Source organism: Delphinus delphis, chromosome 11, assembly GCF_949987515.2.
Source record: "Delphinus delphis chromosome 11, mDelDel1.2, whole genome shotgun sequence".
Taxonomy (NCBI): domain Eukaryota; kingdom Metazoa; phylum Chordata; class Mammalia; order Artiodactyla; family Delphinidae; genus Delphinus; species Delphinus delphis.
Genome location: NC_082693.1, coordinates 55,045,610 through 55,106,557, shown reverse-complemented (window position 1 = coordinate 55,106,557; position 60,948 = coordinate 55,045,610). Strand labels below are relative to the sequence as shown.

At 37.3% G+C, this 60,948-nt stretch overlaps 1 protein-coding gene across 6 annotated transcripts; it reads right to left on the bottom strand.

Annotated features, from left to right (window-relative positions):
- Positions 1 to 936: 936 nt before the first annotated feature.
- Positions 937 to 34,544, bottom strand: CPSF6 (cleavage and polyadenylation specific factor 6). 6 transcript variants are annotated; one of them, XR_009521227.2, is made up of 12 exons: positions 34,434 to 34,544; positions 26,399 to 26,608; positions 24,646 to 24,749; positions 20,015 to 20,160; positions 18,944 to 19,117; positions 18,704 to 18,814; positions 17,747 to 18,251; positions 15,525 to 15,640; positions 14,876 to 15,029; positions 12,405 to 12,597; positions 12,249 to 12,324; positions 5,809 to 11,862 (listed from the first exon to the last, which is right to left on the bottom strand). XR_009521227.2 is itself a non-coding variant. In XM_060025197.1 (11 exons), the coding sequence occupies exons 1-10, from the start codon at positions 34,491 to 34,493 to the stop codon at positions 12,408 to 12,410; spliced, it is 1,770 nt and encodes a 589-aa protein (XP_059881180.1). In that variant the 5' UTR covers positions 34,494 to 34,544; the 3' UTR covers positions 937 to 5,802; positions 12,405 to 12,407. The 6 variants fall into 6 exon arrangements, 5 of the variants coding, with proteins under 5 accessions (XP_059881180.1, XP_059881183.1, XP_059881184.1 ...); XM_060025197.1 differs by lacking the exons at positions 5,809 to 11,862; positions 12,249 to 12,324 and adding an exon at positions 937 to 5,802; XM_060025200.2 differs by lacking the exons at positions 5,809 to 11,862; positions 12,249 to 12,324 and adding an exon at positions 937 to 5,802 and having other exon boundaries at positions 12,405 to 12,594.
- Positions 34,545 to 60,948: the final 26,404 nt, after the last annotated feature.

The window sequence follows — 60,948 nt, the reverse complement described above, 5'->3', positions numbered from 1 at the left end:
TTCTGTCTATGAATCCTTTATTATTATTATTATTATTTGGTCGCACCACATAGCTTGCAGGGATCTTAGTTCCCTGCCCAGGGATCGAACCTGTGCCCCTGCAGTGGAAGTTCCGAGTCTTAAGCACTGGACCGCCAAGGAATTCCCTTACAAATCCTTTATTAAAAAGCTCCCTCTTTCACTAAATCAGGCCTTGACTGACTCCTATTAAGTTTTGTGTAGCACCTGATTAAAAGATGTTCCCAATAATCTTTTCTTTCAAATACTCTTCAAGAGACTCAATTAACTCAATGCAAGTGAGGATCAATGAACACAATCCTCTTTAAAATGTAAACATGTAAAAAAGAATATTAGGGAAACTAATAAAACCTCAAGCACAATTTTAATGGGGTCGCAGAAAGTGATCCTAGTAATGGTCATTTATTTCTTATATCGTTATTTCAATTGTTCAGAATTGCTACCTTCAACATAGACTGAATCCTACAGATGAGAAATCTGGGGTCTGATTTAACACCTGGCACACAAATCTTTATTGAAATCATAATTTGTTACTGTTTAAAAAGTACTCTATTACTTCAAAGCTAGTATGAAATATTTTTGCTGCAACCTAGAAACATTTTTACTTGATTAAAGTCTAGTAAGGTTAATAATCCTCTAAAATTAGACAAACATTTTCTGAATTTTAGACTTAAAAATAAAGCAGCCTAGAAATCTTTTAGGTTTCTAAATCCTAATTTAGTCACATATCATCTGCTTTAAAGACCATCAAAAGGCCAATACAAAAGAAAATGACCAGTATCTAGGAGGCTGGTTTAAAGATAAAATACAAACAGTACAATTTCTGTTATACTGCATATTGCAATTAGATATGAATTATTCACACCATACACAATGGTTAAAAAATTATAAATCAAACAAACAAGACAAACTGCAAAGTATTATAAAAACTGTGTTTTATTTTCAATACAAGATAAATACCATGCTCATTACTAGTGCAGTTTAAAGGCCAACAATGGCCATATAGCAAACTGCTGAACAGTCACCTAAATGCTAAAGAAAGAAAAGACAGAAAGTAAACATTAAACACAAAATTGCAATTACAAACATTTTAATAAAATGGGATAAGCTTTTTAATAGAAGCGAATATGGAAGTCTACTTCTCAGGGACACCAAAAAGATGTTTATTTGATCAAATATCACCTTACCTTTTGCACAGAAATCTTATTGTGAAGTCACCATAGAGTCAATAGCTAAAATTTTAAGACTTTCTTTGGCCTTCTGGTATTAGTCAAATTATTTACAAACCATGGTTCAGTAATGCATGTATACTGGTAATATGATACAGTTTTTTGTTAAGGGCTTTCGATTAAAAATTGTAAAACAACTTTGTAAGGCTGTACAAGGCTGTAAACTACTTTGCTAATATACCATGGAATGAAGAGGAAGAAGGAATAATAGACCTTTCTTTAAGGCTAAAGTCAATGTTATAGATGCATTCCTTAGAATACATTATGATTTACCCCAAAGGATCCTTTCCCATTAAATACCACCTGAGTACTACAATTTTCAAAGTAAAAAAATAAACACGAATTCACCATTTTAAAATAATTTAACTTACAGAAAGAATGCTGAGAAGTGTTACGCAGTAACAATGAGACAAAAAGAACACATCTTCAAAATGAAATGTTTTCACTAAATGCAGGGTCTGTCCAATTATGAAATTAATGTAAAACATTTACACCCATGGCGGAGTTTTAGGATACTCCCACAGGAAAAACTCTCCGTAGTATTTATTATCTGCAGATACCATTTCAAGATTTGTGTGACTTCAATTAAACTCCACCTAACATTTTAAAAAACTTCCATTACAATATGCTAATTAATATAGCAGGAAGTCTTTAAAATATTAACATCTGTCTATACCTAACCAAGTGTTTATATGTCCCATACAAAAACCATGGTAGCTGCATACTCAGAGTGAATGCCAACAACCTGAAATTTTAAAGAAATTGGTTAAGACAAACCTAAATCAATCTGAACAAGATACAACTGCCTGAATATTTTGAATATTCATAGAAATTCATATTGCTTCTTTCTAATACCAAGAAAGAAGAGTATAAGAACTTCCTCCCAGAAGCCTAGACATTTTAGACATTTTAACACATTTTCTATTTCAACTTACAATAAGATACTTTAATCCTGAATCTTTTGAGTTCTCTAAATCAAAAATCTCACATTACAAACATAAGGAATGCTATATGTAAGGCCACATCTTAATAAATTTATAATTTTTGGTTGAATATTTATTAAAAAATTAGTCTAAGGCTTCTAAGAGTCAAGTTGCTAAAAAATAAAATACACCAGTGTTTAAACTGAAGGTTAACGTAAAAAACAACACACACACACACTGTAAAAACAGAAAAATACTTTGCTACAAAAATCCCACTTAATATATTTTAGCACAAAAATGTCTAATGTGTACAATGGGTAAGCGTGCACTTAAAGTACATACAACTATGGGAAATATTACAGATGGCTATGGGATGCAAATGAACTTAATGAATAAAATTTAAAAGGCAGTTATCTGTAAAACAGCTAGGATCTCAATACTGTATTCTCAGTAAAGAAACAGAACATAAACTTCCTCTTAAAATAACAAGCTGAAGCTTAAAACACAAAAGTGAAGCCATCTTACAAGATACAGAAAACGCAATGATCATTCAGGTATGAAAACCAAAATGTCAGAGCGCGCCAACAGAAAGTCTTGTAGTAGCATCTCATTGTATAAAACAGTATGTATTTAGGTTATTGGCACATTTAAATACATAAGGGAAAGAAAGTCTTTACCCTTCCAACAAATTTTCCCCCTCACTACAAAATGTTATACAACATTCATTAAAATCTCCATGTTTATTTTAAGAACTGACCTTAAACTAGTAGAAAACAAAGCAATATTCTCCACAGGAGAATTAACTGAAAGTAATACCTTAAGCTACAATCTATAAGTTTTTTGTGAACTCCAAATTGTAGTTAACTGCTTAAGAATATTCTAGGTAAATGGGCTAAACTATGATCATTAGCCACTGTAACTTACTCCGAATCTTGCTTATAAAAATTGACAAAATAAATACTTATAAATTTATACTGGAATATCCTTTCCAAAACCTATGTCCATTAACCAAAAGCAGCACATTCAATTCAAAGTACTGCTTCAAAAGCAATACCATTCAGGCGCTGCATCACTCATTCATAACTTTACTGGCTGAAAGGAATGTGATGGCATAGCACTAACAAGTGCTATGGTTTAAAATTAAATTCAGTTTTGTTTTCATATCCACTATAATTATTATTAAGAAGAAATGAAAAGATCTCTGGGACTCTTTTTTTGGTGTCTATGTAGAGATTTCTCTCTTTGGATTGTTTTTAAACATTTAAAAAAATTTTCAAATAACATCAGCCCATTAAAAAAAAAGGGATATGAAGAATAAAACATAGCTTGCATTTTCACCTTCATTGCTATATATTCATGTATCAGATAGAGAAAGACTTGGCAAAAACTGGTCAAATCAAAAAGTTATTCCCTTCTGATAACATTTATAATACACTAACAGCAAACAATTCTAGTACACTCACATTGTCTGCAACAAAAGTCACGTAATGAGATCAGCCAAGTAGGGAGAAGAGTGATATAGTATGAGCAATTAAAGGGTTCCACTGATTAAAAAAAAAAAAAAAAAAATGAAAAGGTAAATGAAGGATTTAATTAGTACAAAATTTCCAGTTTTCATTTCAAGTTCAAGCACAGTTAAGATTTTTATGATCCCATTTTTAAATTGTTCAGAGAAAATTGTATCCTTATGGACATTTACTTACCTTTTAAGCTTACTATTAACTAATTCCCTTGTAATATATTTATGTCCATACTTCTTCGCATTACAGCATTGTAATATAAAAAAAATCTAAGAAATAAAACTAACAACATCTATACACAAAGCAAGAAAACTGATTTTGATACAACTCTCAAATGTTAAAAAGGCAACTGCATTTTCAACAAGATAGAACACTTAAAAAATCATTTCTGAGAGCAAACAGTTCTGACAAACACCAATGATTCCATGCACAAATACTCTAACCACAAAATGTTTTAAAAATAAAGCTGGCAATAATATGGATAATTTAAAACAGCTAATTCTGCAAGAACTGGTATGATGGTGGACAACATGAAAGTAAAGAACTGCAGTTCTCTGGAGGGCTTCTAAGGTTGCACTTACATAATATTTAGGGTGCCTAAACAAGCAACGTCCTAAAATTTGGCTATACGTTTAAAAAAAGAAAAAAAAGGAAGTGTATTATCAGAAGATCTCTCAAAGATAATCAGATTTTAAAAACATTAAAAAACATATTAACTTGCTTAAGGATTTTAACTCAAATTTCTGAAGTAATGATTCAGAATGAACTTTCTATAAAAATGTCTAATCAAATTGACACTCTGCCTATGCTAATTTTACAATTAAGAACACATGCTAGCCAGGTGCTTTTAATGTGGGCTTATATGCAAGGCAGGTTTGAAAAAAATCTTTGATTAGGTTAACTTTAGCATGAATTAATAGGTTGCATGGATACACAGAACTCCTTAAACTGTGGAGATCGGTACACCTATAATCTCCTATTACACATATAGGAGAATACAACCCAATGTTAATAAACATCACACCCTTCAGAAATCTATTTCCTGTAACTGGAAAATAAAACTAAGGCTTTCTTTACTCACATTTGTCTGCTGCACGGCTGCCTATATTTACGTTGCCCATGGCTTCAACAATAAACCATAAGCACTATCAATATAAAATAGTTAATAACTGCCACATCAAATCAGAACTGTCAAAATATTTCTTCAATGCTAGCAGTTTACAATTAAGCGTTTCAGTACACCTGTGTTGTAATTAAGCTGCATTACTGTAGCAAATCACGTGTGGGTTTTTACTAAAATGTTAAAACCACAAAATCTTTGTTGACCCCTAACACAATGACTGGGTTGTTATGTTGTGAAATTTCAGTTTTTACAAGTTTACATACCATTCAGCAAAGTCACAAGCTTAACTAGGTAAAAACAGCTAGAAAAGCAGAATATAGAAATATTAAATACCCATGTAATCACCTATTCTAATATCAAAATCAAGGGCAAGAGACACTTAATTAGTATGTTTAATTCACTGAACGCAAGATTAGATTGATGCATATCCAAAAATGCTATTGCAATGTTTTTTTAAAGGACAGTATAAATGTCATAGTAACATTATCTTTAGATATTGCTGAACACAAGACTTTCCCTGAGGTGTAAACATCAAATAACTTGAACAGCTTTACACATCAGCCCCATTAAACAGTTTATTACAACACTACATCTATTGTAATCAAAGTGGTGCTGTTTACAGACATTATCGTATGAACATTTTTAACAAGAACAAACTACTATAAAACAAGCATTTACTTGACGTTTTTTTCCAATTGCTTGCACATTATAATGGCCAAATGTATATAACCAGTAATAAAGTTGCAAAAGCTATAACTTTTTAAATCACACAGGTTTCCTTCAAATAAAACAGGTAAGCAACATAAAAAATAAAAGTAGAGCTACTGGTTACCATTTATGCAGATTTGCTTTATTCAGATCTATTCCTGTTCATTTTATCCATGAATCCTTACAGGTTCAGTTCAATCACAAGAAGCAAACTGCTGGACAAGCGTCATTTTTCCCCCATGAAGACTGTTTTGTCTTGGAAGGTGTTCCTCTTCCTTCAGCTGTAATGTGTCAAAATTTATGATGTAGATTTTGCTATTCCCCATAATACACAGAAAAATGCTGGCTTAACTATACATACACAAGTCGTGCATCTACTTCACTGTTATGTATTCTAACACAAAATAAGAATTAACTGAAACAGTAGCTGCCTTTGTGATGGAGAAAGGCTCCCAAATGTATGTGATTAAAACTGAGACATTCTGATTTCATTCTTCTTAAATATTATTGCCTTATAAATTTAATGACTGAAACGGAAATGAAAATGTAGCAGCTACTGTTTCTGTGAAGATGGAAACATTTATAAGTCATTTTCTAAAGTATGCGTACTACAAAAATAAATGGAAAAACACTTGGATGATTTTAATGTAAATATTATTCACCCACATAAATTCTATATAACTCATAAACAATTAAATGAGAACTGAATATAAATGCAATAAATTATTTTACAGATTAGTTGTATTTATTTGACATACAGGAACTTCTGCAAATGTTATAAATCAAACGGTCCTCCATGTTACAAAATTTATAAATATAAGCTCAGTATGCACATTTAAATAAATATGACATCCACGTACAAATCTTTAGACATATACAAATTTATAACATTACTGTCCCTCTATTCCACCTACACTGAAATATCTAATGTAAATATATAAACTAAGCCGAAACAAGCTAAATGGGAATCTACAATGATAAATTTCATTGAAAACTCACATAAAGAAATAAAACCCCAATAAATGAGATAACCTAAAGTTTCAGGAGTACATAAATGTGCAAACTTCAGGTAGAGGTTCACAAAAGAAACATTCAAGTAACGTGGATATAAGTGATCACTTGAAACACCAGATATTTAAAATATAAATTCCAAGAGAGTGTTTCAATAATATGATGTAAGAGGCAAAAGGGCACAATGTTTAGTGATAGTATTCCATAAAAGTAACTGAAAAATACTTTTTGCTCTACAATTAAGAGTAATTAATATTCTGTCACAACTATAAATCTTCTTCTATGTCCTTTCCTCCTCAATTAGGGTGTAAGCATCTTAAGAGCATCAGTACACATACGCATTCACATTGCCTAGCAGTAAAAACTTAAATTTTACAACTACAAAATGAAAAAGCAGATGTTATAATCCTGGACTTTTAAATAGTTTTTAATTTGCCCATATTTTTCAAATAGATACTTAAGCCATTTCTAATGTTACCTTTCATATATTTTATCTTATGCTGATAAAGCTTTTGGTGGAATTATTTCATGGAAAAAATCTAGAAAGGTAGCTTCACACATTTTATCTTTACTACTTTGCAATATACGTAAAAAAACTGGTATTGAAGTATTAAAGAGAGACAAGGCATATGTTCTAATCTGAAAAAATAGATTAATGGGAAATTCATAAATCTTATTGCAAAAAGATGTTTATCTCCCTAGTTATTTTATCATGCTGGAAGGGATTTAAATAAGAGGGAAAAATTAAGTCACAGTGAGCAAAACAAAAATACCCAACCCTTCCAAAAAACATGGCATACTCTGCAATTTTGTATCACTCTAATGGAGAATTTTTACTATTTTTTAGGTAGAGAATCCTATTGTGAAATTACAACACGTATCTTTAGGATGAATGCACTTATCTTTTGTCTTATAGATAGATCTTTACTATTAATAAGTCTCTAATTTTCACCATACAGACAAAATCTGGGGGATAATCTGACAGCTTTTATTTCTATTTCTAAACACTTTACATTTATCCATTTGGAAATACAAAATTTTACAATCTCAAAAAAGAAAAAAGAAAAAGCAAATTTGAAGGCAATACAACCCATTTCCAATAACCCAATTCCATATTATAGTCTCAAGTTTCTAAGTAGAAATCTACATAAACACAGATATCAAAAAGAAGCTTAAAGTGACAAATACATTCAACGGTCATGTTTTCAGAATACCATGTGGTCAAATCTGTAATGTCAAAGCCACACAATTTCTTGCTTTAGCTATCAGTTATAGAAGGAAGATCTATGTAAGCAGTTGTTAAAAAAACTAAGACAGATGGAATCTATGGCTCTTTAATGAAGTATATAAAGTGAGCACTAAGTTAAAATTTCAATACAGAGAAGCACCTGCATTTTGAGATAGTGCAAGATCAAGTCAATACTAACAACTCAAATTACAAGTGTTCCTATTAGAAAACTTATCCAAGCAAATTTACTGGTATCAGTTAATTCACCTTTCAGGTAGAAGATTCAAATATATATTAGATATGGATCTTTTACAGGTTTTCACATTAATACACTGAATAAGAAGGATTCTAATATAATTTTAGAGATATACTTTTATTAATGCAGTATAATAAAATTCACTTTTTTCTTAATGAGAGGAAAGGAGATGAAGTGGGCAAAAGAACTAGAAGTATCTAAATACAAGTGAACTCTTTAAAATCAAAATCCCTTCTTGCATTGACTAGAACATATTACAAAATCCTGTTTGTTGTAGATGTTTACAAAAAACTCCCTACTACCAAAACATTTCGTACTTTCATCTTTGCATCTCTGCAGATAGTACTTACCTCATTTTAACTAACGCATTTCATTACACTATAAAACATATACAGGATTGTTGCTCTAGGCAGTTCACTAAATAGTAGAAATAAACTTCACAGTTAAAGAATACCCAGCTTTGCCCAAAAAATCTGACAAAATGGACATTTCAAAATAAGCTGCTGTGTGATTTAGATTTCACTGTGAGAGTTAAAACATGCTACCACCAAGGCAAAGTAGTAAATTTGGACAGCATTTATGACACCCTTACTCCTTTTTTGGTTATTAGATTTCCTTTAAACAATGCTAACTATTCATTCAAATCATTATTTATTCAAAACAATCTAATTTACAAACTAGAACAATGGTAGTAAGTTTCACACTGAGATGAAGGTGAGAGATCAAGGTGACTCACATTGGCACTGATTTTTATTTTTTAAACAGGGAACATTAATCATTTGTAAACAAAACCATATTCTTAAACCACAGTGAGCAAAACACACACTATACATCCATTCTAGGATCACTTTTTACCCTCTTCTCACTTTAATTAACATAACTGTGTAGTCAGGCAGGTTTTGCAAATAATACTAAAAGCAAGGAAAATTAGAGTGAAAATAATGAAAGCTGGCATATCCAGATGAAGCGGTTAGGGTATATGGGGAAACAATAAACACAGGGCTGGACAGTATTAGATCTCAGATGACTTAAGAGTTGCAGAAATAATTTTTAAATCTCATTACCACCCGTATCATTCATCAGATGATTAGAAGAATTTAATTTTCACATAAGACTCGAAGTAACATTAACTCTTGAGGAGATAAAAGCATCTTAACATTTACGCAAGAACTTTTGATTCTTTTGGCTTCCCCCTGCCAAATTAATGCAAAGCTATAAATTGAATAAGGAATGCAAAACACCCTAAATCTTGTGCAATGACAACAAAATCTAAGATCATGGTATTTGTGAAAGGAGAAAAGTAATCATACAGCAAAGGAAAGTATAGTTACTTAACCTATAGCCCGTATATGATGCTTAAAATCTAATCAAAGGAATGGATAATGATTTGAGAATGTAAACATCATGTGTCAGAGAGAGGAAAAGCATGAATAGAGTATTTAAAAAAATAATTTCAGTTCATTACTCTTCAGTATACAAAGAAAAGTGGAACTGTTAACAGAAATCGCTGAGTAGGGTTGTTCCCAGCAAGTAATAAGAGGAACACAAAAGAAAACAACTATGAAAACAAAATTATTTCTGTAAAAAGCATATAATCTTAAAACACTGAACTACTTTTGTTTTGCTCAGAGTGGTCTGAGAATAGAGGCAGAAATTACAGAATATGAAGCACAATATATTTACATGCTGAAATTTACAATACCGATATTCCCATTAAAATATTATATATTTGAACTTAGATATTCAATGCTTTTAGAAAAACTAATACATTTTTTAAATGAGAGAATGCAATTAACATTACCAACAGTTCAAACACACAAAAAAATTAAGATGGGACAGACATTAACAGCTTGCCAACATCATTTAAGTTTCCAGTTAAATTAAGAACTTGCCCTTTTAGCCATTCATCATCACTTTAATAATAGATTACATTATTGTTTTATTTGCATACAGACTTACTACTGACATTCACTTTAGCTTCCAAGTTACTCTTATTCCATTCAGTCCATTTAAGATTTACATGAAAGTTCAAAAGGACTCATATTTTAAAACTTCTAAAAAAGGTCAATAGACCTCATTATGATGGTGATTAAATGTGCAGATATTTTTTATTTGCTCAAAAAGTTTTTCACTCAGATATATTTAATCCCAGTCCCTACCCATTTATTCACATCTATGTTCACAATAAATACTGTTTGGTATAGCAAAGGTACAATATTCCAGGATAACAGAATTTTTTGCACTGGAAATGCTTATGTAAAATTTTGCTTGGATGAAGGCACATAACAATATTACAACTCAATTCTGATTAATGCACAAACAAAACATGGGAATTTTGGTATGGTACACATCAGTGATTAAGAAAAAATGTCAACAATAGTTTGCAAGTTAGGAATTCATAGTTAATGTCTGAACGTAATGAAACTCAAACCATGATATAGTTACGTGTACCCATTACCGGAATGTAATGTTAATTCAAAGTATTTAAAATTAACAATGGACCTTTCAGAAGGAGTTTACTTAACTATGCTAAAACCATTAAGAAGACTTGTTAATTAACTTTGGGTATAAACTGGCTCAGAATGCCCTTGATGGGCATATCCAATCTTGGAGATGACTGAAAATGTATGCAAGTTCCATTATCATGACTTCAGTAACTAGAAGCTTGTTGATAACTGACAAAGTCTAAATAAAAATATAAATTGAAGGACCTGTACCTTACTTTAAATGAAATGGCTGATATACGTTAAACATTTCCCTAAGTTGGCCACAATTCACCTTAAGCACTGATGGGCACTGAGAATTTTTTCATAAGATGGGATCAGATCTATAACTGGGGGGTGGGGTGGGCGGGAGTGGGAGAGGCAGAGGGCTACATCTTTAAAATTTAGTATTTAGTCTTACATGATACAACATTCAGTTCTTACATCCAAAAACAGTATCAATTTCAATAAGCTTAGTTTTAAAAATAAGAAGTTTTGCCTCATATTAAAATAATGTTTTGAGAATTATTTATGTTAAGTTCTATAATACAGTACATGGAGAACTATTTTAAAATTAAGGTTTTGATATATATTCAAAATGCATGGAAAAGTATTAAAACTTGCCTTTTTACTTCAAAAAGCCCTTAAAACTGTATAATGTAATAGGTTATTTGTGTACCATAAAAATAAGACTTACATGCTTATTTTCTAAGTAATATTACTTAAAAAGGATCTCGTTTGCTAAAATATATCTAAAGAAACTGTTATTTTGTCACAGAATTACATACAATCCTTTAATTTTGCCCATAACAATTTAAATACTAACAATTACCATAATTGAATTTTCAATATTTCCCAATTTTATTTTATGGAAAATAATCATGTAAAGAGTAATTACCAATAAGGGGTTTGTTTTAGCCTAATTTATTTTGGATATGCCACCAACATATGAAGAAAAAAAAATCTGTTTACAGAATAACCTTTGTGTCACATGCACAAGCCTTATAGTGCCCTCTCCCCACTTTTCACATGAATAAACGCTGTTCACAAATATAAAAATAAAATTACACGTGAAAATGAAGTATAAACAGACAACTCTTCCCGCTTTATGAAAAATGTACACAATAGTTTTAAAATACAGAAAAAAAAGACACAATGATTATGGTTTATGAATGAAACATCAAAGAAAATTATTTCAAGGTTATTCTAACCTGGGATGTATGATTTGGTACAATTTAAAATTCTCTATATGGAATACCCTGAATCCATTTTAATTGAGTAACTTTCTTATCTTCTTTGCAAATTAAAGAATACTGTTTCTTTTCTTTTAAAAACAAAACCCAGATGGCAGGAAAAGTGTCTTCTAAAAAAAAAAAAAAAAAGTTTTTCTCAATGCTGAGAAACCACCCTCCTATATTCTTCCTGTATTATAAACTATTATACTGTCAGATTTTCTTTAAAATTTTTAGGGATAAATAAAGTTAGTTCAAGGAAAGAAACTTTATTTTTTGAAGTCCAAGCATACTATATATAGTATGAATTAACTCCCTATATTTTATATTTTAAATCACATGAAAACTATGTATGTGATTAAGAGAATTCCAATTTTTAGATTTTTAGAAGTAGACAATGAGTCCTCTTGATTATTTCTTAGGACCATTAACAACCTGAAACCTAAAAGCTGTAGCTCAAGCAAGCAACACAATATTTAAGGATAAGAGGTCAAAATGTTTACCTGTTATTACTCACCTGTCATTTATCTCAGATGTTTCCAGAAGATTAAATTCAGAACAAGTAGTTGAACCATGTAAAATGTGGGTATATACTGCATAAACAATAGCCTCGGAGTTATAATTACTATTAATAATACATATGTTAAATACAACAGGAACAAGGAATACCCACCTTCTAACGATGACGATACTCGCGCTCTCGGTCGCGCTCTCGATCGCGGTCCCGGTCCCGGTCCCGGTGTCTCTCTCGTTCTCTGCTTCTCTCTCTGTAATAATCATCATGACGATCTCTACTGCGGGATTTATGACGCCGACTCTTTTCTCGTGATCTACTATGATCCCTTTCTCTTGATCGTTCACGTCTTCTAAAAGAAATTACTGGATTAATGCTCTCCATAATTAGATAGCTTAAAAAGATATTCAATATTTTGGTGTTTAAAAATACCTACGGCAAAAAATAACTTATAAATCTAATTTAAACTAAAATATCCTGAACTGCCAATAATGATTTACTCACGTACAAGCATGAACTAGAAACCCCATTTTTAAAAACATTCACCCGGGACTTCCCTGGTGGTCCAACGGTTAAGACTCCTCGCTCCCAATGCAGGGGGGTCCTGGGTTTGATCCCTGGTCAGGGAACTAGATCCCGAATGCCACAACTAAAAATCGCATGTGCCGCAACTAAGACCCGGCGCAGCCAAATAAATAAAAATTGGGAACCAGACACACCATGGCAATACACCATATCATCTATTACATCTATTATAACTAGCAGCCTAAAACAGACATGTAGTATTTACTGAATGAAAAGCAGAAAGGTAAAGGAGAGAAAATTTCAAAGGACTTGTGTTTCAAGCTAAAGAACATACAGAAGGTAGTTTTTTAGACACAAAATTCATGAAATCACTCAATATATAATGAGACTTAAATACATAAAACTACCACCCATTAATACATGTTACCTAAACCTATATGTAAATATCAATTTTACATTTAAAACTAGCCAAAATATGGTTCATCATTAGTGTTACCCCACTAAGAAACTTCCTAATGAAATATATTCGTAGGTATGCTTGGGGGGTGGTGGTGCTGAGGGGCATGGTGGGAAGCAGAGAAGAAACTTAGTAAACATGACCACCAGAAAAGACTGAGATACTATTCTCATTTTTATTTAATAAAGAGAAATGTTTCATGAACTGCCTTTAAAAACAACAACAAAAAACAGGTACTTTAACCAGAGTATGTATCTCAGAAATCCTACTATTCTAAATTCTGAAATTCACAACAAGGAAATAACAACTGGCTATTAGTTTAATCTCTATTTTGTATTTCTGCACCAGACAGCTCAACTTAGCAAACATTATTAAGTGTTAAGCCTGTGATTAAAGTAGAAGTTATTATTCTGGACTTAAATAATTAAAAGAAGACTATATAAGATACGGTCTTCAGCTGTAACAAATGTGTTCAGGTCCAAACATCTTTATACTAGGTCAAAAAGGTAATAATCATAAAGTTGTGGACTATGACAAAGACAAGCTCTCTTTTCCTAACTTAATGAAGACAACTCTACCACTAGATAAAGTACACTAAAGACCTGAAAGTATCATGTCAAGGTTAAAGATCTACCTTTTGAAAATATGTAAAATTTCAAGGTTAGCAGTAATGCCAAAAAAAGGAACTGCCTAATCAAAATAAAAATACTAAGAAATAGATTATTAACTCCTTTGTTCAAGAAATATTTATTTAGCACCCAATCTGTACCAAGCACTGTTTCATCATTACAAATATTGTAGCGAACAAGACAGGTAAGGTCCTTTCCATCTTTCGATGTGTTCTAGTGAAAAAAAATGTGCATTAGTAACAAATAAGAATAGACTGTAGTAAGTATTATGAAAAATAAACAGAATGAACATGACAGAATAACCTGAGAGAAGACCCCTCTTAGCAAGTTAGATTGAGTTGAGGCATGAAGGATAAGGAGCCAGCTATTAGAGCCAGGGAAAAGGGACTCCCAGCAGAAGAAATACGAAGTACAAAAACAGCAAGGTGGGCATAAATACCAAGTACAAAAACAGTGAGGTGCGGCTTCCCTGGTGGCGCAGTGGTTGAGTCTGCCTGCCGATACAGGGGACATGGGTTTGTGCCCCAGTCCAGGAAGATCCCACATGCCGCGGAGCGGCTGGGCCTGTGAGCCATGGCCACTGAGCCTGCACGTCCGCAGCCTGTGCTCCACAACGGGAGAAGCCACAACAGTGAGAGGTCCGCGTACCGCAAAAAACAAAACAGTGAGGTGGGCAAGTGCTTGATGTGTCAAGAAGAAAAGGGAGACCAATGTGGCGAGAGAACAGTGAGCCAGAGGAGAGGTACACAGTGAGGCTGAAAAGATAGGTAGAACTATATCACACAGCACTTCAATATTTACAGTCTTATTCTAAGAATAACTGGAAGCCACTGAAGGGTTTTAAGCAAACAAACATCTAACATTTGATTTAGGGTTTAAACAAAAACAATAACAAGATCACACTAGCTGCTAAGTAAACAGTAATAAGTAAAATCAAAGTCCTATAAAGTCCCAAACACAGTATTTTTTCTATTTGCAAAGCAGCAGTTTTAAACAGACATGAGACAGGAAAGTTTTACCTTGATCCAGAACCATAAGACTTGGATTCAATTCCATGAAGGCAATCTTGCAAAGAGCTAATAAGAACTTTGCAACGATCATCAGCAGATACTTTGGATTGTTTAATTAAAGAAATTGCAGTTACCAATGTCTCAATAGCACTCCCATAATCACCTGTGAGTGGAAGGAGAGGGGCCGAAGTCAAATAAATTTTGTTTTCAAAATACCACCAAACCATTTGGGGCAACCATTTTACAAAAGGAATGCACTTTAAAATCACTACAGAAGATGTCTTAATTTTTCTCAGAGTTTCACCATTCTGAAAGGCTTTAATGTACATGAAGTTAACACCACTTGTTACTATTATAGCTGTGTGAAACACATAATCATTTAGTAAATATGAGAATAAATGAGCTGCCTTAAGGTCCCTGAGCCATTAAATGTCAGGGCTAATATTTAAATTTACACCTAAAATTTTTAAATTAGGAGTTTTTCCACTACACTGTGACATACAGTTCCCTTCAATGCCTTTTAAATAAAGTATAGGTAATGATTTGTAAATATAAAAATAACTACTACATGTAGATGACCCATCTTCAAGACTGTACTTTTTAGGTCATTCCTAATAACATAAATAAGAAATGTTAATACAGAAAGAAATATACAAACCAGCACTGGCATCAGACACAGCTCTTGAAATAGCACTGCTTGAGATTGCCCTATTTCTATTCATGATTTCTTCAAACTCAGCTTCACTCAATGGTGTTCTTGCAGTATCCATTTCCCTGTAAAATCGAAATAAACCTTAAATCATACTCAAAAGATTTTCTAAATTAGTCACAATAGTGTAAAGCAATTCAAATAATTGCTTTTGACAAGTGCCTTAGAGCTAATAGTTACTTTTTCAGATTGAAATGTGATCTTTTTCCTACGAAGAGAAGGTCTAAGCAAAATTCCCTTATCTTTCAGCTGAAATAAAGTAGCAACTTAGAAACCTCATCTTTCTGGAGGCCAGAAATTCTGTACTTACATAAGTATAATATACTATTTTTCAGAGTCATACAAAAACAGATATAATAAATTGTTCTGATGTCCCAACACATATGTATATCTAAACAAAAAATCCTGACTGCAAAAAATACAACCCTACACTATCAAGGGATGGAATTTGGTTTCATTTATATTTGGATCCCCTAGGTGCCAAGGCCCAATTCATAAGAGAAGGATAATAAATGTCTGTTGGACTAATAAAATTTCAGGAGGGAGAAGACTTTAGACTTATCTTGTTTGCCACTGAATCCCTAGAAGGATATCTGGCAAATAAAAGGCACTCAGTACCTGTAAATATTTGTTGGAAAAAAACAGTAAAATCCCAAGATTTTCTAAAGCTGCTGGACAACTTTAAAAATTGTGACTGCACGTGCAGTATAGGAAAAGGTAAACTTTTTGCCATCTTAGTTATTAGTTATTAGGTAGGATGTTGAACTGAGGTAAGCAGTAGCAGTTCATTCTAATGAAATGAGGAAACAGCTCATATAACCTTCTTCATGTTTATAAGGTATTATTGTTATTCCCAAAACTTTATAAACAGCCCAACCAAATCACAAGTTGTTCAAAATCCATGTATGATTTCAATTAATTTCTGTGACTCATACCCATCTGATCCCCTAAAAAAAAAAAAACCCACGCAAGATAATCAGTTTTCTCCAATTTTCAATTAAAAATTACTCAATAATAACTAAAAATATATACACAAATGTATTTTAAGAAAAACTGACACTGTAGAAATTCTATTATGTTAGAAAAAAGACATGAGATTCAAATTTTAAACTGTCAAACCAAACCACCTAACCCACCCCTATACACCGAGTGGACACTTAATAGGTAGTTGCTCACTGAAATTAAGCTGAACAGGAGAAAAGTTGTGCTACCTTCCTAGTTATAACGTTTTTCAAAAGAAAACGAAGCAATTTTGGCAGTCACATAAAGACACAAGCTCTATGGTAAATAACTGTCAGGAGACTTTGTTTACAACATCAAATTTATTTCCCTGGCCCTGTGCAACTGTATGGAATTAGGCAGATGCTCAAATCCATCCCTGCAGAACACTGTCAGACAAAACAAAATACAAAGTCATTCAACAGTGATAGTTAAAGAATATAAAATCAAATGATAAACTCAAAAGAAACTGAACGGGGCAAATTCAAGTAGTTCTTAGAGATTAATCTCCAGATTATGATTTGAGTATGGATAGCTTTAAAAGTATTTTGAAAGGGGGCTTAGGGATCACTTAGTTCCACCGTGACTTCCATGCAGCTTTTTTCTAAGGATTGCCATTAATCATTTTAATTTCCATAAAGTCTGTATTTTACAAGTCTTTGTCTACCCAAATATGCTTGTAAATTATTTAATGTTCCCATTTTAATTAAAAGTTAGTAATTCTGCTACTCAGGACTCCTGATAAGCATGAGATAATCAATAGTACCTATCTAATAAACTGACCTAATTCCTAAACCAATGAAGAAACTTTAGCATTCTATGTAATGTCATCAATGGTAAATGAGATTGACTTTAAAACCTTGAAAATAGCTTAAGGATCCCATTTGCTCGCTTAAATTATCTTTATTAACCTCTTTTAACTTAAAAATGATGAAAACAAAGTGACTTGCCCTAAAATCACATGGCTGTATAAGTGGCAGAGCTGGATTATTCCCAACCCCGTTCAGTATGTTTTTCACCATATCACACTGCTTCTTCTAAGAGAAAACAATACAAAAAATTATGTACCTGGAGAAAAGGTCATGATTTTTTTAAAACTTCACTGACAGAGAAAAATACCTTTTGCAGATCAAATACACCAAGTCTACTTTTATAGATACATACTAACTTACCTTCCAGGAGGCCCATAGTCACCCCTATCATATGGTGGAGGCCGGCCATATGGATCCGTTGGTGGTGGACCCCGGCTATCTGATGTAGGCATGCCGCTGTTAGTTGGTGGAGGAAAGAAAGCGGGGTTCACATGTGGAGCTGGTGGTGGGGCACCTGGAGGTGGTCCAGGAAGATGCGGAGGAGGAGCGAGTGTAAGGGGTGGCCCAAGAGGGCCAGGTGGGCGAGGTGGAAAGGGGCCTGGAGGTGGAGGTGGTCCCTGTTGTGGAGGTGGTGGACCAGGAGGGGGGCCGTAGCCTGGAACTGGAGGTGGAGGCCCAGGAGGAAGCGGACCCAATGGAGGCTGCCCAAAAGGTTGTCCAGGAAAAAGAACTGGTGGTGGAGGGCGATCTCCTCGATTAGGAGGCCCAGCTAAAGGAGGAGGCAGAACCTGACCAGGAGGTGGAGGACCTGGTGGACCGGGTGGGCCTGGAGGACCTAAGGGTGGACGTGGTGGAGTCTGTCCAGCTATAGAATAAAGGGGAGAGAGAGAGAGAGAGAGAGAGAGAGAAAAAAACACTTCAATAAGGCAGTTTGTCTTCACGCCAAAATTATACTTTTAAAGCGTAACTCATAGACCAAGACTCTTTCTCTTTAAATGCAACCCATATGGTAAATGCTACACTAACAATTACAAAGGTGAAGTTTATCCTTACACATTTAGCTAGCTCAATTTATGCTTAAGAAAAACTACTGAAACAAAAACTTTAATAGATTACATTGCTTAGAGATAGTTTCCATCTTTCAGCGTACACACACTTCTTACAGTGAAATCACCCACCTTATAGTCTACTCTGATGCCAAGCTAGAAAGTGAAACAAGGAAAAATGGTCTTGAAAGGATTTTTTAAGAGGTAAGAAAATAAGACGGATGTAAATATTCTATATATAAGTCAAGCAAGTTTGGAGAAAAATAAAGACCTTTTAGGCCAAAAATGGGTATTTCCTCTATGCTGTGCCCCATATGCCATGGAATCCTAGTTTCCAGGAACAAAGGCCGAGTTCCTTTAACAAGATGCTTGATCAAATTTCCTGGATTCCAAAAATAGCATAACAAGGAGAGTAAGTCACATTAATAATGCATTACTTGAAAAAGAGAGAAAAGGAAAAGAGGTATTAGGTAGACACATTTTATCCATGGTAATTTAAGAAAAATTTTACCTGGAAAAGGTGGAGGTGGCCCTCCTGGTCCTGCTGGCCCAGGAAATCTGTCCCCACCAGGAACAGCCCCTGGAAAACGGGCCCGTCCTCTACCACCTTGTGGAAAGGCTGCACGTGAACTGCCTCCCGGAGGACCAGCTTTACCTTCCCCAGACATTTGTCCTGACTGTGTAGCTGCAAATATCCAAATACTCATAAATAGCATTTATTAAAATAGCTGATACATAACCACTGTTAGATATCAGAAACAACTCTATTTCAAAGTTCATTTACACTATATACTAACTTGCAGATGCCTTGGGCCTGTCCAAACTACATGAGAAGTACCAGTTTAGGAAAACATTCATATCTATTTAAGCTCTTTTGAAGCCTCAAAAGATCCAGGCTTAAATGTATTTCCAATAAGCAAACATGAGTTACTTTCAAAAAACCAGTACTCTGCAGCGGCCAAGACCAAAATTCTCCAACAGAAATCTAAATGTCAGTAAGTATAAATCATTTAAATTTTGTAACATTCGTCAGTTGAGTGTTAAGTGCTAGAACATTGAAACAACCACTTGAATTTCTGTTAATTGCCTGATCATCCATTTATCTCTTTAAGTGATAACATTTGTAAGTGTATAATGGCAAATCTTCTCTATAGTCACTTTACTAAGTAGTGAAAGGTCTTGGTGCTAAGCAGAAAATCAACAAATACTTTCTGATTATCAATGGTTCCTCCTCCACCATAACAGACACCCACATAACTTTCCTTCAATCTAAGGATTAGAATGTAGTTTCTTCCTTTTTTTACGATGGGAATGACAGGGCTACAGAACTTGCACACTGTTGTATAATGCTGGGTCTGTGACATCTAGAGAAAAACGGGAGTAGGTTCCCAGTACACGGGACCAGTCATAATCGGTAATTTAAATCAAATTCAAAGCATGGACTTTCTAAAATGGATTCTCCAATGAACTAAATACTAACTATAAATATTAAGATGACTTCTCCAATATAACATCTAACAAATGCTAGCAAGATTAGTTAAAATGTACAACTTTTAATAAAAGCCTTTGAGGGGTTGCTTACTTTTCCTGGACTGCATTTCAAATTGACTCAGGAACTGTTTATTGCATGGAGTTACAACAGGATTCTGACCATGAAGTTCTCTTTTAGGCAACAGATCCATTAACTTTTTTGAGGATGCTTCAGATCCAACACCAACAAGGGCAAACCTAAAAGATGTTTAAAGGGGTGTGGGTAGAAAGTGAGGAGGGATTAACTGTTATTACTCTTATTAAAAAGGAAATGGTCTGAATTTAATTTTACCTAAGAAAACGGAAAATATTTCTTAGAAATATACAAAGCTCACACTTTGATCTTTAACTTTTTTTAATAACAACACATCATACTACCTACTCACTTTAAGTGTATAGAATTCAGTGGTTTATTTTTTTTAGCATATTCAGAATTTTACAAACATCACCACAATCAATTTTAAAAACAATTTTCATCACTCAAAAAACTCCCCATAACTGTTAGCTGTCACTCCATTTCTTCCCATCCTCCAACCCTAATGAATCACTAATCCACATTCTGTCCCTACAGATTTGCCTATTCTGGACACTTCATATAAATGGAACTATACAGTATGTGGTCTTTTGTGATTGGCTTTTTCCACTAAGCGTAATGTTTTCAAGGTTTATGCATGTTGTAGCATGTGTCAGTGCTTAATTCCTTTTCATGGCTGAATAATATTTCATTATATGGATATACCACATTTCCCAAAAATTGACAGACATTTGGGTTGTTTCCACTTTTTTCATTATTATGAATAATGTCACCATGAAAAGATGCTCAATATCATTAGCCAACAGGGAAATGTAAATTAAAACCACAATGATACCACTTCACATTCACTAACCAAAAAGACAATTAACAAGTGCTGGTGAGGATGTGGAGAAAACTAGAACCCACATACACTGATGGAAAATGTAAAGTAGTGCAGCCACTTTGACAAACATCCCAGCAGCTCCTTAAAAGGTTAAATACAGAGTTAAAAATACAATCCAATAAATCTTCTCTCCTGGGAGTTCCCTGGTGGTTTCATTGCCGTGGCCCAGGTTCAATCGCTGGTTGGAGAACTGAGATCCTGCAAGCCTCATGGCAGAAAAATAAATCTCCTCGTGTATACGTGTACCTAACAGAATTGCAAATACATGTTCACATAAATTGGTACATGAATATTCACAGGGGCATAATTTATAAGAAAAAAAAGGAAACTATAAATATTTATAAATTTAACTTCTTTCACTAAATATTTGTCTGTCTATATGAAAGGGTGGTTCTGGAACAGTGCCAAATCATATGGGGACTACAGTGTAACCTATCTTTTTTTTCACATGCTATGCTGATGTTATTATTTACCAGTATTATTACAGAGTTCCCTGTTTACACAATTAACATATATAAATCAGGTATAATGTATTGGACCAATAATAAACTTCCCCCCAAACAAGACAAAAAAAGTTAATAGTGCAATTTAACCTATTGTTGGCTCCCAGAGAATTTGCACCTTAGAATGAAGAAGAAATGGGATGCTTAGTACACAGTTTCCACAGTCAGATCTCATCTCCATGTGCTTCTCAAAGTATGAGTAGCTCACTTTGCTTATGATAATCTATCTAGTGTTTAAAAATACAAAATTATTTTTCAAAATTAACATTTTATAAAACAGCCCCAAATTCAAGCTATTTAATCAAGTAGTAGCAGTGGTAGAAGATATAATAACAGTGTAACCTATTTAGATGAAAGAAACAATTTCCTTAAAAAAAAAAGAAAATATATGCTCATGCAAAAACTGGTATATGAATATTCATAGGGGTCTTATTCATAATAGCAAAAATGGAAACCACCCAAATGTCCACCAAATGATGGGATGGGATTTTTAAAATGTGGTGTATCCACATGGTGGAATATTATTTAGCTATAAAAAGAAATTAAGTACTGACACATGCTACAACATGATGAACCCTGAAAACATTATGCTAAGTGTAAGACGCTAGTCACATGGGACCACATTCTTTATGATACCATTTCAGAATAGGCAAATCCAGAGACAGATTGCTAATGCATATGGGATTTCCTTTGGGGGTGATTAAATATTCTGGAATTAGACAGTGGTAATGGTTGTATAACTTTATAAATAAACTAAAACCCACTGATTTGAAGACTTTATAATGATGAATTTTATAGTATGTGAATTATATCTCACTAGGAAAAATAAAGTTAAAATAGAAAAAAAAAAAATGAATGAGCGTCAACTCACAGGTATACAATATTCTAAATTATTCTCAGAAGGACTCTTAGGAGCCTTTTCTCCCTGGTATTCAAAATTGTCCTTTGGGACTTCCCCGGTGGCCCACTGAATAAGAGTCCGTGCTCCCAATGCAGGGGACCCAGGTTCGATCCCTAGTGGGGGAACTAGATCCCACACGCACGCCGCAACTAAGAAGCCTCCATGTCGCAACTAAGAAGCTGCCTACTGCAACTGAGTCTGCATGCTGCAACGAAGATTCCACATGTCACAACTAAGACCCAGCACAGCCAAAATTAATAAATAAATATTTTTTAAAAAACTAGATCCTTGGGGCTTCCCTGGTGGCACAGTGGTTGAGAGTCCGCCTGCAGATGCAGGGGACATGGGTTCGTGCCCCGGTCCGGGAAGATCCCACATGTTGCGGAGTGGCTGGGCCCGTGAGCCATGGCTGCTGAGCCTGTGCTCTGCAACGCGATAGGCCACAACAGTGAGAGGTCTGCGTACCGCAAAAAAAAAAAAAAAAAAAAAAACTAGATCCTTGGGGTTCCTGGTGGTGCAGTGGTTGAGAGTCCGCCTGCTGATGCAGGGGACACGGGTTCGTGCCCCGGTCTGGGAAGATCCCACATGCCGCGGAGCAGCTGGGCCTGTGGGCCATGGCCGCTGAGCCTGCACATCCGGAGCCTGTGCTCCGCAACGGGAGAGGCCACACAGTGAGAGGCCCGCGTACCACAAAAAAAAAAAAAAAAACTAGATCCTTGGTCAAAAAAGTCTGCTGTCTGATTCAAGATTATCTTGGGTCACAACATTTAGAAATAATTTAATTAATTCACTAATTTAACAAACATTTATTGAGCACCACCTCCTATATCCCAGGCACCATTCTAGGGTTAGGGATACAACAGTGAGCCAAGCTCTTATGGAGGTTACAATCTAAACCTAGTAGGAGACAAGACAATAAACGAGTAAAATACATCATAAGAAAAACTAAAACAAGGAAACAGTGATGGGGGCAGAAGGTCTTGCATAGGGTGGCCAGGGAAGGGAACTCAAGCAAAATCCTGAATGAAGTGAAAGATCCCAAATGTTGACATTTTGGGAAAAAATAAACCAAAAAGAAGAAACAGTGTAAAGGTCTTAAGTAGCAATGTGTTTGAGGAACATCAGAGACTAATGTGGCTGAAGCAGCATAGGGAAGGCAAAGAGTAGTAGGAGATGAGGTCAGAGAGGTAGTGGGGAAACTGGTCTTAGTGCCTTGTAGGCCACAGTGAAGATTCTGGGTTTTACTCTGAATAAAATAGATAACCATTAGAAGATTCTGAGCAGGCAAATATTGATGTCACTTTTTTTCAACTTCTGCTATGTGTCATGTATATAGACTGTAGAGAATCAGAGTGAAGGCAGGAACACCACATAAGAGGCTATTACAGAAATTCAAGTAAGAGAGAACAGTGGCTCGGATCAGGTAGTAGAAGTGAAGTTCATGAAAAGCAGTCAGACTCTGTACGCATTTTGAAAATATTCCTAGTTACTGAAAACTGGCATATTAAACAATATAAAGTAAGTACATTAAGCATATTTTTTCTTTATTATTCTGCATCTAGCAAATTACCTTTTAAAAAGTCAAAAATCTGAACCTAAAGATTTATATAAAATGAAGCCTGCCACAACATTATTTATAATAGGCAAAAACTGGAAACCCAAATAACCAAAAATTAGAATGGTAAAATAAATTACAGTAGCATACAAGGTATGATGGAAAGAACTTAATACATTAGGGAAGATGTATGTTTAAGTGTTAAATATTTGTTTTACTCCGTGTATCAAATACATTATAAAACCTGAGTTGTAATCCTATTGTTTTTGCAGTGAAAATTTAAAAACCTGAAAGTATGTTCACTAAAATGTCAAGAGCGATCATCTATGGATGATGAGATTGTGGCTTTTTATTTTCTTACGTTTCGACATCTGTATTTTATAATGATCCCGTAATGATCCTACCTCATTTGTGTAGTTTAATAGTTTAAAAAAATAAAGCAAAACATCCATGTTACATTATTCTTCAGTTGCCCATCTTCCACTATCCCTTAATTACAGGGATAGCAATGCTTCTTCAAACTGTCATTTCAAAAATCATTTCAACCATAGATGGAGAAAATTCAGGAAAACTGGAAAAGAGACCTAATCTATCTACACTCCCAGCTCCACTAGTTTTAGTGAGGTAGATCACAGGATACATGAAATGAGTATGAATCTTTGTCCAAGAACCTCCTGACAATGTAGAAATAAAACATCCTACACATGTGTAGTTAGCATTAACTTCAAGGAAAGTTACCCCCAAAATTGTAATCACTAGCTACTAACTTCCATTAGGGAAAAAAAAGAATTAAAACAAAATTCTTACCCCTTTGACTGGCCATTTGCCCGATTTTCAAAAAATTTTATCTCCAAAATATCATTTACGCCCAAAGAATGAACTGCTTCAGTTAAGTCTTCATCTGTTGTCCACTGCAAGATATTTCCCCCTCATTAACCATCAAAACATATCCAAGATTTTTATTGTTTCCATTTATTTTTTAAGGGTAAACTCAGGATAAACAAGAGAAAAAGCTCAGTGCAAATTAAGTACAATTACTGCCAGTCAGCCTTCAATTTTTAAATAGCACAAAAGCACCTGAGGATATAATTTTATCCCTTGATAAGAGTTTTGGAAATTAGAAGCTACATACCCTTAGAGAGAACATAGATTTTTTTTTTTTTTAAACTCTTAATGAGTTTTTGGTCTCTTCCAGCTTTCAAACTGCTACAACTTTAAATTTTCAATAAAACCAATGTCACTTGTCACTTCCTTTCCTTAAAGGAAATTATTTGGGGAAATAAACTCCATCTTATGTTTCAATGCAAGATGGAAAAAAACAAAACAAAACATCTAACATGTACTGAGTACCTACCATGTACTTTATATCAACTATTTAATTCTTAAAACATAAAAGTCCTATATCACTCCCATTTTACACATGGGATAGAGAGGTTATAGAGAGGTTAAAGAGCTTTTCCAAGGTTATAAAACTAACGTATGTAAAAACTAAGATTCAGAGGCTTACTTAGCAACCATACTCTTCATAACTACATTGCTACTGTCTCCAATATTTAAAAATTGCTCAGGGGCTTCCCTGGCGGTCCAGTGGTTAAAACTTTGCCTTCCAATGCAGGCGGTGTGGGTTCAATCCCTGGTTGGAGAACTAAGATCCCACATGCCTCAGAGCCAAAAAACCAAAACATAAAACAGAAGCAATACTGTAACAAATTCAATAAAGACTTTAAAAATGGTCCACATCAAAAAAAAAAAAAACCCAAAAAACTTAAAAAAAAAAATTTCTTCAGACTGGGTAGTGGGAGATAGATCAATTAGTTTTTTAAAAATGTAAACATTTAAAAATAAAATGCTATTAAGGAAATGGAACAGTAACAAGTTTTGATTTCTAGACAACTAAAAATTTTTCAATTATGTGTAACAAATGCTTCTAAGTAGAGATTCAAAAATTCTATAGAACTATTTTAGTAAATATTTAAGATTTAATACTAATAAAATATAGATAACACTGAACATCCAGCTAATGAAACTCCCAACCAATAATAATCCTACAGTCTCATAAATAACCCAAATTAAAATACAATGTACATAGCAGCATTTCCATAAATCAGATTTCAAATTTATGAGCAAAAATGAAACTCAACACGTCTGTAGTATGATTTAGATAATGAAAACTCTTAAAACCAGGAGGTGTACTGTGTTTCTCTCCTGCACTTCCGAATCTCGGTTTGAGACCTTTATGTGAGCATTTTTCTTTGTAAAACTGGGATAGCTGAAGTGTAGGAGTAGTAAAATAAAAAGAATTGATTTGAAGATAAAATCGAACTATATTTAACTGGAATCTCTACCAAAACAAGTTGAATGTCTACAAAATTCAGAACTAGAAGATTTGGAATTTACGATATTTTAAAGGTACTTGTATTTCCCTCCTTGTTGCATAAGGAAGCATGTAGAACCAATCTAGTAACTTCAAATTCTTATTTTATAAAACTGGAGAAAACCAACTACTGAAGCAGTTTGAAATCAAGCACCTATGCTTTTATTCATATGTTAAGTCACTTACCCATGTTAGATTTCCAATATATAATGCAATTCTCTTTCCAGTATATGTATAGACAACATTTGGTGCTGCTCCTTTACCCACATCATCACCAACAGTTGGTGGGAGAGTATCCATGTAATCCCGATCTTCTGGGGCATCTCCATTATTTGCAGATGGAGAGATGACATCATCATACAAATCTATCTGATCATGCCCACCATATTCAGCTTCCTGAGATACAGAAATAATGCTCTAGATTATACAATAGTCAGACTACTACTAAACAGATTTGAATGCAAATTCATTCAACTATTTTGTTTTAAACATTTGGTAGAAGACAGAAACAGCCAAAGATCTCAGTACAAATCTTTTCACTTTATGCCACAGACGTATTCTTCTTGAACAGTGCCTATAAAGCGAATTTCTATACAATCAATCCTATTTTCCCACCGATATTTATTATAATACAGGAAATAACATTCCTCTAGGAATAGAATAACATGTAGACAAAATAAAGTAATAATAAAAAACTTTCCATGGAAATAAAATACTCTAAAACAACACATGAATACAAATAGATGGGCTTACATTTTTTTGACACAAAAATATCACAAAAATCAGAGCCATTACAAATATTTTAATATTTAACAGAAAAATACAACTATTGTTTTCTTTGGTATTCAGTATCTTGCTTCCCAACTCTGAAAGCTATTAGTTTTAGAAAAAGCATAGTGAGCTAAGCCATAGGAAAGGGATAAAGAAATGTGAGTATGTAAATGATTCCGTATGTCACAACAAATGAACAGGGGAAAGAGAAACAATAAATAAAACACAGGTTAAACTATCCAAATTAGTATCTATTAATAGTTTCATTATTCTCCGTCAACAAAGAGTTAATGCTTACCTGACTTCTTAGTCAATTGGCAAAAGATATCTACATAGCCAAGAGAAATGGGATACGAACAAGGATCTAGTAAAGCTTTGCCATTGTCAGCAGCAGAATTAAAGCAATGCTAGTAGATGCCACTTACATGCCCAAGTGATATGCAAGTAAGAGGTAAACGAAAAAAAAGCAAATATGTGAACAGGAGAAAAATGGAAAAATAGGGTTCGATCTGTAAATAAGCACAAGAAAAATGAAATGCAGGTACTGGCAGAACACTGAACACCATTTAAATTGCCTTTGGTAACAGTTACTGGGCCACAGGCTTGACTAGCCAGTATCAGAGGAAAAGTTCTATTTTTATCTTCCTCCCTTTCCACCGCCAAGTACCTAGATGGATGTGAACTATTTTATTCTTATGAGGTAGAATATTTGAGATAATAAGGGAAGAGAGGCAATTACACTTAGGAAACAATAAACTTAAAGAGTTCAGACATAACTCATATCATCTCCATTAATACAATTCACTAAGGATGAATACAAATGGCACATAAGGAAAAGCTAATAGTTTTAGGGACTATTATATGGATAAAGAATGACACAGAGAAGATATCTGTGATGACTGTGAACAGATCAACAAAATATTTTTATTATAGGCCCCAAGGGAACATGGCTGTTGTTTTCTTATTCAGAAGGAAGCCAGAAAAAGATTTTTTAAAAAAGAAACAGAAAAAGAAGAAAAAAATCTAGAAGGGGAAATACCACTTATAATGCATAGCCAAAGGGACCTGAAATTTGTAAAGTCATTTCAGGTAACCTTCTGCATAACGAAGTTATCCAATTTACTGATTATGTAACAGAATCTCTACATAACATTGTTAACCAGGTTGAATGTCTGTAACATTTAACAAGGAACAAAAATCTCAAGGTAAGTCAGAGAACAAAACCATCATTAGCAATGGGCAGAAACTAAGACAAGTCACTGAATAATGCCATAATTTTGTTTGTACAACAATACCAAAATAACCTTTGAAAACTGAGTTTTCAAAAACCAAGCAACATGATCAAATCGCAGTGATAGCAAAAATTAGAAAAAAGAAGGGTGAGTTTTGTTATGAAGTTTCAGTGTAGCTGAAGCTTCAGGTGGCATGGCTGCAGCAGTGATTCCACACACTTAAGATACTAAAAACCTTCCCGCAAGGGGTAGTGGGCACTTTAGACTCTTTGGCAATCCAGTTCTGTACATCAAGTAGAATTATTATTACTATTATTCAAAAGGAGTTGTGTTTCCATCCTCCTCAGCAGAGACTATAATCACACTATATGGTCTGAGGGAGAGTAAAAGAGAATGCAAGGGTTATTAATAGCAGCACTCAAATAAAAGTATTTAGATTTACACTTTCATGAAACAGGTTAACACAACATGATTTTTCATTAGTTGTAAATCTAGGAAAATGTTCACATAAGTAGACATCATTTACAAGCATAATTGCAGCTACACTAACCTGGTGAATCACCATGACTTACTATTTTTGTCCATCCACGAATTCCTATGTTGACACCAACCAATTTTCCATACTGATATGATTCTACCAATATTTAGGATCAGCCATTTTGTCTGGTAGCTGGACTGCTTCCAATTGGTTGAAGTATGATGCTAATTGAGACCATGGTCCTGGGGTCTGATCTCCATGTGGACTAGTTAGGTTCGCTCAGTTCCAAGGCCACAGCCTGTACTTCTAGCCCCAATGGTATGCATTTGGACTTGGTGAAAAAATATTAATGAATCTGAATACATTTGCCACCATTACTAAAATGCAACTCAAAACACATACTCTTCTGTAGTATCAGTAATCTTCCTTTTCAGCTTTAGCATATCACACCTATCCTCCAGATTAAGGAAAAAAAAAATATATATATATACACACACAGAACACATCCTACTTTCTGTTCCCACTCTAAAAAGGGGGAAAACATGCACATTCAGAAATTATGGAAAATGTATATCATGGGTCACAAATAAAGAAGGTGAGCTCTGAAAGTCTATTGGACAAACTTTGTCAAAGAGAGATAGCCCACAGTGTCAAGTTCTACTATGTAGTCTTTTTGATCATTACCATTAGGAAATTTTAATGGCATTCAAAAACAACAACAACAAAAAATAATCAACATTACCCCTCTAATTATTTTAGATACCAAATACTGCCCAATTGTAACTATCTACTTTTCATAGCAGCTAATCACCAATAGAGCCGTACATTATATATAAATTCCAGTAGGCAACAGCTCTTAGGGTTTGTTAAAAAATCCACTAAGTTATTTCATTCCCTACATTCTAATTACTATAATCATTTTAAAGGCAAGGTATCCTTTCAAGATTGTACACTTCAAGATTATGTTCCTCATGATATATGAGTAGCTGTTGCCCAGTCAGAGAAAACACTTAAATTAAGATGGATAGTAAAATAACCAAAATTCAATCAGCTCCTTTTAAAAGCAGTGTTTCTCAACCTTTTTTTCATTATCGTTAACCCCTCCCTCCAAAGAATTATTTTTTAGACATACTTTCCCTAATCACCTCCCATAAAATTTTCATGTCACAGATATACTGTATACCATTATTGGGATGACTGTGGTATAGTTGTACTATATTTTCACTCTCCCTGATAGGCCCAAGACTGCTTTTGGTGGTCCTAAAATTGTATTAATACCACTCCTGCATTCTATGATACTACCACTAATGGCACAGCAAAGGCCACTTGTTCAAAGTCTTCGCAGTAAAAAAAAAAAAAAGGAAATTTAATAGTCATTTCCATTTAGAGAAATATAGCAGGGGGAAAGGTTTTATTTTGCATTTACAAAATGTATTCTATACCATGGAAGAGAATATAATATACCAGCACATAAAATCCAACAGCAAATAATCTAATACATATTTATCTTTTTAAAATACTTCACTTTCTGATTTTGTCTGTTTCAAGTAGATATTAAAATTAGTTTGTAATCCCTGTAAAAAGCTCAACTAATGGTAAGGAAGCCAACTTGGTACTAAAAATATGCCACATAAACCACAAAGTGGGCAACTGAATGAACTACTCATAAATAATAAAACTGAGTAAGAAGAGTTCCAGCTCCCCTAAACATTTCTTCTATCCAAGTTTCTGAATCAATCTCTACCTACCTCAGTTTCCACCTTACAAGCCTTATCTTAGAGGGTTCTCTATTCAACATAAATTTATCAGAAATAAGATTTCACTGATATTTGCCTAATAAACTTATTTTCCAAAATTAGCTAGACATTGGCTATAGTAGATACACAATAACTAAATATAAACTATAACGACTCATGATATAAAGGCAAGTAGAGTTATAAGCATGTCTAGGTCTCTAGCTTCCAAATGAATTTTTTCCCACTACCTATATACATTTTCATTTTAAAGTTGGATGGTCAGATTACTAAGTGAGCACTGCTATCAGTGACCTACCACCAGGTACATCAATAACTAAATGCCACATTAAGAGCTTTTGCTCCCCAAACAAGCAAAATACACACCATTTCAACGCACCCAGCATAAGCTTTCCCGAAGTTCATAGAATCTGACTTTCCTCTCCTCTGCCAACAAAAATTCTACAGATAAAGATACACATAAAGGAGTGGTTTCTATAACACATGACCTGTCAGTGTTATATTTATGTATTTGTCTCCCAATCCCACTACAGTGCACTCTAAGGACAGACTATCTAAACTTTGTATCCTTCCTTGTTGGCGTATAACAAATACTCAAGATATATTAAACAATTGAGTTAAAAAATTTAATTTAGTATTGGTCAAAATAAAAATCTATAATTATTAAATATTAGGCTAGTAACTACTACCTTCAAGTACAAATCCCAGTTCAAACTGAATTGATACACACTATAGAGGCTGAAACCACCCACTTTCTTCTCAACTCCAAATCCAAGGTAGAGGTTTGGAAGTTCAAATTCTTCCACTGGAGCAACTGTTCTCAATTTGGTTGGTTACATGCAAAGACCTTCAACTTAAGAACTAAAAGAGCAGCTATAAGGAATAGTTGAGTCCCTTGTGCCTTCTCCCTTTCTCCAATTTCATTCTTCATTCTCCATTCTTAATTCATCTGGTGAAGAAAGGAACTATTCTATAGTTTCACTAACTTTTTCTCACACCATATCCAAATGAAAGTTTCTTCTAAGACAGCAGAATATCTCATATTTTGAAATAGGTTTATTATACTGTTCTATACCAAAACACACATGGAAAAAAAGCATCATAAAAGTATGACCATTTAAAATTTAAAAAAATGAAAAATACATGTATTACAAAGAATTTCAAAGCATACTGTGCAATTAAAACTACAGCTCACATTGAAGAACAAAGATTTTTTTCAAATGTTTACAGCAGTTTAGAAGCCAAAGTCATGACCTGTTATACTTAGCAAAACATTTTACTCAACTACAACAAAATAAAGAGTCATAGTTGGGACTTCCCTGGTGGCGCAGTGGTTAAGAATCCGCCTGCCAGTGCAGGGGACACGGGATCGAACCCTGGTCCAGGAAGATCCCACATGCCGCGGAGCAGCTAAGCCCGTGCGCCACAACTACTGAGCCTGCGCTCTAGAGTGCCGCAACTACTGAGCCTGCGCTCTAGAGCCTGTGCTCCGCAACAAGAGAAGCCACGCTCACCGTAACTAGAGAAAGCCTGTGTGCAGCAACGAAGACCCAACACAGCCAAAAAAAAGTCATAGTTTACTACAGCAACCAGCAGAAGTAATGTCAGTGCAAAGTAAGAGTGTAAAATAAAACAATCAATAATAATTTTGTAGTTGCCTCTAATTCTGATAAAATTTCAGATAAATATTTCAATGATAGTAACATTATTAAAAATGAAGGATGAACCTTAAAACCCACCAACTATCCTTATGTGGCCATATTTTAAACAGGAATTACCACAGCAAGCAGATTACAAAGGCCAGTGATATGCAAAATAATAACAAAAACAAAGTCTCTTTAATCCCATTAACCGATTGAAAAGTATAAATATCTTTCTAGTAAAAATCATGCAACTATGTGTGAAATATAACACTATATGTACAAATCAACAAAAAGTTACATTTTTAAAAGAACCCTTTAAAGCAGTTCCTCATCTGGGTCACAGAATTTTAACCTCTTCTTACCTCCTGCTCAGTCAGCACTAGTTGCTGCACAGGGATAAGCAAGTATCACTACATCCAGCTATACAGGTTAGAGAAATGCCCATCCCAAATTAAACAGGCAAAAGCCTAAAAAATATTTAATTAAAAGGTTCTGAAGAAAGCTCAACTTCTAAAATTGTAGCCCAATTCTTCCTTTATTGTGGGTAGAAAGACAAAGCACATATATTTTCTTGTAAGAAAGCTAATGAAGACTGTCTTGAACATTTAACTCTTCCTTTACTTCCAGATATGGACCCCTTTTCGATGGAATGTTACACTTATTTGATAAATAAAAGGAAAAGAAATTTCCTGAGAAGTCTTTGTCTACTGACCTTAAAAAAGGATTAGAATCTGACTCTGTTTAGCACTCAAGGTAATTTTCTAAACTGTCATTGACACAACTCAGGCATCATATATCCAAAATATAAACACAACAAAAAAGAAAAATTTTTAAACTTAATGTTTGATTACAGTGGGTTACATTTAAATATTCAGTCTTTATCTGAGTAGGAAACATTTAAAGCTAATTGCATTTTTTTTCTAATATTTAAACCAGGGGCACAATCATCCCTCAAAAAAACCAGAAAAGATTTCTAGCTTTCCCTATTTAAAATAAAATCTTTAGCCCCTAGTCAGAAATAAGATCCTTAATGGAAGGGGGAAAAACCCACAAAAACACATTAACCAGAATTTTACTAAGCTTCTCATATGGACCTGGAAAATATAAGAGATAAAGCGATTAGGTGCACTGCAATTACGCACAATTTAATTTTTTAAATGTGTTACTACATAAAAGGGAGTAGAGATGTGAGCAGTAGGCTTACAGCTTAAACGTCACTACTCTAGTAACCCTTCGCAAGGATGCCCAACATCAGACATCATAGCTCCACAGCTAGTCCTTCTAGGCTACTGTGGCCAGTGAGATACCGGAAAAACCTTGCATTCTCACTTTCTCCAGCCTTTCAAAACCCCTCGGAGGACAGTAAACATTTTGCTTTCGGAAATCCGGTCATAGCTACAATCCTTTATTTTAAAACCAACACCACGTGAATTTCGGGTGAGATTCTTTCATCACACCTCTTATCTCTTGGTGAGCTACCGCCTTTTTTTGTTCCATCCAGCCCTCGGGCGTCCAAGTCTTCCTTTTCGCCCGGGCCACCTATCTTCACAGGTATTTTCATCACAAAGGCCAAGCACGAACGACTGGGCCTCAAAGGCACTACAAGCCCTGGGCCACCGAGGCAGGGAGGCAGCGAACCGACTTTTTAAACACGAGCCATGGGTCCGAAAGTCAAAGGACTTGTTGCAAACTTGCCGGCCACGAAGCCGCCTTCCCGGAGTGTGAGGGGAGGAGGAAGAAGGCGCCACGCCGAAACCTGTCGCAAACACGAGCAGGAGAGCGCAGGAAGCAGAGCGCGCGGGATACAAAGGGCCGTGAATGCGGCCTTCCATGAGGCGACCGTGCGCCGACAGAGACAAAATGGAGCGACCGGAAGAATCGGAGCCCGAGCGGCAGGGCCGGGGGCGAGACGGCGGCCGGCGCGCGCCCCGCCAGGCTTCCTCCTCGCCCCGGCGGCCGGGGAGGGGGCGCAGGGGCGGCCCGTTCTCCCCCCGCGCACAAGCCGCCCCTCCGCCCAGGCCTAACACGGCGGGAAGCGCCCGCCGGCCGCCGCCAACAATGGGGAGCGAGGCAGCGGAGAGGGAGGGGTCGGCGGCGGCTGCACGGCGGCCCGCGTCCGCGCTCGGGGACCCGCGGCGGGTGGCGGCGCCTGCCGCCCGCAAGACGACGTGCTAGAACGAGGGGTGAGGAGGCGCCGCGCCTGGGTCGGGCGGCGCGGCCCACAGGCGCCAAGGGCGCACGGGCTGCAGCCGCGGCGGCTCGCGGCCCACGGTGGGCCCCGGGTCCGCATCCCGGCCGCAGCACCGCCTACTTCGGCGGCGTGGGTCCAGGGCCCTCACGTACCTGGTTGAACTCTTCGCCCACATCCGCGTAAATGTCTATGTGGTCCACACCGTCCGCCATCTTCCCTCGGCCTCGGCCGCCGCCGCCGCTACCTCCTGCAGGTCCGCCCGCCGCGGCAGCAGCAGCGGATCTAGCGGCGGGGGCGGGGCGCGCTGCGTCACTTCCGAGGGCTGAGGCGGGGGCGGCAGGGGGCGTGCGTCTGCTGCGCTGCCGCCAGTTCCGCAGGCGGAGAATCAAAACTGCACCTCGGAGGACACAAGCGGTTTCTTTTGTGTGTCTGGATTAGGCTTGGGGGGCAGGGCGGGGAGGGGCGGGGGTGGTCCCAGTCATTTCCAGAGACTTTGGTTTCACGTTGTCCCTGGTAGACTCAAGCGTTTTGTGATATTTTCATTTCTCGGTTTTTCTTACATTTCTCACAACCAGGGCTTTTAGAGAGGTGGAAGTTTTATGTCACGATGAAATACAAAGTGTAGCTCCGCTTTCTGTGAGCGCCCAGAGAGGATGTCTCACCCCTGCAACCTCAGAGACCAGCAGAATTTCGTTTGCCTTGTAAACGCTAGTTACCCGTTGATGATTATCTTTAGTTATTTGCATGCTACTTGTGTCATTTGCATGCTGTTTATCTTTCCATCTGTATCATCGGCATCGTCTTCTTTCCTCTCCTCCGCGTCCCACCTCCCCCCACCCCGAACCTTTCATCTCTCTTCATTTGTTTCCTCCTTTGAGCTGCAGTTGGTTTTCTCTGGGATAGTTTAAATGCCTCTAACTTGAATGCGGTCCCCCTCGGACCCACCCTATAAGGTGGAGGTATCTTCAGGCAAGGGCTTCGCTCTTAGACTCATAGAATGTCAGAAAACTGGAAAAGGTGTCATTAAATCCAAACATCTTTTACAGTTGAGAAAGGGAACAGAGACCTAAAGAATCGGTTTTTCCTAGTGGCATGGTGGTTGGGTATCCGCCTGCCAGTGCAGGGGAGTTGGGTTGGAGCCCTGGTCCGGGAAAATCCCACATGCTGCGGAGCAATTACGCCCGTGCGCCACAACTACTGAGCCTGCGCTCTAGAGCCTGTGAGCCGCAACTACTGAGCCCGTGTGCCACAACTACTGAGGCCAGTGTGCCTAGAGTCTGTGCTCCGCCACCGCAAGAAGCCCGAGTACCGCGACAAAAAGTAGACCTGCTCTTCGCAACTAGAGAAAACCCGTGCACAGCAACGAAGACCCAATGCAGCCAAAAAGAAATAAATCAAATAAATAAATTTATTTTTTAAAAAAAGAACCGGGGCTTCCCTGGTGGCGCAGTGGTTGAGAGTCCGCCTGCCGATGCAGGGGACACGGGTTCGTGCCCCGGTCTGGGAAGGTCCGACATGACGCGGAGCGACTAGACACGTGAGCCATGGCCGCTGAGCCTGCGCGTCCAGAGCCTGTGCTCCGCAAAGGGAGAGGCCACAACAGTGAGAGGCCCGCGTACCGCAAAATAATAATAATAATAAATAAATAAAATAAAAAAAGAACCAAAGTGGTTTAACCGGAGTCACGTGGTTAATAAAGAAAGATTTTGCCACCAATATAGCAGTCCTCCATTAAAGAGGTTTTCAGTTACCTGGGGTCAACTGCAATCCAAAAATATTAAATGGAAAATTCTGGAAATAGACAATTTCTAAGTTTTAAGTTGCTACCGTTCTTAGTAGTGTCAAGTAATCTTTAGCCATCCCACTCCAACCAGCCCTGGAAATGAATCATCTTTTTGTCTAGCACATTTTTTTAAATGTTTTTTTATTGTGGTAAAAGTCACATAATATAAAACATACCATTTTAACCATATTTAACTGTACAGTTCAGTAGCACTCAAATTGTTGTACAATTCTCACCATCATCCATCTCCCGAATTTTTCACCTTCCTAAACTGAAACTCTGTCCCCTTTAAACACTAACTCCCCGTTCCCCCTCCCCAAGCCCCTACCCCCCCCATCTACCAATGCAGTTTCTGACTCTGTGAATTTGACTATTCTAGGTACCTCGTATAAGTGGAATCAAACAGTATTTGTCTGCGTCTAAAGTATATTGGAATGCATTTTTAAGGTTAACTTAATATATGTCCTGCAGACAGATTGTACCTTTTTTTCCCCTGTGCTGTACAGTAGGCACTCACCAGCCATCTACTTCACACATAGTAGTGTACATACGTCAATCCGAATCTCCCAAGCCATCCAACCACCCCTCCCCCCTTGGTGTCCCTACGTTTGTTCTCTGCGTCTGTGTCTATTTCCGCTTTGTAAATAGGTTTATCTATACCATTTCTCTAAATTCCACATATGTGTGTTAATACCTATTAGTCCAGGAAAAAACATTGTATACGTAGGGGTCAGTACTATCTGCAGTTTCAGGCATCCACTGGGGTCTTGGAACATATCCCCTCAGGTAGGTGGGGACTACCACACTTTATTCAAAGGTGTCTCTCCAGTTTGAAACCTTCTCCCATTCTTTATTTCTTTTTCACCTTTTTTAAAACCCACCAAGTTAGAGTGTGTTTCATAAGATACATACTGCCCAGAAATTATTCATACAATGATAAGCCAAGTGATAACTGTGCTTAATATGGTAGAAAAGCTTGGTTGGAGTCTTAGAGACCAGTCTGGTGATCTGGATACAAATTTCTAGTCAGACACTTTACCACCTAGATGACCTCCTTCAAGTTACCTATCCTCTCTCATGTTCAATTTCAGAATCTTTAAAATTGGGGTAATAATATTTACCTCACCAAGGTTGAAGGTTGATAGTGGTTTAAATGACATAGTATGAAAAATGCCTATCTGCTTCTGCTTCTTGGAAACACTGATTTCCTTTTTCCTATGGGGCTTCATAGAAAAAAAGAGCCACTCATGATAAAGGGCAAGAGCATTTTTTAGATTGGTAATGTGGTAGGTGCAATAATGGCCCATCATAGAGTTCTACATCCCAATCCCTGGAATCTGTGAATATGTTACCTTACATTCTAAAACAGACTTTGCAGATATGATTAAGTTAGGAATCTTGAGATAGGGAGATTATCCTGGATTTCCTGGTGGGTCCAAAGGAATCACAAGAGTCCTATAAGTGAAAGAGCAAGGCAAGAGTCAGAGGAGAAGTGGGGTAAAAGCAGTTTTTGTTCTTTCAGTACGCTTAAAAATCACTCCAAGATTCTGACTTCTATTGCTACCTGTGAAAAGTCAGCTGTTAGCATGACTGTTTTTTTGAAGGTCATTGGAGATTTCCCCCTCTGGCTGCTTTTAAGATTTTTTTCTCTTACACTTTGGTTTTCTGCTCTTTTACTGTGTATGTCTGGAAGTGTATTTCTTTCTTTCTTTCTTTCTTTTTTTAATGAATGAATAAGTGGGATTTATTATAACAAATGCTTTAAATATGAGATTTAAAGTTATTGGAAGTGGATTTCTTTTTATTTATGATGCTTGGAATTCATTGGGCCTCTTGAATATATTGATTGGTGCCTTTCATAAGTTCTGGAAAATTCTCAGACACTATCTCTTCAAATATGGCTTCTGCCCCACTCTTTCTTCTCTCCTATAATTCCAATGAAATGTTTGTTAGATCTTTTCTATCCACTATTTCTCTTACCTTCTCTTTTTAATTTTCCATGCCTTTATCTCCCCCATGCTTCTTTTTTTTTTTTTTTTTTTTTTGCGGTACGTAGGCCTCTCGCTGTTGTGACCTCTCCCGTTGCGGAGCACAGGCTCTGGACGCGCAGGCTCAGCGGCCATGGCTCACGGGCCTAGCCGCTCTGCGGCATGTGGGATCTTCCCGGACCGGGGCACAAACCCGCGTCCCCTGCATCAGCAGGCAGACTCTTAAACACTGTGCCACCAGGGAAGCGCCCCATGCTTCCTTTTGAATAGATTTTTTTCTGGTTTATTTTCTGGATTACTAATTCTCTCTCCTATAGTGTTAGATTCATCTGTTGAGCTGTTAATTTTGTTTTTTAGCTTTTTTTAAAAATTTTACGTTCTAAAATTTCTATTTCATTCTTTTTAAAATCTGTTAGGATCATTTTAATGCCATCTTTTTTTTTTTTTTTTTTTTGCCAAAACTGTCGATCTTAGGTTTTATCTCTCTGGATATCATAACTGAATCACTTGAAGAAATAATGTGGGACATATGATGATTTTTTTTCCATAGAGGATTTTCATTTTCTTCTGGCATGCACCTGGTGATACCAACAAACCCAGATGATTGGGAATCTTGGGGAGATTGCTTTAGTTTGGTTTGCCCTTACTTCTCAGGGTACTGTCCTTGTGAAGACCAGCCCAAAATATGGTTTACCAAAATCACCACTTTTGACAGGTTCAGAATTATACTTTTGACAGGTCCTAGACTCCATATTTTGTTCCCCTAGATGTCAAAAGTGGAGTTAAAACTCTCAGCCATCTCTTTTGAATCTAAAAATGCCCCCCAGGACAAAAGCACTCTGAATGTATAGACACTATCCCCTTCTGCTTCTTGGCCAGATAATTCCTTACTCACTTCCTGGTTAGCTTTTTGATTATTTTATTTTATTTTTAAAAGTAATTTTTATAGCTTTTCATTTTAATTTTTGTTTTTATGGCCATGCCACACAACTTGTGGGATCTTAGTTCCCAGACCAGGGATTGAACCCATGCCCTTGGCAGTGAAAGCATGAGTCCTACACACTGGACCACCAGGAAATTCCCATATATAGTTTTTAAAGGTTACTTTCCATTTATGGTTATTACAAAATATTAGCTATATTCCCTGTGTTGTACAATACATCCTTGAGCCTATCTTACACCCAATAGTTTGTACCTCGCACTTCCCCAACTTTCTGATGATTTTAAAATGTTGTTGCAGGGTACATCCTTATTTGGCCACAAAATGAAACACTGTAGTGGGTTACAAAGGAAAATGCATAATAATTATGACAACAATGACAAACTTTTTCGCTTATTGAGTACTTTCTGCATAACAGTCTCTTTGTTAGACATCTTACAGCTGTTAATGTACATAGATGAAAGACAGGAGACTTGGGTTCTTGTCCTGGCTTTACAATTGACTAGTCAAGTAAACTTAGACAAGTCCTTTTCCTCAAGTCCTCCATGAAGGTCCCTCTCAGTTCTGAAATTCTGTTGTTCAGATCTCATAGAATTGAAGGTTCAAGGTGCCTTGGGAGGAATTTGACAATAGTATATGAAATATTGCAGAGGAGTTTCCTTCTAGCTCACCTGCATTAGTTTCCTATTGCTGCTGTAACAAACTACCATAAATTGAGTGACTTGAAGCAATACAAATTTATTATCTTACAGTTTTGGAGATCAGAAGTCTAAAATGGATCTCACTGGGCTAAAGTCAAGGTGTTGGCAGGGCTGGATTCTAGGAGGCTCTAGAGGAGAATCCCTTTTCTTGTTTTATCCATCACCTATAGGCTGCCTACATGCTTTGGCTATGGCCCCCTTTCCACAATCACATCACTCCAATAGTATAAATAATATAAATTAAAATATTTAAGAAGAGTAGCAAAGAGATTGGAAGGGAGATAAGTAATGTTCTAAGGTTCCCTATTGTACATTTGCTTTTTCTCTGTATAGAGGAACTTGCTCTCCTTTTCCATGTACATGGCCTTGCAACAATGGCAACCTCAGCTCCAGAGTTCAAATAACCACTATTCAAGAACATGGCCACCTGTCTTAGTTTCGATTACAAAATCTAAGGAGAAAGCAACTGATTAGCTCAGTTTTAATAGAAGTCTACTCCTAGTCCAATCAAGTTTGTCTAAGGCAGTAGGGTCACAGAGTAACAACTTGGCTTGCAAATTCTACTCGTGTGAGTTAGGAAAGCATGGAGAATTGTCAGTGAAAGATGGTTGCTTTGAACTAAGCGGACACCCCAAAGGTTGTCTAACACATTCCACCTATTGAATGACAACACATAGACAAAAGCCTGATGGTTGGGGAAGGAAAATCCAAATCCATAAATATTTAACACATGCTATCATTCTGACTTACTCCAAATAAGTCAATGCCATAACCTCTGCAGGAACATGATTTTGGTTCTAACATACTACAGGCCATAGTTTAGTGCTGTGGTCCCCAAACTTTTAAAAATACTTACCCCTATCAGTATAACATTTAAAAACATACAGCCATAGTATATGAAAATGTAAATATTATTTCATTGAGACATTTTATATTAACATTTTTATACCATGAACATATATACAAATATACAATTTTAGAGGATGAAATAAATAAGATTTTAAAATGTCTTGCTGGGCTTCCCTGGTGGCACAGTGGTTGAGAGTCCGCCTGCCGATTCAGGGGACACGGGTTCGTGCCCCGGTCCGGGAAGATCCCACATGCCGCGGAGCGGCTGGGCCTGTGAGCCATGACCACTGAGCCTGCGAGTCCGGAGCCTGTGCTCCGCAATGGGAGAGGTCACAACAGCGAGAGGCCTGCGTACCACAAAAAAAAAATAAAAAATAAAAAAATAAAAATAAAATGTCTTGCTAATCATAATGGCCTAGTATTATCATTAGTGGATGTTAATCCGTATTTCAAATCTTCTTGAAATTTTGGGGTTTACGCTTGTCAAATCTGATTGCATCATCATTGTTTTCATCTATATGTACCTGACAAGGGTTCGTATTGGAAGTAGATAATGTTGGTTCTGCCATTTTCCTGCTTTCGCTTGTACTTTCATTATTAGTATTAACTGTGAACCATGGTTTCTCAGGATTGTTTTTAAGACGATTGGACATTTCATTATGGTTAGTTTGGTTAAAACTAGAGAATATAATCTGTAAGTCTGTATAACTGGGCTCTCATAAACTGCCACGTATCGAAATACACTGCAAGTGAAATGTATTAAGTGCTTGTGTGAGGGAATCTTTTTAGAATCCTCTGTGTTGAGGAGGAAATTCCCCTCTTTCCTCAGAATTGCCCCCAGTAGGAGGGATTATGTAGGAAGCAAAAGGAGTTAATGATTCAAAGTTCCTCACTTTCATGGGCCCTTTCCACAATTTGAGACCACTATTCCTTTCCACTCCACTTTCCTCTGTCATACAATGCCCCCTCATGCTGGATGGGGGTTGGAATGGCAGTGGGCATCTTATTGAGTCTAAGTGGAAATTGAATGATGGGGTACATTTAGTTTGGGGTTAAAAGAAAATGTTTATGTTGTGTAAGTTATTGCTAGCCATCCTGATATAGGAATGCTTTCTAGAAATTTTTGTTGTTTTTTTTTTTTTTTTTGCGGTACGCGGGCCTCTCACTGTTGTGGCCTCTCCTGTTGCCGAGCACAGGCTCCGAACGCGCAGGCCCAGCGGCCATGGCTCACGGGCCCAGCCGCTCCGCGGCATGTGGGATCCTCCCGGACCGGGGCACGAACACGCATCCCCTGCATCGTTATGCGGACCCTCAACCACTGCTCCACCAGGGAAGCCCTCTAGAAATATTTTTATTGCTACTGTGCCAACTCACCCAACTTCTGTGGTACGAAGACACAAGGCCAGATGTCATACTGTGATCTGGGAGTGTCCAACCGTGCTAGGCTCTGGAGGTATGTGGGTAGTGGAGGAGAAACAAAGTTTGAAAGGTATGGAATTATATACTATTCTTTAGAAAATTAATCTAAAGAGACATGCAAAATTTTAAGTGGAAGATCTGGTTCTCATTAATGGCTAGTCAAAATGAAAGTCTCTACTGACAGGAATACACTAAATAATGAGGCATATAAAATTATCAACTCACCATACATTTTTTCCTCTTTTTGAGAAATTCACATGAACTTGAAATTCCTTTTTCTTTTCTTCTTCTAAATAACAATTTGCTTTCATACCTTATTTTGTATTCATAATCTTTTTGTTCTTTTTCTTTAAGAAAGTTCCCTAAATATAGACATATTGGGCCCCAGGAAACCTTGATTCATACCTTCTACATACGTTAGTGACATAAAGCCATTTGACATATGAATTGAGTGAGGACACTAGTGTCAATTCACATATTAAATATTAGTTCAGCTGAAGTTTTCAATTTTTTAAATAAAAATTAAAACAGTACATGATCTAATATCTTTCTATATCCCAATGAACAGATTTGTATACTCCACTTCAGAGACAACGGTTAAACCAACTATTTTGTGATGGCTAAATAAGAAAGACCTATTAAAGTCCAGAAAAGTGAGGCATTCCCTCCTTGAATCAGTCAGTTTCATATTTAAAGCACTGCACTTCCTGTTAACCAAATTCTGTTAGACTGAACCACCTAAAATTGCAGTTTTTATAGGTCAACCGTGGTCTAACATTGGTGAACTCACCCTAATATATCATTTAGGATGTACTCAGCTGCGAGTAAAAGAAAGAGGACTCAAGTTGACACTGAAAGTAAGAAAATATACTGTGAGGTATCAGTGAACACACAAAATTGACTAAAAGGCTTGAGAACTGAATTTGGAAAACAGGCAGAAGAACCAAAGGAGGCAAAGTAGAGTCAGGATCATGTTGCAGAGAGAAACTGCCTAGGAAGCTTTCACCAGCATTGTTGCCACTAGATAATTGCTGTCACTCGGCTGAACTCCACCCTTAACCGTTGATCCTTGCTAGACTGACACACTTTTTACTGAGCTGAAGCCACCTCGTACCTATTCTGTGTTGTTTTTTTGTACATTCCCTCAAGATTCAAAGTCCAGGGCTGGAACATTAAGCAAAGGATCATGTACACACTGCCAGGATGATCAGATACTGGCCAAAATAAAAAGTTCATCTCAAGTATGTATAGACAAAATACTGGCTACAAAGACATCCAAATGTTAATATCATTTTTGGGCAGTGGAGATCTGAGTATTTTTAGTTTCTTATTTATTTATACACTTCTGTTTTCATTGTTGTTATAATATATATTTATTAACTGTATAATCAAGAAAAATTTAAACTTTAGTTTAAAAAATAAAAACCATAGAATTAAGACTTTATTGTGCAGTATAGCTATTCATTTGGACTCAGGATGGAGTTTGGAATTTAGAAAATTATAATCCTAATGACACACACCTGATTAAAAAATAAAACCATCTGAAGGCTACACTGTAGTTTGCCATAGGCTATTTTTCAACATTTGTGTGAAAATATATTTTAAAAAATAAACAGTTCTCGCCATGACTTTAAAGTGTGTTGTTTGTTACAAGTGGCCTTATTTTGTGCTTTGTAAAATGTATTTGTCTTTGCAAACAAATCTTTGCGATTTCTTTCTGGAAATTACTGGAGGTGAAATGGAAATATAAAGTCCATGTGAAGGACTGGACTTCAGCAAAACACAATAACATTAATATGAGTGGAAGTATTATTTTAATATCAAAAATCAATTTTTATGGAGCTAATGGGGCTCAAAATTAATAATCATACTGTTTATTTTTTCCTACAACTTATACAGCAACTAAATAAATGTATAAGTGATGACATAATTTATTCATTCCATTAATCAACACACATATATATAAATTTTTTAGCTGCGTGGCTTGTGGGATCTGACCAGGGATTGAACCTGGGCCCTCAGCAGTGAAAGCACAGAGTCCTAACCACTGGACTGCCAGGGAATTCCTTTAACACATATTTTTAATGCAACTACTATGTGGGGGCCACTGTAGTAGGTAGTAATGAGTGTTACAAATATGAATAAAACTCCATCATGATGTAGTAAGAAGTGGCATGGTAACATGCAATGTGACAGATCTAGGCTTGAGACTCAACACTGTCATTTGAGACCCAAGTGTGACATTTTGGGCAACAGTTACTTAAACTCAATAGGACCTGTTGAAAAAAATAGGGATAATACTATCTACCTCAAATAGAGTGTTAGGATGAGGACAAGAGAAATGGGAAAGAGCCAACAATTATTGAGCATATAGTAATACGTGCCAGCCCCTGAGACAAATGCTTTATAAGCATCAGCTCAAATTAGAAAGTATGGGCTTCCCTGATGGCGCAGTGGTTAAGAATCCGCCTGCCAATCCAGGGAACATGGGTTCAAGCCCTGGTCCAGGAAGATCCCACATGCCGCAGAGCAACTAATCCCATGCTCCACAACTACTGGGCCTGCGCTCTAGAGCCCGCGAGCCACAACTACTGAGCCCACGTGCCTAGAGCCCGTGCTCTGCAACAAGAGAAGCCACCGCAATGAGAAGCCCACGCACAGCAACGAAGAGTAGCCCCCGCGCGCTGCAACTAGAGAAAGCCCGCGCAGCGACAAAGACTCAACGCAGCCCAAAGTAAATAAAATAAATAAATTTATAACAAAAATTATAGTATGTGTGGTGTGTGGGATGTGAGGGAACTAGTGGTCCTTAGAAGCAGTGATACTCTTTTGGAATTCTCTGGGAAGATGTGCCAGTCAGAACGCAGCAAGAAAGAGATGCTACACAATGCGGAAAAGAGATTTTTTTTTTCACACACACACTGTATTTTATTTTTACAAGAGATAAACTGACACCAAGCATTGTAAATGGATGTCCACAACAAAAGCAACAATGATTGCAATTACCAAACACGAAACACACTCATACTATGTCATAATACTGACATTCAGTCCAGTAATCCTCCACTGTAACAGCTCCTTTACTTTGCAGTGAAAATTGATTTGTATATGAAAAGAGAGAATTTAATAGAGCAGTGATTTACGAGCGTGTGGGCAGGGTTAAGAGAAACTAATAAAGGGTGATGAAGCACTGTAGGGCAAGGTTGAAGGGACAAAGAGAGCAATCAGTTACTAAAAGTCAGAGAAATCTGTAAATGTAAGAGAAGACCCCTTGCCTAGGCTGTAGCCTTCAGTAGAGGCACACAGTGGAGAGAACCTGGAAAGTAAATACCTGATATTTCTCCGCTCTTGACCTTACATCTCCTGGTAGGGCCTCCTGTTGGATGAACCCAACTGGAAAGGTGGAAGAGGTACCACTGATACGGTCCATAAAGGTCACCTACTGAGGTAGAGAGCAGGGTGGAAAAGGGTAGAAAGTGGATCTGGAGGGTCAAAGAAGAATAAGTAGAATAGAATGTATAGAAATGAGTAAATGTTACCTACCATGTATATTCACTTGTGGGATCAAAAAGCTAGAAGGGATCTTTCTGGGCCAAGCTTACTTTACAACCTTTATTGTTCTAAATTCTAGCCCAAGACTAATGAGATTAAAGTTTATTAGTCAAATCTGGTTAAGCCTTCCACATGGCCAGTTCAGTGATTTAATTCTTCAATAGTGAGCACTTGTACTAGTTTCTTTCTTTTTTTTTTTAATGCCTCTTCTTCACTCAAGTCAAAAAGAAATGTTTGATCTCAGGAGCTAGGGAAGCTATTATGGAGTTCTGACTAGCAAGCTAGTGTATCTCCAACTCCACCTCATTTTCATGGATCCTTCCAAAAGGAAGCTAATCCTGCCATTCAATCTTTTTTCTGTATGCTGTCTCCCTTCTTCAAGAAACAATCCCAGGGCTTCCCTGGTGGTGCAGTGGTTAAGAATCCTCCTGCCAATGCAGGGGACATGGGTTCGAGCCCTGGTCCGGGAAGACCCCACATGCCGTGCGCCACAACTACAGAAGCCCGTGCGCCTAGAGCCCGTGCTCCACAACAAGAGAAGCCACTGCAATGAGAAGCCTGCACATGGCAACGAAGAGTAGCCCCCGCTCGCTGCAACCAGAGAGAAGCCCGTGTGCAGCAATGAAAACCCAACGCAGCCAAAAGTAAAATAAATAAAAGAAAAAAAAAGAAAAGAAACAATCCCAATTACATGGAGCCAGGAAAGGAAATACCTAGGGTAAAGTTACAAACGATCTCTGTACTAGGCTACAACAATGTTTGGAAGCAAGCAGGCCTGAAGAAAAGCAGGCCTGATGTTGATGATAATGATGATGATGATGATAAACCCAAATGTCACACCTATTATACTGTGAATTCCCTGGGGTCAAGGAACACATTTTACTCATCTCTATATTCCCACAGCATCTTGAAGAATGCCTTAGTTATAAAAGGCATTAAATGAATGATGGCTGAATTGGCTTGTTAAAAAAGAATCAAGAAATTTCAGAGCTAAGAAGGACCTATGAATCCAAGTTCCCCTTTTTTTTAATAGAAGAGAAAACCTAATTCTAAACAGGTTGGTGGTAGAGCAGTGATGATCCCACATAAATCTTTGAATAACCAAGTAAAAGAAATTAGAACTGAGATATAGGTGTTTACTAGGTAATGTTGAAAGAAATGAAAAAAAAAAACTGTTGAAAAGCTTGAGCTCATTCAGTCTCAAAACTGTTAAATTTTTCTTTAACTAGTTCTCAAATACTTTCCATTCTTCTATTATTATTTTGTCCCAGGCCTTCATCACCAACAAAGATGATCTAATATAATGTGCTAGTTTTACAACAGAGGAAAGTGACTTGCTCCAGATCATAATTAGAAGGGATGCATTTGGTTCCCTCTTATAAACCATTATCAAGTTTTGTAAAGTGGGAATGGAATCCTGATCTACTAGCAAATACTGTGTTGCCTTAGTTTTCCTAGCTTCCTTTGCAACTAGGGACTTGGTTCTGGCCAATGCAAGCTAGTTGGAATTCTGCTAGTAGCTTATGAGAAAAGTTTTGCTTTCTTAAGAGATAGGATAAAAATAAATAAATAAATAAATGGGATAGATATAAAGTTTCTCTTCACCTCCCCCCCTCCTTTTTTCTGCCTTGAATGTAAACTTGGTACCAAATGGAGTTATGGCAACCGTATGGCAACCATGAGGCAGTAAACATGTATGTAAAAGCCAACGTGATAATGATGCTAGAATAGATAGAAATAGCTTGTGCTAAGGTTCTGTTCTGGACTATGATAGAACTATCGAATAACTTCAGATATAGGTTGAAAAAAATTATATGTTAAATTGTTATATTTGTTAAATATGTTACTCAAAAAATTAAAGGTAACCTCCAAAATTAGAGTTCTGGAGGTCAGAAAACTGAAATGGGTCTTGCTGGGCTAAAATCAAAGTGTTGGCAGGACTGTGTTCCTTTTTGGAGGCTTTAGGAGGTAATCTGTTTCCATGCCTTTTTGATAAAAGATCAGTCTTCAGCCTTAAAAAATATCTAGCGGAAACATTTGCTGTGTGGTTACTTGCCCAACAACTCCCAAGTCTGCAGCACAGAAATCCCTTTTGAAAACTAAGCAGCCAGCCCCGAGTGGAGCACACTCTACAAAGCCTACTTCAGATGTGGCCACTGAGAAGAATGGACAGGAAGAACCACCCACAGGACAAAATTTGGGGTCATGGAGAGAAAAGGGCAAGGATTCAGGAGAGAGGTTCCCACTTACCCCACCTGTCCACCCCCAAGCAGCAATAATAGCAACTGCCATATAGGATAACCTAGAGACTCACTCCAGTACCAGTGAAGGGAGTCTTTGCAATTACTGATCTGCAGGATTTGATGATTGCGATGAACCAGAGGCTGCTGTGTCTTTCCCATTCACCTCTTTTCAAATAGATGGTTTAAAAGGGAGGGGAGAAAAATATATATGGAGCAATCTTATTTGTGCTCTACAATTTATAACAGGATGATTGGAGTCAGGTGACTTTCTTTTAGTTTACAGGCTAACAGACCATGAGGAATTATACATGGATGCTCTAAATAGGACTGAGAATTAAACAGAGATTGTGAACTTTGAGCTGGATGCAGAAACTGGATGGGACTTTGGTGGTTTCTTCCCCCAGGGAGGAAATAAATGTGTAGGAAGAAGGGTGCACATGGATATTTGGGTGACTAGAGGGGCAGAATGGGCTGGAGGCTGTTAGTTGTCCTTCTACATGTCTTCTCTTCTTTCTTAGTATCAGAAGTCTTGAGTTTGGCACGTGGCTACCGCGGAAGACAGTATACTTCCTTGCCGTGCTTACAGCTAAATTATTCACATAATTAAGTCCAGGGAAATGGGATCTGAGTGGGAGTGATGTTCATGACTCTGGGTTGCACTCTTAAAAGGAGTGGCATATTCCCTTCCTCTTTTCTTTCTTGTTGGTTGAAATGTGATACGATATCACATCTGGGACCATGAAGGCCAAGAGAACACCATAGGGCTAGGGATGCAATAAGATAGAAGGAACCTGGGCCCCTGACACTGTGGAGTGATTTACCAGACTTACATGAAAGAGAGATACCTTTTCCCCTGTAAAGCCACTATTATTTTAAGTCTTTATGTGTGTGGCTGAAACCATATCTTAACTTTCATATACATGTTGAGTTTGAGGTGCCTTTAAAATTTCTTATGAAAAGTGTCAAACATACACAAAGTAGAAAGGATAGTATGATAATTTCATGCATACTCAACTTTAACTTCAACAGCTACCACTTCATCTATCTGATTTAAGCTAAACCCACACCTCCCCCTCTTTCCACTGACATATTTTGAAGCAAATTCCAAATATCATATCATTTCTTCTATAGATATTTTAGCATGTATCTCTAAAAGACAAGGATTTTTTTTTTTAAAGAAGAGTTTCAAATGCTTTTGAGTAAAAAAAAATGTAGTTATCTAGTAGGCAGTTGGGCATATCTCTTTAACATTCGGGAGAAAGTTCTGGCCTGAAGGTACTGCTTTGAGAGGTATCCTCATGGATGGTATTTAAAGCCTTGGCAGTAGACGAGATAACCCAGGGAAGGTGGCCCACTGATTTGAAAAGAGAAAAATTATATCAGTTTAGATGAGCAAAGGTTTCTTTACCTGGTGTCAGGTAGCATGGGGAGTTGTGAAAGATAAATGCACATGGGTAGGAAACTTGCACAGACATTATTTTCACTACCCCAAATCCATTCCATATCCTGATTTTCTTCAGGGTAGAAAGTTCCAATCTTATTTCCTAGGTACTACTTAGTTGTTCAGGGATGGTCATATATATTAGCCACAGCTGATGAGACCCAAGGAATGTTTACTGGGACTTCTAAGAAACCCTCTCAGTTCTTGAAGAACTACTTGCATCTGCCTGGATCATGTGGTGTGATGGAATGTGCTGCAGCCATTTTGTTATCTCGAGAAGATTCTAGAACTACTGAGGGCCTTGTTGTGGAGACTGAGGATGAAGTCAACACTGAGTGCAGAGAGAGAGAGAAACCCAGTCCTTAATGATACAATTTGTGCTGCAGGTTAAAGCTTCTTAAAGCCAGCCCTTGCTCTGGATCTTTTGAGTTACGGTTTACAAATTTGCTTTGTTGTTTAAATCATTTTAAATTGGATTTTCTGTCACTTGTAATGCAAAGTGTTCTGACTGATAGAATAGGCCATGAGGTTAATGTTTTTCAAGACCTGGAGGGACATCAGTGCTGGTCATCTCAGTTTTAGCATGGGTGGGTAATATGTTTGCATAAGAAAAATAACAATTCGATGGCCTCCACTCAATATAGTTCCTTGATGTTCAGTATCAATAAACATGGATTGCTTTCTGGCAGATAGGAGGATTTCCTGCAGGCTTTCTCTAGTGGCTTATACCTTCTGCAGGTACTGGCCAGTTGATGGGGGTAATGGTGGTACTTATAGGTATGGGTAAATAGCAAATGTGGAACCAGCTGCTGTGAAAGAAAGTGTTCTGGGTAGTGAAATGCAGTGAGTTGTGTGTAAAATCTGCTTTGGTTATGGGATAGACCTAGTTCTTCTCTGTAGAAGCACAGCATGGAGTATTGCTCTAAGACTTACCTAATACACCCAACCAAGTGGACAGTAGGATACAAAAATATATCTTTTTGAACCATATCCTTCAAAACAGCAGCCAACACAGCAGTAGTTAGAGGCGGATATTTCTTTGACAAAATGTTGGGGGGAGGGAGGGTGGATGGTATTGATGGAGGGCTAGAACAGGAGATGAAATGTACCATATTGATGCAGGATGACCTCAGCCTTCAAGGCTGCATTGAAATCATGGGGCCATCATTACCTGAATGTGGTTTCATTCTGCAGCACCGACACTTCAAGTAATCATTAAGCAAAGAGCACTCAGTGATGTGGACAATTACTAAAGTCACCCCCTCAGTGATTTTCCTATATGCAGAAAGGGGAATTTCTATTCCTTTTTATGCACCATTTAGAAAAAAATGGTAGCCATGAAGACTATTTTCCAGGTAGAGTACTTACACTTTTTGACAGTGATTTGTCAGGGAAATTAGCTGAGGTCACATATCTCTTATTAGGTAAATGGAAGACAGCATATGAATATTTCAAAAAAGCAATTCATATCTATTTGAATTTAGCTCAGAGTACTAAAGTTTCTTAAAACTCCATAGACAAGGGCCTACAGAGGACAGGCTTATTTTCATTTTTGTTTTAAGTACCTAGAACCCAGCATTTGGAGAAGCCAAAAGGGATTTATAATTTAATTATAAAGTATTTATGAACATTTGCATTAGCCAATCAAGCATCTTCTTTGGAATGTAGATACTAGGATAACTGGATTAGTAACCACATTTGACAATATTAGAGTAGGGAGAGTCAGCTCTCTTAGAAGACCGCAAAATATCTCAAGTGGTAGAGGGAACTCTTGGAGACAAGAGTACAGAGCCCCCTGCTGGCAAAGACAAAGACCAAAGAAAAACAGAGACCAGAATACAGAGTAGAAATATTCATTGGAAATGCTGTGAGAAATAATGAAGTGGGAGACATAGAGAACAGGCTTGTGGTTGCCAAGGGGGAGGTGGGTGGGGGAGGGAAGGATTGGGAGTTTGGGATTAGCATATGCAAACTATTATATATAGAATGGATAAACAACGAAGTTCTACTGTATAGCACAGGGAACTATATTCAATATCCTGGGGTAAACCATAATGGAAAAAAGGACGAAAGAAAGAAAGAAAGAAAGAAAGAAAGGAAGGAAGGAAGGAAGAGAGAGAGAAGGAAAGAAAGGAAGGAGGGAGGGAGGAAGGAAAGAGAGAGAAAGAGAAAGAAAGGGGCTTCTACTCATAAGCAAAAGAAAAAAAAAGAAAGAAAAAAGAGATAATGAAGTGGATCAGAACGTGACGTTTTAAGGTTGGTAAGGAAGATTAAGATTACTGTCACCCTTGGCAGGAGAAGCTGAGAGTTTACAAGTGTATCCTGTGAGTCAGGTGTAAAAGTTGACCCAACCAGTACAAATGAAAATGGCAGAGGACCAGAGTGGGAGTCAAAAAATCAGTAAAGAAGTAGAAGTGGCAGTGGTGTGACAAACCAGAGTTACAAGTGTTAGTCTTGCAGGGGACAAAGGAATTGGTCAGCATAGACGTGGCAATCCAGGTCTGAGGGCAAGTTTAGCAGAAAACTTCTCCAGAACTAGAAAGAGTTTCTGAGATGGTAGCCTCTGGATGCTCCTGGCCAGGAACCTAAAGTGCATATTCATCTAAGATCTACCTTCAGCCCCCACTCCCACCCCCATCCCTGGGCCTATTTGTGGAAAAGATTAGGAGATCTGCCTTTATGTTGACTACGGGACCTCAAAGAGGTCACTATTTGCATTTGCTGCCTACTGCTCTTAGGCCCCAAACTTCTGGGCCACCCTCGGGCATTCTATTCCCCTGAAGGCAAGGACTCTGTGTGTGTGTGTGTGTGTGTGTGTGTGTGTGTGTGTGTGTGTGTTAATGTTTTCAGCCCCTACCCTCCCTAATACAATGCCTGGCTCATAGTAGATGTTTAATCCATATTTGTGAGGTAAATGAATAAATCATTAAATCAGACCTGTGGGAGGCCTATAATTGGGTGAAGTCTCAGAAGAATAATTTACTTATGTATTCATTTTCCTCTCACTTTATTTCTGTTCTGTCCTCTTCCACAAGGGATTCCAAAAGCTTACAAGAATACATATGATCCATTAGAAAATATAAATAATAAAGTCAGGATCATTAAGAACATATATTAAGCAAAAACAAGTCAGTGGAGTGGAATGAGTTATATAAGCAATAGGATTTTATATAATTATCTAAGCTGAGCCACAGATAAGGATTTGAGTTTTCTGCTGAAAAATGAAGGCCAGTTGTGATTTTTCTTGACTACAAAGGCAAAATGTTCTAGTTGTTCCAGCTTTTATTGGAACTTAGCTCTAAAATAAATTTCTGGTGTGGAGTTTTATATCTGGGACATTGAGTAATGTGGTAAACAGTGTCCTTAATGATATTTTTACAAGAAATTCAATAAGGGTGTTTTTTGTTTGTTTTTGGCCGTGCCACGTAGCATGGGGGATCTAGTTCCACCAGGAATCAAACCCGTGCCGCCTGCATTGGAAGCACAGCGTCCTAACCACTGTACTGCCAGGGAATTCCCTCAATAAGGTGTTTCTAAAGCTGTGTCTTAATAGGGTGCTTCTAAACCTGGTGCATGGTCCGTAGTGTAACTCATTGAAAGCAGTTTTATGGAAGACCAGGGAAATATGGTTTGAGATCAAAACTTTCTAAAATTTTAGCTAAATCAAAGAATACATCTAGAAAATCCAGAGGAGCGCAAGTCCTTCAAACAATTCTCCATTAAGATCACCTCTCTGAACTAGATCTCTTACAAGGGTTGGGAGCAGATCATTGGAGTTTATATCTTCTCTCAGAGCCTGAAGGGTGATTGTTCTATGTTGTTCATTTAGGATGGCAACACATACTATAGTTATCCAAAGAGATTTTTACCAGCTTTTATGAAAATTGAGACACCTAACCAAACCATTCTTCAGAATAGATGTCTAGTTCTCTTTTTTTGTTATCTATCACTGTCTAGCAAGCTACCCCAAAACTTAGTGGCTTAAAACAACAATGGTTATTATTAGTATCTGTCACAGTTATAGGGGTTGAATGGGTTTAACTAGGCAGTTCTTGCTCTGCTTTTCTCATGCAGTTGCAGACAGTGACTGGGACTGGAATCACCTGAAGGTCTGCTCACTCACACATCCGGTACCAGGTTGAGAAGACTCAGTCAGCTGGGAGCTGGAACAGCTGGGCTCCTTGGGCGAGTCTATCTCTATGTAGTCTCTGCATGTAGTCTGTCCAGCAGCAAGGCTTTAGGATAACTGGACTTCTTACATGGTGGCTCAGAATGAGAGGGAGAGAGAGAGAGAGAAAGTCAGGTAGAAGTCATATTACCTTTTTTTGACCTAGCCTTGGAAGTCATATACTGTCACTTCTACCACATTCCATCCATTGAGACATGTACAAAGGTCTGCCCAGTTTCAGGAGGAAAGGATATAGACTCCAGGAGGTATTAATGGGGAAGTGGTAGAGTTTAGAAGAGCATGTGGGACCTAAAATATTGTTGCAGCCATTTTTGTAAAATACAATCTGTCACACCCTCCTCATTTCAAAGGTCCACCAAAGGAGTATCTATGACAAGAACATTCTTAAGAACCTATTCTGGTCCTTCAATAAATGAACAAATTCAAGTCCCTGAAGTTTCTTTTCTTTTTTTTTTTCATCATAGAGTATGGACGAGGTGACTTAGCATGGAAGATTTTTAAAGAGGCTTTTACTAATCACTCACCACAAACATAGAAAAAAAGGGCATAATGCGTCCATGAAAAGTCCAGTTCTGAGCAACTTTGAAGCCATTTCTAATTCATGTCTCCAGCAGAGGGGAATGTACCCAGGTCATCCAAGGGTTTTCTGTCATTCAAAGAGCAGTTGATAAGAAGGTGTGGGAGGTAGAAGAACACAGTCCTGCTTTAGACCCTTCAATGTAGTTATCTGGTTTGCCAGGAGACAGATCTGTCAGAAAACAGATACTGACTCTTGCTAAGATGTTAAAATGCAGCTTTTGTATAAGAACCAAGAGCTGGGAGTTAGTACTGTGCTCAGGAAGCTTAACGTAGTAGAATTATTCTAGTTCAGGATTAAAGGCAGAGGAAAGGTAAGTCAAAAGGCAAACAGGAAAAACCAACTCTATAATTCATTTACTGTATTTAAGTTTTTAAGTTGTGACCATTTAATTCCAAGAATGGGAGGCTACTAACAGTCTATTATATTATTCTTGGTAATTTTTTCTGTTAGGTAATAGTGGAGTATCTATGCTTGAAACTTGTATAAAATATTGATCCAGAAATCCTCAGTCTGACTTATCTTAAGGAAGAAATAAGCATCAGGTTTAAATGGACCATTTAATAAACAGATGGGTCTATATTTTAGAGGATGTCATTTGAATAGGCTTTGAATAACTTTGATAGCAGAAGGTCTTCACGTGCTGCTTTATTTAACGTAAGCCTTCTAACCAAATGAAATACATGAGGCGATATTCCTAGGTACCAGTGAAGACTTCAGGAACAGCAAATTTCAATGTAGTTTTAAAATTATACTAACAGGAAGAAAGGGTGACCTCCCAGTTGTCAACTGAGATTTGTGCTTATGTATGCTTACTGTAAATTATTACATCTCCAGATCTATCTTTATTATTGGTTCAGGCAGTAAAAACCCAGGCCTCCCTACAACATTCACTAAGTCAAATTTTAGGCAAAAGGTTTAAATTGAAGGAGATCCTGTCTGATCCTTCATGTTCCTTTTATACACCATTGCACCAAGCCAAGTAAAGCTTAGAGGAGTATTAACTAGAATTCTTAACTCCCAGGACTCCAGATTCCACCAGCCTCTCAGGTGGATGTCCTGAGAAGGTGCTCCTCAGGTTCTTCTCCTTCAGAGACCCAGTGGGAAATGCACTCAGGTAGTGTAGGGAGAGCAGGAACCTCTCTTCTCAGACCCCTTGGAGTGGCTGTGACAGATACTGTTCATTGTACCCAACAGTCCTTAGGAATAGAACCCCCCAGTGTTTTTTTTTTTTTTTTTACTTTTATACAGGGATAATACCTAAACACCAAAGGCACCAATTCTAAGAGTATAGCTCAATGAATTGTTGAATCTGTATATACTTGTATCATTACCAAACAGATCAAGATCTAGAAAATTTCCAGCACCTCAAAAGATTCCCTCTTGCTTCTTCCAAGTCTGCATCCCAATTCCATGGAGAGGAAGGGTGGGTAGTCACTATTCTAACTTCTATCATCATTGATTAGTTTTGCCAATTCTTGAACTTTGTATAAGTGGACTCATATGTACCTTTTAAACTTGGCTTCTCTCACTCAGTATCTATGCGATTCATCATGTTCTTGCATGTACCAATGGTTTGTTCCTTTTTATTGCTAAGTAAAATATATTCTATTTTATGAATATACCTCAATTTATTTACCTATTCTTCTGTTGATGGGCATTGAGTTGTTTCTGCTTTGGCTAATACGAATAAAGCTGGGATGAACTTCCTTATGCATGTCCTTTGTGGACATATATACTCACTTCTCTTCAGTAAATTCCTAGAACTGGAATTGCTGTCAAGTGGTTGGATATATTTATTTAGTTTTAGCAGAAACTGCCAGATTTCTGGTTTACAAAGTGGTTATACTGTTTTACATCAGCAATGTATAAGAATCCCAGTTCTTCCACATCCTTGCCATCATTTAGCACTATTGATCCGTTTAATTTTAGCCATTATGGTTGGTGTCTAGTGGTATTTCACTGTGGTTTTAAATTGCATTTCCCTAACGAGTAATGATGCTGAGCATCTTTTCATACACTTATTGGATGTTTGGATATCTTATTTTGCAAAAGCCTGTTCAAATCTCATGTCCACTTTTAGTTGGGTTGTTTATTTTTTCCTTATTGATTTGTAGGAGTTATTTACATATTCTGAACATGAATATTTTGACAGAAATATGTATTGTAAATATCTTTTCCCAGTGTGATTTGTCTTTTTATTATGTTAATGGTACTTTTCGGGGAATTCCTGAAAGAATTTTAATGAAGTCCAAATTATCAAGTTTTTTCTTTTATAGTAGTGCTTTTTGAGTCTTGGTTAAAAAATCTTTGTTTACCCCAATGCAATGGTATCAGTCAAGTTTCAACCAGATAAGTAGAACCAGTAGATTTATATATTAAGAGATTTATTGCAAGAAATTTTCATATGTGAAATGGGAGCCTACTAGGCAAATTCAAAGTCCATAGGGAAGGCTATCAGGAAGCATAGGATGGAACTCCTGGCATGGACTGGAGCTGATGTCCACAGGCAGAATTTCTTCTTCATCTGGGAAGCCTCAGCTCTGCTCTTAAGGCCTTCCACTGATTGAATCGGATCCACCCAGATCATCTAGGACATCTCCCTTACTTAAGATCAACTGATTATGAACTGTAATCACATCTACAAAATGCCTTTACTGTAACACTTAGGTTAGTATCTGATTGAATGACTGGGGACTGTAGTCTAGTCAAGATGAGACATTAAAAGATCATCACATGCAAAACAGCATGGAGATTTCTCACAAAACTAAAAACAGAACTACCGTATGATCCAGCAATTCCTCTCCTGGGTTATATCCTAAAAAAACAAAAACACTAATTCAAAAAGATGCATGCACCCCAATGTTCATAGCAGCATTATTTACAGCTGCCAAAATATGGAAGCATAGCAAAAAAAAAAATATGGAAGCATGTTTCCATCAATAGAAGAATGGATAAAGAAGATGTGGTATATACATATATATATTTTTTTTACAGTGGAATACTACCCAGCCATAAAAAAGAATGACATTTTGCCATTTGCAACAACATGGATAAACTTGGAGGGTTATATGCTAAGCAAAATAAGTCAGACAGAGAAAGACAAATACTGTATGATATTACGTATATGTGTAATCTAAGATATAAAAGAAACTTGTAGATATAGCAAAAAAGACACAGACTCACGGACGTAGAGAACAAACTAGTGGATAAGAGTGAGCAGAGGAAAGAAGGGAGGGACAAGATAGTGGTAGAGGATTAAGAGATACAAGCTACTATGTATAAAATAAATAAGCTACAAGGATATATTATATAGCACAGGGAACATAGTCAATATTTTATAATAACTGTAAATGGAGTATAACCTTTAAAAATTGTGAATCACTATGTTGTACACCTGAAACTTATATAATATTGTACATCAACTATACCTCAATTAAAAAACATAATCATAGCCATTAACATATTTTCCATGTTTTCTTCTAAAAGTTTTATTGTTTTACTTTTTCATTTAGTTTGATGACCCCCCGTGGAATAATTTTCATGCATGGTCAAGGCTGAATGGGGCATGGTTATGGGGAAACAATATGCTTAGGGAAATGAGGTCTGGCCCCTGCCTCAGGAGATGAGTCACAGATTGATCCAAGCCAATCATGGTAATTCTATGTCCTTTTCAGTCATTCAGCAAATATCTATTAAGTGCTTACTATGTGCCAAACATATTCTCAGTTCTGAGAATACAACAATGAATAAGACAGATAAGGTGCCTGCTATAGTGGAATTTCCCTTTGCAAGTAATTGTTTAAAGATTAGGTATGTGACCCTGTTCTGAGCAATGGAACCTGAAGGGAAGTATGCTCTGAACATCTGGGGAAGATGCTGATTCTTGATGAAAGGGACAGTCACGAAGAAAAACTCCCTGCCTTGCATATAGGAGCACCTGATATTTGGTGTTGCAGCAGTCATGTTCTGACCCTTAGGGTAATACCCACAGAATGATAGAGAAGCTAACCCAGAGTCCTGACATCTTTGAGCTCCTTTATTAACCAATTCTGGAACAGCCTATCTCCAGGTTTCTTATGTGACGTAATTAGATATTCTTATTGTTTAAGCCAGACTTGGGCTTTCTATTAGTTGTAGCCACAGACACATAGATTTTGTAGCATGGCACCACTGCTGTCTAGCACATGGGCCATAACTCACCTCTGTTCCTTTCATCATCCATCTCCAGCCTTAATTCTGCCTTAATCCTTAAGTCTTAGACACTTAGACCTTCTCCAGGTACCATTCTAACTTGCTTTGGCCTTTAATAAACTAAAGTGATCTCTTCTGCTGAGGTCACTCTACCCCGAAGTGTCCACATCAAAAAAATATCCATCTCAATTTTCCTGCCACACCCATCTTCCCTTTCTAGTTTGTCTTCCATCTCCCCAAATCCCACATACACTAAGCTCCAGTTGAAGAGGTAGGCACTAAATTATGGTTACAGAGTGTATGAGCCACAGTTGGTGCATTTTTTGATGGAAAGCCACATGAAGTATAATTCTAAGGAGGAGCAGAAACTAAGAGCCTTGCCCAGAAGCCAGACTTCAAAGACCAGAGTGGACCTAGAGCAGAGTTGAGAGAACACGTTGTTCTAGATAGACAGAGAAAGACAGAGAATCGCTGTCCAATGATTCCCAGTTACCATATGGCCTGACTATGCTTATTGCACCCGAGTGCCTTGGAAATCCCCTGTATTCTCATGCTAAAACTCTTTCCTTAAGCCACCCTGAAAGGCTCTCTGTTCCTTGCAAACAAATCACCTTGACTATGTGGTTCTTGTAGTCCCCAAGGGGCCCTATTCTTTCAAGTGTACAATCCCCTCTGTTAGAGAATGTTATCAACTGTTTGGGAGTTAAGCCAGGTATCTGTTTAGTACACTTCCAAGTTGCACCAGCAATAACTTCTGCAGATTCTAGCCTAGGATTCCAAAATAGGGAACAAATCCTTCCTCAGAGTGGGTTCCTAAATTCCTGCAGTTCGCTTTCTTGAGAAGCTGAGGGCAAGCATTTAACTCCTCTCCTGTCTTAATTTGGGTCATTCTTCCCCAAAGCAGAGCCTGGGACTCTGAGTTGACTTGAGTTCAGGTGGTTCATTTGGAAGGTGACATGAGGAAGAAGGAGAGGGCAAGCAGAGGGTGACACAGGGCAGGAGGAAAAAGTCAGTAAGTGGTACATTATTGGGCTGGTTACCACTGCAGGTGGCTAGGGCTCAGCTCCACTGGAAATGTTATGAAAACCCAAGTAGGAGGTGCCTTAGAATCCACCTGCTCTGTCCACCATTGGTAAGGTTTGTCCCCAGGGTATTAATACCCCTATCCTTTTGGACGGTCCTGCACAGGCTGAGGGAACTCTTGTGGTTTCAGAAAAACCCCAGAGGCAGAACAGCTGAGAGTTACAGGAGCTCTATGTGGGACGTAGGCAGTGAGCATGGGAACCATTCAGCTTGAGCTGAATTCAGAGGTGGGCTGAGGGGATGTGCCACAAACCACCTTCTACATCCTGTCTTTGGGTTTTATCCTAGTATCCTTAGACCTGATTATGAGTCCCCAAAAGCAGGGACCCTAGAAGTATGTATGGTAATCTTTTGTGACAGACTGCTATCTGCTAACCAGAACCCCACGTGGTCCTCTTCTTCCTGGGTATTCTGCTGGTCCATATTTCCCAGCCTCCCTTGCAGTTGGGGATGGCCAACTGACAGAGTTCCAACCAATGGAATGTGAGCAGAAGTAATGGCTGCTAAAAACCCTCACATGCGTACTTCTCCATGTCCTTTTCCCTTCTGCTGGCTCCATGTTGATTCTCAGGTGACCTTGGAAACCACATGCTGAAGACAGGGAGCCTCTGCCAACCTGGGTCCTCGAATGACTGTGTGTAACCCAGCCTCTCTTCCTCCCCCCCGCCCCCATTCGTGCAGCCCCACCTCAGCCACCTGGAACTACCTTGCTCTGAAAGACAGAAGTAAACTTCTGTGGTGTTTGGGTCATTATACACTTGGGGATTAATTTTTTATAGCAGCTATTCTACCCTAACTAATTTACCCACCACGACATCTTATCACTCCCTAGGCACAGAATGACTCTTCCGATGTCTCTGAACTACACTATTTATGAAAGACTTGAAAGTTTAGAAAGATAATGATAAATTAATACATACACAGGTAAAAAAAAATAAAATACAAGAGAGTCTAAAATCAAAGTAAAAATAAATAAATTAAATCACTAAAAAATGTAAATAAAAATAAAATCAAAGTAAAAGTCTCCTGTCTCCCTTCTCACCCCATTTCCAGCCCCATTCCCATTGGGTAACCACTTTAAGCTATTTCCGCCTGTATTTTCCTGATTGTTACCTCTATATTGTCTCCTCTGTTTCTATCATCATTAAAAAATATTTAGTGGCATTCCACTATGAAAGATGAATTGTTACCAAACATTTCTTTTAACCTCGGAAAGTGAGGAAGAGTAGTAGGCAGGTGAAATAATACGGTGGTAGAAAAACCTCACACCTGCTTTAATTATATGAAGGAGAAGCTGTGTGGTGATCTGTGGTGTTTAGCTTCCACTGCTTATTTGCACGGTTAGGAGGTTTTTGTGAGATGAAAAAATGCATCTGCAGGTATTTTGCTATGGGTTCATTCCTCGAAATATTTGCGGGGTCTTCACACATCGCCAGACTGTGTGGCTGGTGTCAATTAATCTTATTGTCCACTCTTAGAATCAGACTGCTCTGGAAGGTAACCCGTATGAAGTGCCTTGCACGTGAGCAATTCCGCCCAATTCCAGCACTTCTTTCTCCAGCCAGTAGAGGGCAGTAACATACACAGTGCATTGGCTTTTAGAGCAAGGAAAGTCTTGCTTAGAAACCATGCCAAAGTCAGATTTGAATTATTGTCAGCCTATCAAAGTGCTGGCCAGAAGCCCAGAAGTATATAAAATCGTACTTCT

Bases quoted from the DNA above. Each gene is read 5' to 3' on its own strand.
- CPSF6 (XM_060025197.1), bottom strand. From the start codon at position 34,493: ATGGCGGACGGTGTGGACCACATAGACATTTACGCGGATGTGGGCGAA. The intron at 18,815-18,943 runs GTAAAATTTTTC...TTTGGAATCCAG, and splicing joins GCCACCTCCACCTTTTCCAG to GAAATTTGATCAAGCATCTT. The intron at 15,030-15,524 runs GTTTGTATATTT...TTCCACTCACAG, and splicing joins TGTGTCTGATGCCAGTGCTG to GTGATTATGGGAGTGCTATT.